The following is a 60,948-nucleotide window of genomic DNA, read 5'->3' as shown; positions in this document are numbered from 1 at the left end:
AGTTTGATTGTCTGAAATCCGCCCACTGGTTCTGAAGAAGATGAAAAGGTGTTTTTCCCCTCCCCCCCCCCCCCCCCCAGTCTCCAAGGGGGATACCCTAGATATTCCCATTAACAAATTATATTCTTCACATGTAAAGATATCCACGTACAACATATCTTGCGTGTAATGCTTTTTGGCCTGGAGCACAAAATTCTATCTATTTCATCTAAGAAGATGAGAATACGTTCCGCCCCCCCCCCCCTCCCCCTGGTCCCCACATCTTATACTTCCACCCTCATCTAGGGGCCCAAGGGGGCCCCAGAAAACGAAAAGCGATAGCAATGTGAACTAAACTCCTTGACCGTATCAACTCTCAAGCCCATCCATGGTTTTTTAGTTCCGTTACCAAAATTTACAGATTGTCCGAAATGTGCAGGCAAATCCACTTTTAACTGCACATTGTAGTAACAGTTGTTCCCGTCAGTTATAGGTGCACTATCGGCACATTTCTTTTTACAAATTGTGCCGTAACATGGTTTACTCCATCAGGGGTTTGCATCGTACAGGCATTGAGAAGATTTTTTTCTTGTTTTTAAGATTAAGAATCAGTTGTATGATTTATGGTACAGGTGATCGAAAATGACAAAGCGTATCGTATACAATAATATATAATAGACCAGTTCGTAATTCCACTTTGCGAATGAGCAGAAGAAGATTTCTTATACCAACAAGCATTTTGGTTTGTAAATTCACTGAGATAAGCATCTGTGATGCGATGATTATTCATATGATCCTTATGTAAATGGTGCTTGCCAGCACATCCACCAGACAGAAAGAATGGTATTTATATGTAAAAAGAAATAGGCTGTTATTGCATTCAGTACAAAACAATAAAATGGATGCCTGCTGAATTATTGGGTATTCCAATCACCTGATGTAAACGCATGTTCATTCTTTCTTTGAACATGAATTCCATGAATTGTTACGTCGGGCAAGCTTGTGCATTATGCCGTTTTGAAAACGAGTGAAGTGCCTATCAATAGATAATACAAAAAGTAATTTGGTCGATGATATCCATAATTTTGGCAAAAATCAGAATCATATTCGTGAAAAATATTCAAACAAAAAAAGTGAAACATCGGCATTCACCTCTTTGCCTCTTAAGCTCTGCATCATAATATGGAGTTTAAAAAACTTTTTCGGAGAGTACAGGATCTATTTGAAGCAATATTTTTCCATTCTCGTGAAACTAACGTGTACAAAAAAAAAATACAAACTCACACGGAACGAACACAGAAAACATGGCCCAGAGCATATAATGTTGAATGAAAAAATCATTGATGTATACGAAAGTATCATGATGTATTGTTTCATTTTGATTTCATCTTATCTAAAATAATAATTCGAGTTTGTGACCAGTCTGATCCTGATATCTATGGCTAGAACACACAATTAACCAAACCAAAAAAAAACAAAAAAAAAACGGGAAAAAATCTTCTCAAATATAAGGTACGATATTTGTTCTTCGTATTTTGCAGGCTTTTTTATGGATCGAGAAGTATCATGATAAATTTTTAAACGTTTGAAAATGGCGCCTAGCCCCTTTTGCTATATCAACGTCTTCAAATCATACCGCCAATGTCCACTCACCTTGGGTTTCATTAAGTACCCTCCGGGAATGCGCTCCCTGCTTGTGTGTAGAGGAGTGAGTTTGGCCGTGGCCAATGCGGCCAAAAGGAGTATAAGGAATCCCTTCATGTCTATTTGAAGGAAAACATTAAGAAAGGAGTTATGAGGCTGAAGAAAGTAAATTCATTAAAATACAAGTACGTATCAATTTTATATTATTAGATGTAATTAGATGATCACACAGTCTCTCTCTCTCTTTCTCTCTCTCTCTCTCTCTCACAATATGAAAGATACCAGTTGTCTTAAATTCGAATAAAGGGGGATTTTAGATATCTCAGTGAAATATTAGGAAAAACGTGCTCAGAGTCATACCTTGTATATCGTTTACAACAATTTGCCAAATAAAATACGATAGAAACAATAAAATGTAATGAAATGAAATGAAAAGTGTTGGCTTAACTAATGTGTCTTGCCCGCCAAGTAAGAAGAGATTACTCAAAGCATAGCAAATACGTGCATAAAAATCAAAACGTAAATGACATACATTGATCATGTTAATAAAATCAGTTGTTCAACAGAATCAGTATAGTAAAGCAGTTCATAATTCAGAAAGGCTTACGAAAGAAACCGATTGTTTGACACACTTCGCCAAGACATAACATATAAATCACTGCTGGCAGAAGGAAAGTTGAGAGTTCAGCAAGTTTGAAAAGTGGAGCATATTTTCAATATCTAACGGCAATATGAATGTTCACGTAATATTTGAGGCACAAAAAATAAGTAATTTTATGGCCATTGTCCATTGTCGCAATTTTCCGTAATTTCCACGTCGTCATCTTGTTTTTGTTATTATAGCAACCAGAGGCTTGCTGCTTTCGCATTTCATCCAAACTTGGCCGTGAGCATATTAACTGTCTCTCCGTCACACGATTCCCCTCTTCAACCTTTGAAATCATCTGTTTTCTTGGAATTCTTTTTCCCTTTCATATTGGCACGGTCTCTCTCTCTCTCTCCTTCAGCATTTTCAGAACAAAACGTACCCATGGGAATAAATCAATAAAGGGGTTGTATAGGAAGGCCTCTTGGCTGAGGAAAGGATTCAGCTTTAAACTTTGTGCGAGACAACTAGAACCCACTTTATAAAACTAATGTTAAGGAGCACAGAATTCCCACAGGAATGATAAGTTCATATGATGAGTATCGATTTTAAAACACTTGATAAAAACAACAACAATAACAATAGTAATAGTGATAATTATGATACTGCTAATAATTGTACAGACATTTATGACGCGCAACATACCCACTCAAAGGTGCTCAAGGCTGATATCTCCAAAGGCAAAGTAAAACAAAGCGATCCAAATAAAAAGTGGGCCCAACCTCAAATTATGATAACTTCGTTTTGGATATCTCAGCCATTTATGCATTATGTCGTTTTCATCCAATAAAGCTTGAATTCCTCATAGAATTGAGATTCCATCAAGTGGTTTCTAAAGTCTAAGTTCTATCTATTTCAATTTTCTTATCATAATAATATCTTTCTCATTCATCTCACAAAACAGTTGAAACCTGAAGTCCCATCGTAACCAGAATTTCACCATCCCTTTAAATGGGATGGCTAGTAACTGATCAGTGGGAAACAGTGGGAATACTGGGGGATGATTGTTCCAATTCTTGTGAGATTCATATAAGAGTAGATTAGATATTCAAGTAATGTGCAGTTTAATGTTTCCAGGTTAGCATGCCTGTACAGTAACAGGGCATTATACTGCACATTACTTGAATATGAGACCATTCTGAAGCAAATAATTTTCACACAACAATAGATATATGATGTACTCTTAAATGAGTGCCACAAGAATTAGAACAATCAACCCCCATCATTCCCACTGATTCCCACTGGTCAGTTACTAGCCATCTCCTTGAACAAAAGGCTTCCTGTTGACGAAAAAAAAAAATCTCACTGCGATGATTGTTGTCCGGTAAACAGATCACGTATAATATTTAAAGCAACTTTCGTTTAGCATTCAGAAACGGCTCAAATGTTGCAGATTAAACTCTCATCAAACTGCTTTTATAGTTGGACTTATGCACGGGTTTGAATACCAGCCATGGAGTGCGAGGGGGTCAAGGTGACAGATTTTAAGGTGAGAAGGCTGATAATAATGTATTTATTTCATTTACAGAGACATATTTGAGAAAACAAAACTTACTGCTTTCTTTTTTTGTGTGTTTTTACTGTTTGTTTGTTGGACTTCTCTTTCGTTGCACTCGTGTAGTCTTGTGTTCTAATAATCCTTCTTGTCAATATTCTCAAACAAAACCAATACCGGCACCAAAAAACCCACCAGAGGAAAGTTACTATACAGGATTTGATTCATCCCTCTTTATAATCTAGAGGAAGTGTGCAGGTTACTCGGAGCCGTAATTACGCTCTGACTTTGCAGATAAGGATTTAAGTGTGGATGAAGTCAATGTATAAAATAAGTCTACTTTCGTGTTTAATTTCATAATCACCTACAAGCAAAACCAACTGATGATGTGCGCGGAAAACTTGAACACAGAATCGGATAATATTGATGATTTGTCAGAACTTTGTGAAATAAAACAGTCATCCCTCACAATACTGAGTAATGAATTTGTCGCCGGCTTACCTTTACCGCTTCCTTTTACTTGCCTGCCTGCCGTGGTAGCTGTTCACGAATATGCAATACTCTGTTGAAAATGAACATTATAACATTTCATAACCGTTAGCCAGTTCACTTTAATATCTAAAAGAAACAAATACCAAGTGGCTTGATTCACACAGTGATATAAATTGCCCCTTGGCCCTTTACCATCTCGCCCAAATGTTGCCATTGCATATTAATGCAAACAAGGAGACGTATTGTTTACACGAAAAGGATAAGCTTATCACCTTGCAAAAGCAAAAGCCACGTGTGTTGCGGCACAAATTGTTTCCCGTGTACCAATAACTTATTGTTGCCCCCGGCACAGGGCGACAATTATTATGTGCAGCTGGGAGTGACAGCACAGATTGTTGCCTCTGCACAATTTGTCGCCCGGCAACAAATTGTGCCGCTGCTTGCGCAGTTCCCACTTTTTGACGTCAATCGCGACAATTTGTGGAGGTAAAAATCAAACATAACTGCACAAATTGTCATCACACACGGTTGTCTTCAAGCTGCAGAAGATAATGCTAAGATGCACTATACGAATAGTACGATGCATGGGGATGGGTGTTCCTGTGGTTTTCTTAGGTGGGGTTGGTATGACTGGTCAATGTGAAAGGTGTGTGTGTGTGTGTGAGGGGGGGGGGGGGACTGTGCAGAGCTGGGTATGGTGTATATGTATGTAAAGTGTACGCATAGCTGTGTGTGTGTGTGTGTGTGTGTGTGTGTGTGTGTTTTGAGTATGATAATGTGTTGAATCTGTACATTTGGGTGACATGGGAAAATTGCGTGGATGTACATATAGCAATGTAATTTATGTGTTGGTATTTCAATGCATATACACATGTATCAAGAATAATAATCACCCATAGTGCTTTCGGGGCAGGCGACAATTTGTGCTGACTTTGTAGATAAGGTCTTCAGCGTGGATGAAGTCAAAGTAAAATAAACCTAATTTCGTGTTTAATTTAATAATAATCTATAGGCCTAAGCAAAGACAACTGATGACGTGCGAAGAAAACTTGAACACAGAATAAGACAATATTGATGATTTCCAGATTGAGCTCTGTGAAACAAAACAGTCATCCTTCGCAATACTGAATAATGAATTTGTCGCCGGCTTACCTTTACTGTTTCCTATTACTTGCCTGCCTGCCATGGTAGCTGTTAACGAAAATGCAATACTCTGTTGAAAATAGACATCATAAATAACATTTCATAACCGTTGGCCAGTTCATTTTAAAGGGAATGGATATAATAACTGACCAGTGGGAATCAGTGAATATATGGGGGAATTTTTGTTCCAATCCTTGTGGGATTCATTTACGAGTACATTATACATCTATTGTTGTGTGACAATTATTTGCTTCAAATTGGTCTCATATTCAAGTAATGTGCAGTTCAATGTTTCCAGATTAGCGTGACTGTGCAGTGTCGGGTCGTTAAAGATCGCAAATACCGAGTGACTTGATTCTCACAGTGATATAAATTGCCTCTTCGCCCTTATCATCTCGCCCAAATGTTGCAATGGCATATAAATGCAAACACGGGGTCGTATTGTTTACATAAGAAAGGATAAGATTATCACCTTGTTAAAGACGCGTGTGCTGCGGCGCAAATGCAGGGAGTGACGGCACAAATTGTCATTGCTGGTGCATTTCCCAATTTTTGACCTCAATCGCGACAATATGTGCAGGTAAAATCAAACATAGCTGCAAAAATTGTCGTCGGCCGTTACAAGCTGCAGAAGATAATGCTAAGATGCACTACGAAATGTGTGGTGCATGGTGTGGGTGTTTCTGTGGTATATGCTTCGGTGGGGTTGGTATGATTGGTCAATGTGAAGTGTGTGTGTGTGGGGGGGGGGGGAGACTGCATGGTATGTGCTGTGTATGGTGTGTTATGATAATGATACTGATAATGATAATGAATAACATTTATATAGCGCTTAATACTGATGTTTCTAAGCGCATCAATCCGGAAAGAGAAAAGAAGAAAGTATAACATAAAAATAAAATACAGCGTTATAATTGTTATGATACAACGACAGCAACAACAACAACAACATAATTATGGTTGTGCAAACAGATAAGTTTTCAACAATGACTTGAATGACTTATCAACATTTTCAGCGTTACGAATATAAAAAGGGAGTTTATTCCAAAGAAGTGGGGAAATAACAGAAAAGGCCCTATCACCATAACGGGTACAGGTGCGGGGACCACGTGATGTGTGTGTAGGTGTAGGTGTGTATATTGTGCTCATAGGTGTGTGGGTATACGTGTGTCCATGTGTGTTTGTGTTTGGATGTTTGCTCGCGTGTATTATTTATATGTGTTTGGTGTGCATGTGTGTAGGATGTAAGGTGTGTGTGTGTTATTCTATGAGTATCGTGGGTTTTCTGTAACGGGTGTATGTGTGGTGTGTATGTGTAGGGATTCACATGGCTGTTATACATGGTATGTATACATGTGTGCGTCTTTGGTGGTATTATGTCATTGTGTTGATGGCGGTGGTTCTCTCTCTCTCTCTCTCTCTCTTTCTTGTATGGGGATACGCGCGTGTATGTATGTTATGTTTGTGTATGTATGTATGTATGTATGTATGTATGTGTTGGGTCTTTTTGTTTGTGAGTTGATGTTGTTGTGTTTTTTTTTTTTCGCGCGTACCGGAGGTGAGGGGAGAATAAGCTTATAAGGGATCACCTGGGACGTCTAACTGTCCGTCCGTCGTCTCTTCGTAACGCCACAATTACTCATCTGTACCCAGAGCTTCTATTTCAAAGCACATTAAGGGGGTAGTACACGCTTATTGGAATACCAACACATAACTTACATGGCTACATCCATGCAAACAAGTCATGTAAAATGGCACTCGAGGAATTGTGTATGTGCTTCGAACATGATAATTCAGTGTCCGTTTGTGTGAGTGGGTGTTTGTGTGTATGTGTGTGTGTGTGTGTGTGTGCGTTCGTTTGTTTGTGTAAGTGTATGCAATAGCATGGTACTATAAGTAGGAAAAAAAAAATCTTTATCAAACGCCTGCTAACCAAATGCTACCAGTTGGCCTATATCACTTCGAGATGTATGCACAAATGTATGGGAGTCATTGGCGCCATCTAATTAATGTCGTCAACGTAGGAAAAGCCCTCGCCATCCACGATTCAAACACTATTTCCAGCAACGCGACTTCATATTGACAACGTCAATATGTGCTCGGTTTTGATAATGGATGACACAGCAAAAATCCACCGCGTTTGCGGTTTGTAGTCTTCAGTGACTTTTAAACGGATGCCACGCCTTTGCGACTGCCAACGTTGTCGCCATAGCAACGTAAGAGGAGCGTTCCCTCAATAGAATGTTCTGGGATTCAAGCGGTCGTAACCGACTCGAGGGAGGAATTTCCATTTTGATTATTTTTTGTGTGAGTGATTTACACATTGAAAGACAGCGAACAGGTATGAGAAAGGTTTTTTTTTTTTTTTTTTTTTTTTTTTTTGAGGTAGGCCCCCATGCATGTTTGTGGTCTGTGGTCTATTATGAGTGTATTATTGCAGATCGCTCCAACATTGTGAGTATTCTATCGTTATTGTGTATAAATGCTATACGGTATATTACAGTTTCAAAATGTGTAGATAATCGTATGCTATCATGTGGCCGCATCTCTATGTTGTGAAGTTGTCTTATTCGCTTGAAATGTAGGTGTTTGAAACTACATTATTATTGCACATCGAAGAGTTCACGTACTGGTATTGATCGGGGGGTAATGTATGCGAGTTGTGCCGTTGGGCTGTGCACTTGCTCGTGAGTCAGCACAGGTTTGTGTGTGATCGCTGGTCATGTTTTATCATCCCTTTTTATGTAAGCCTATATCTCTACAGTCATGGTCATGCGGTACTACCCTTTCTCTTCTAAATCTGTTAAAACAGAGAATTTGTTAATGCCATGATAAGTTTAACTAATTATGTGGTTGTCTTTTTAAGGCTTCACCCCAAACATTTTTTTTTTTTTTACTTACTGGCCATATTTCCATACTCGCTATACATGATCTAGAGTAGATATAAGCACACTATTATGAAATAGTATCAAATTTCACGACTACAATATGTACTATTATGCTGGGCTAAAGTGTGGGAAGGATTTATTGTATTTCACCACTTCGGGATTCGTTCAAATTACAGTTAATCGCTGCCTGACACTCTCTATAGGGCTTTTTACACTTGTAAAATTTTGCTTAGCCCCGGACCAACGGTGGGGCTAAGGGGGGCCTTAGCCCCACCGTTGGTACGGGACTATCCTTAGCCCACTTTCTGTTTACACTCGTTTTTGCCAAAGTGGGCTAGCCCCACCGATAGTGCGGTACTATCTGGCCCTGCAAAATAGCAAGGGTTAGCACCGCAATTGCGGTGCCAAGCAAAGGGCTTTTTACACTTGTGTTTCTTAACCCCGGACTTTCTCTGACCCAGGACTATCGTTAGTCCCGTACCAATTTTTTCAGCTTTTTACACTCGCCAATTAGTCCCGTACTATCTCTTGTCCGAGGCTAAGGAGAAAACTGACCTTTTTACACTCGTATTTCTTAGCCCCGGACTTTCCAAACCACATGAATATTCATAATTACGCTGTGTACTGTACACGTACACGCACGCACCGGCAGCACTTGATTACCTCGTTTCTGATTGGTCAGTGAGGGTCGGACTTCGTCTCCGTCGCTTAGCCCAGGATTATTTTTTCGTTCTGTTTACACTCACTTGCTTGGCACCGCAATTGCGGTGCTAACCCCTGCTATTTTGCAGGGCCAGATAGTACCGTACTATCGGTGGGGCTAGCCCACTTTGGCAAAAACGAGTGTAAACAGAAAGTGGGCTAAGGATAGTCCCGTACCAACGGTGGGGCTAAGGCCCCCCCCCCCCCCCCCCCTTAGCCCCACCGTTGGTCCGGGGCTAAGCAAAATTTTACAAGTGTAAAAAGCCCTCAAGTGAGTGTAAACAGAACGAAAAAATAATCCTGGGCTAAGCGACGGAGACGAAGTCCGACCCTCACTGACCAATCAGAAAAGAGGTCATCAAGTGCTGCCGGTGCGTGCGTGTACGTGTACAGTACACAGCGTAATTATGAATATTCATGTGGTTTGGAAATTCCTGGGCTAAGAAATACGAGTGTAAAAAGGTCAGTTTTCTCCTTAGCCCCGGACAAGAGATAGTACGGGACTAATTGGCGAGTGTAAAAAGCTGAAAAAATTGGTACGGGACTAACGATAGTCCTGGGTCAGAGAAAGTCCGGGGTTAAGAAACACAAGTGTAAAAAGCCATTATGACACGGAGAAGAACTTACAGCAAAACACCTTACAAACGTTTGTATCAATTATTGTTACCTCCGCCAAGGGAGGAGGTCATGTTTTCATTACCGTTGGTTTGCGTGTTCGTTTGATTGTCCGTGTGCGAAATAAGTGTTTAACAGATTTGGATTAAACTTACAGGAAAGGAGGAGAATTACACAAATAACAAAAGATTAACTTTTGGTAGTGATCCGAGAATTTTGGGGAAATTTTTTAATGAAGGATTTTTGATATTTTGGCAGGTAGGGTCAATGAACTTGAGAATTCAAGCTGCGCATTTTTGAAGTTTGCATGCGCGCACTATTTCAAAGGGCGTGCTCTAATTTCTGCCAAAGATAGTAGAGATAAGATAAAAAGCGTCTTTGGTTTCTGCTAGGACGAGGCGCGCCGTGCAGCTGAGGGTTTATGACGCAACAAAGGCTTCTATATTGGGAAATCGGGCGACTTTCAAGCACACGATGCGTGTACGTATGGGTGGACATCACTAATATCTCTACAGAAGAACGAGATCAGTGGCGGAAATGAGCTGCATGCTTGGCAGAGATCTGCGCTCTCAGAGTGCTTCTCTAGTTTCAAGGTGTGCTATAAACGCGCTCTTTATATCTTTCTTTATTTCTCTCTCTCTCTCTCTCTGTCAGCAGCGCTTACTTCTGAATTATCCCGATATTTTCTCTAACCATGTGAATGCTGGACCAATACTCTCGAGATTTTAGATTCCATCATTCAAGTCGCATTTCACAACAGCGTGCGTACTACACCGTAGGATAGTGACGCGCAATAACAAAGGGCACAGAAAAACGCACGCAGCGGCGCAGTGGAGCCCACAGTGCACTAACGGGATATTTTTGTTAGTGTGAACGCTTGCAAAAAAAAAAAAAAAGATAAAAATGAAATTTTGATCACTATTGTAATTCTGCTACTAGTTTAATGTGTAAATGCGGCTATTATTTTATTCATACCGAAAGAATGATTATGGTTCTTGTTTTTTTATTCAAGTTCCATATTCCACATTCCATATTCAGGTATCATATTCCATTTGATTTCGGAGTAAAATATGTATAACACAACATTCAATTCAAGGACATGTTATAAAATGATGTGTAAATATGAGGAACCTACTAAAAAGCAATGCTTGTAGGATGTAGGTTACATAAAGACACAAAAACACATAGAGACGCTCATAGAATACATAATGATAGTAGGACACATGTATAGAGAAAGTAAAGATATTAATATGTCTGACTGTGTGTGCCGGATGAATACGAAACAGATATAAGAACAAAACAAGAGAACAAACATACAAACAAACAGACAGAAAAAATGAAGTGTGGCATTATCGTCCTTTTTGTTTCTTGCTGTTGTGAAATTGTCTTTCAAGTGATAAAGTCAGCCGTCCCTATCAGCCATGTCGGACGTAGTCTCCCCTCTCCAGACTTCAGTGGACGCATTCCGCGAGACAAACCAGACGGCATTCATCGTGGGACACACGGGGGAGTGTGGAAAGGCGCTCGTCTTAGAATTGGCGAAGACCAAGATCTTCTGTAAAGTGTTTCTGATTGGTCGACGGGAGGTCACACTAGAGGGCGCTGTTTACAAAGACTTTGCCATGGTGAGTTCGCAAAGTACTCAATTTAGAAAGTTTATCAATTTGGGGGAACATAATGATATTAAGTTATTCATCCTTTTGTATTGATTTTGCTAAACAGTATGCCTATATTATACTTGGCTGCATTAATCTCAATACTACTTCTCTTTTTGATTAAGATTCTTTGGAAGTGATATGTATTTCAATTATTTTCGTCATTACCACCAGGACATTATCAATTTATCCAAGCCCTATTATAAGTATTCTATCACCCGAGTCTATAACCCCTTGTCGTTACTTCATCAGTTATGCATTCTTGATACTCGTAACATCATTCGCAACGTCGCGACAGAGACTTCCTCTGACGTCACTTAATATGATTATATATAATACATGATGACATCAAGTGGCTCGCACAATATGATGTCATTATTTTCTCGTAGGAGCAGAAGATTGTAGACTTCGACAATCTAGACGCGTTTGCAGACGTCTTCAAGGTACCGACAGTTGGATACTGTTGCCTAGGAACAACCCGGGGCAAGGCGGGAAAGGTATGATCATGATTGTGTCACATGATAGGAATGCACCAATAGATATAAAGGTCCATGGCACCATTGCTCCTATGGAAATGCTTCCATGAAAATCCAAACGCTAAGCTAAACCTTGAAACTACTCAAAAACATTACCCTAATCATAGCCCTAAACCTGTAATCCTCACTTCATACTGAACTTAAAACTCTATCGCAACCCGAGTTGGGGGGTCAGGGGTCATCGGGCGCCCCACTTTAGGTGTGTTCCACCCCTTACAAGCTTGGCGTTTGGAGTAGTGGAACGCCCTTTTCCGTCGTTATGATTACGTACTTTGTATTTTTTGTTACCATGACAATATGTGCATTTTTTAATACCATTCGTTCATATACTTAATATTGTATCTAACGCCTGTATCATCAGATAAATGAATGTCAGATTGACACCCTTTTACGGAATCCCTGGTTCCGCCCCTGCAACTCTAACCTCTTGTAATTTAAAGTCCTAACAGATAATAACACCAGAGCAAATTAATCTTATATCACCCGCTTATTGGCGTCATGATGAAATGACGCTTATAACCCTTCTCAAGTTGCATTGGTGGAGAGTATAGGCCTACATAGCAAATATGCAATTAAGCAATGAGCTAAACATTGTACAAGATTATCAAAGAGTAACAACTATATTGCGCCCTCTGTAGGATGGATTTGTCAAGGTGGATCACGATTACGTAATGAAAGTTGGCGAGCTGGCGAAACAAAATGGCTGCCGTCAGTACCACCTGGTATCCTCGACAGGCGCAAACAAGGATAGCTGTATGTTATACCCAAAGGTCAAGGTAAGGTCAAAACCACCTGTCTCTCACCCCTTATTCTGTACCCCATGATTTCCCATTACTCTAACACCTTGATCTCGTGTTAAAAAGATAGTTACATTCAGACGACAAGCCCTAACCTCGAGGTTTGGAAACCTCGAGGTTAAGCTCTTGCCCCCTAACTTCGACGTGCGTCCACACAACGAAGCTTTACCTCGATATTAAATTCCTGCTCCTTTGAGTGCGTTGATTTTTGTGTCCACATGGTGCTTAACTACGATCGAGTGAGGACCTCCGCGGTTCGTGGTTAGAGCGCTAACCATAAGATATCTCGTGGCTCTTAACATCGAGCTAACCTCCAGGTTAGCTAACTAAGAGTCCATCTACACGGTCCCTAACTACAAGCTTAACCTCGAGGTTAAGGCTTGTCGTCTGATCGCAACTATTGATTACTATACCAAGTAATTAAAATCAAAACTCTGTGCGTTTCGGTATGTTCCGAAAGCAGTGGACATTGAGGAAATCTTTTTTCTTCATATAAACAGTTATGTACAGCAACGTGGCACTGGGGCAGGAATAGTGTACATATTTTGACTTCATTTTAAACTACGGCGATGTACTTGTGTGGTAATTACACATGGTTATCTTTGATTGATCATGTTTGTTTCTGTCGAGATGTGTGGCGTAGTTTCATAACCATGCTTTCCCGTTTTCTGTGTTTTGTTGTTTATTTTCATGTATAAATTTTGTTTTCCATTTCTGTATATTTATGTTGTATTTCATCCACACGGACCTGCGGAAGAACAGTCATCGGACTGAAGTATGTTGCCGTGCTTAAATAAATGAATGAAATGAAAATGATTATAATATTTTTCATATTGATGTAAAGCGTCAACATTGCACTTGCATGTCATGCAAATTCACTATATTTTTATGTTGCTCAATTTGTTAAACTGCTTGCATTTGAATGAGAAAAAAAAAATATGCAATGAATTTTCAGAATATTTATGAGTTATCTGAGTATTATCTTCTTCGTTCTTACAGGGACAGGTAGAAGCCGAGACTGCTTGCCTTGGTTTCGAAAAGCTGACAATTTACAGACCAGGGTGAATATGTTACATTTCCATTTAGAATTCCTTTCCCAAAGAAGAAACTGTAAATCAGAAAAAAAAAAAATGAAAAATGAAAGTGAAAGTGAAATGAAAAATACAGCACAAATGATTTAAATGAAGAGTTTGTTCGCAAAAACCGATAATTCCATATTTGCCAAATAGAGATATTTGCCATTAAAGGTCAAGAAGGATAAAGAAAATAATAACAAACATTTTGATTCTCTTGACCATAACTTCAAAAATGTACCTTTATATGTGGTGACCAATTTATAATTTTTCAAGGTATTATTTTGTTCTTTGTGACAGAGACCGTACTTCAAAATCTTCAAAAATGGACTTATCGGCTTTTGCAAACTCTTCAAATGCACATTAGTAGAAGTAGATAGTCTTGTAGTAGGCCCATGTTTTCCCCTAGCCCATACCTTTTTCATTAATGTAAAATATTACCCTCTTTCCCAAATATTTTCAGAACAGAGAGAGAGGGGGGGGGGTTCAATTTCATTTATGCTTCGTGTGAAACCGAGTGTCATTCAAAAAGCGTCAACTAAAAGAAGCACAGATGTATTGACAGTAAAAATTTCCATAATAAAAAAAGAAGACATTTGTCGTAACGCACACATATTAACAAACACAAGTATGCACTAGGGTGCACTAACGAGTCGTAGCACTAGTAATAATAGGACACTTCATGAGTGTGAGTGCATATTTGTGTGTCTTAAGTGTCACTTCAAGAATGATATATGAGAGCGGAATCTTTGGAAATTGAAAGAAATGGGTATTGTAAATTCCTCTTTCATTTTTTTTACGTGGCAAAATTGTGTGTGTGTGTGTGTGTATGTGTGTGTGTGGGGGGGGGGGGGGGGTAGCTGCAACCCCATCCCCGTTTTCACGGCCCCTTTGCGAGCCCGTCACACATCCCTCCATTAATTAATTCGTCGTTGCTGTTTTGGTTCAAACGCAGTGTTCTCATGTGCGACCGGGAAGAGTTCCGGCTGGGCGAGCTTTTAGTGCGTGGTGTGATGAAGCCCGTTGATCGGATCTCCCCCGGCACCTTCTCCAATACGGTGCTGTCCGTAGCTCAGTCCATGATCGCCCGCACGGTGAAGCCAGCTGAGGAGTCAAAGGTCATACTCGGCGTCAAGGACATATATCGTGCTTCGCGGGAAATCACCGGATAGACGGTTGGGTCCTCTGCGCATGACAGCTGCCACCCCCCCCCCCCCCCCTCCGCAGTAGAGACCACTTGAGTTATAAAGTCGAATAAAGGAATGGTACAGTATTGGTGGAGATGAGAAATTGGCTTGTAGCTTTTTGTGAGATACCAAGAAAGCACTTATAATATAGTACAGAGCATACCATTTTAAGAGGAATTCAACGGTTTTTTTTTGGGATGAAAATCGGGTTTGGAATGACTGAAACACCCAAAAACAAAGTAAAACAAAGCGATCGCTATAAAGTGTGGGTCCCGTACTATATTAGAATCTCTCCTTTTTTTTTAGATATCTCAGCCATTTCAAAATCAATTTTCATCTAATAAACGTTGAATTCCTCATAAAATTACATGCTCTTTGATATTACATGAGGTACCTCATTGTCTCACCAAAAAATGTTAGAAACCTGAAATTAGGTCTGAACAAAGACTATACGATCCCTTTAATTGAAAGTTTGTATCAAACTGTTAGCTATATTTCATGTCGAGAGGTGTATTAGTTTTCAAAATGAAGAAAGTTATTCAGCAACACACCCTACAAGCTTTGCTTTTTAGTGGGACCCTCCATTTCCATTCTAATCTTTGTATTATGTATGATATATGTATATACCTTAGAAAAGAAATTTCTGTTGTTACTCGTGATCACATGTACGTTTTCTTTGAAATTGTAACAAATATTTTCTGTTAATGTATTGTGTATTATGTTCCCTGTCTATTCAATGGAAATGGAAATAAAGTTGAAGTTAAAAGTTACTATTCGGTCTTGACATACCTTTGAAATAATTTATTCCCAGCTTGAAACCAATTTCGAAACATACAAACAAAACAAAAACAGGGATTCTATATTTGAGCTGTATAGGACTACGTTCATTTGGTTGAAATTAAGGAGAAAATCCATTTGTATATGAGCTTCAAGAACAAAATGCCGACCTTAATCTACCTGTTCTTATGAACTGACTTACTGATTTCATTTTCATTTTGTATAAGAATTATTTCCCCCGAGATGATTAGGAAGAGATGTATTAAAACGTCAAAGATAGACAACAGAAAGATAGAACAGAAGAAGAGAAACTAAATATATACATTATATTATATTATATCATATTACATTACATTATATTAATAATTTTGTTTGTATTATGTGTGCTTAAAAGCATTAATCTAAGATAAAATTAATACTGTTACGCAAAGATTAAAACTATGACTTATTGAAATGTTAATGTCTTGTCACTCGCATAAAAACAAGCAAGAAATTTGAAAAATGTCGGTTTATTTGCAGTTTTTGTTCGATCTGACTTATTCATTTTCTACCATTGGATTTCTTGGGGCTGAAAATAGTTGTTTTGCTGTCAAAATCAAGTTTTAAGTGGTTCAGAAGCTAATATATTGAAGAAAAACTGTTTGCAGCCATTTTGGAAAAAAAAAACCCTCCAAGATGGTGGCCAAATAGGTATCAGGGCAAACGGAACCGTTGTTTTCCTGATTTCCTATAATAGTTATAAGCTTTCCAAAAATGTATAATTTTGATACCCTTTTTTTAAACAATCCGGCGAAATTACATAAGGAATCTGAATAACCTATCCAGTTCGGGAATAAACCATGAATAGAGATCAGTGGCGCCGTCAGTGGACGTGATATCTATAATGCATGTTAAAAAACATAATGTAAAATCCGTGACGCAACGTGCACTACTAGCTTCAGCATCTCGCACTCTCGGGTTCATGCTAGGGATAAGAAAGATGACACTCGGTCACCTTTCCTGGTATGAAGCTATGAATCATTTGAAAATTTCATTTAACTTTATATTTGAAGAATTTGTTCGCAAAAACCGATAAGTCCATATTTGCCAAATGGAGATATTTGCGATTAAAGGTCAAGAAATCTAAAGAGATTAATAAGACCATTTTTGCTTCTTTTGACCATAACTTCAAAAATATACCTTTATATGTAGTGACCAAAATATCATTTACAAGGTATTATTTTGTATTTTATGACAGAGACCATAATTCAAAATCTTCAAAAATTGACTTATCGGTTTTTGCGAACAAACTCTTCATTTCCTTTTAAGGAGAATGAAACCCAACACTACAGTTAGTGACATCACGCATTGAGACCAATATATAAAGTATTTAGACAAATGTCAATATGATTTATTTATTTTCTTTATTTTTTTATAAGAAGCACAATGAACATTCATGCGACATACCTTTTCCACAAAGCAGGGGAAGTATTTATCGAGGGAAATATGATATTTTGTGGAATTCTCCTTCATTTTCTTCATAGTGCAACAAACTGTGTTGGGAAGCGAATATACCTTCTTCATAATTCTGTTCTGATCTGTCCTCTTGTTTTTAACTACCAGTCTTTTGAGGACTAAATCACATGGCACTACATTGTGCCGCTCATGTCAAACTCTCACCACTGAAAGTTTCACAAATTATATGTGACCGTGCACCACAAAACGAACATAAAGTCGCACACTGATTTTGCGTGAGGACTGAAAATAAGTGAAATGGGTCAACCTAGCCGATCTTGACTTTTTTCATATTTTCTGAAAGAGCAGGTCTTCATTTACTTTTCGCTTAAATTTGGTTTCATGAAACGGGCGGGAAAGTGTGTTTTTTATCAGTTTATCTCGAACATTTTTGGTAGAATAGTGTGATTAGGTGTGTCTTTAGAGTCCCTTTTTCATTTCTGAAAAACCTTGTACACACTCCAATCACTTTTGAAAGGATGGTGCTACTGCTTCGAAAGTTGGCATTAATTATGGACAGAATGTGTTCATGAGGCATGTTTAATTTCAGTCTAATCTGATAATCCATTCATTGTTTTTACTTGGGTAGTTTACTTCCTGTTTTTTGTCCAATTCATAGAGCAGCCAGCACGGTTTGGTAAAGATTAATCGCTTGAATAGACACTGTACGTCAGAGCCTCTTTCCTAAGTTCACACTTTTCCTGAGTGTCTCCTTTCTTTCAACTATTTAGATAGGTTAGAAGAGCTCATTTGATTTGAGTTATACATCATTTTAAAGCTTAAAGTCTGCTTTTTCAGAATATGGTCTTAACCAAAAATTCATGTCTGGCGACTTTTTGTTTATTTTGTGGTGCAGTGTCACATATAGAAATATGATGATTCGGAGGCATGGAATCGTTTCGGTTTAAAATGAATGACAATGGTGCTCTTCAAGAGCGAAAATATGAAACAACAACAACAACACAATAAACTCGCATACATACACACACAAGGCATCACACATCCATGCAAATACGTTCACTTTCAGAGCAAACTAGCACACCGTACGAAATTACATGCAACCCATATGAAAACAAACGTCATTAATGTGACTCTCCCCCAGAGGAAATACATTTATTTTCATTACCAACCACCAGCCCTTAACATAAGGAAGTTCTCCAAGGAATATAAAGAAACTTGTAAAAGATTCATATGAAATTAAGCATATATTAGGAAACACAACGGTTAGATCCTGATAATTATGCGCCTTTAAAATGAATGCTAACTGTAAACATGTTCATCATGGCGTTTGGAAATTCCTACAAAATAATCATGTTCGTTTTTTCTACACTCTAAAAACACCCGGGTCAGAACTGACCCAGAAAGGGTTCGTTAGGGTCGCACCCCGTTCCGGGTCAAAAATGACTTGGAATTAATTGATCCTGAAGACCAGGAAAGGGGTCACCCTGACCCAATTTTGAATGGGGTCATATCTGACCGCATTCCTTGTCATTTCTGACCAGGAACGAATTGTGACCCCAACGCACCCTTTCCGGGACTGTTCTGACTCGGATTTTTTTTTAGAGTGTATCTTTCTTTTTTATGTTTATATTCTTAAGCCACTTCGATGCCCCCGAGGTACCACTATGATAATGATTATATTCATTGTGATAAAGTTTCTCTGTTACTCATGAGAACAATATGGTTCGTAAGGTTCGTCGGTTTAGTCATCAGATGATCTTGGTCGCCGTGGTTTTTAACCTATCTGCATGACTTTGGGTAACATCTGATAGTAACTGATGATATATCTTAAGTAAAGCTTGTCATCGTCGTTCGCGGTAATAAAAGAAAAAGAAGTATAATTATATGTGCTGAGCTCATAAAATCAATCATGAAGAGATGAAATGGCATTGGTACAAGTATTCTGATCTAAGCTACATAATTATCAATCTATTATTCAGAAAGCCATGTCCATCGTCTCGTCATACCCGTATTCAGCCTCTGTCTTAAATGCGGCAGGCCCAAAGAAGAGGAACACAAACAGTGTCACAAGTATTCTAACCAAATTATATAATGGTTGTGTGTCTGTGTCTGTTTGTGTTTATGAAAACCTTTTACATTTGGATATTAATGAATATGCAACGAAATATTAACAGGGACATCTGTTGCGTAGTATTTCCTTATCATTAAAGGGGATGGCTAGTAACTGATCAGTGGGAGTAAGTGGGAATACTGGGGGATGAGTGTTCCAATCTTTGCGGGATTAATTTCAGAGTACATTATATATCTATTGTTGTTTGAAAATCATTTGTTTCAAAATGGTCTCATATTCGACTAATGTGCAATTTCATGTTTCCAGGTTAGCATACCTGTACAATGATGGGGCGATCGTTAACGACATATGTAAAGTAAAAACACACCTGAAAAATTACTTCGTGGTGCATCGGACGCCAGCGTCTTCGATATGGCGACAGTTGTGGACTCCTATTCCCTTGTTGCCACAATCAAAGATATCCCTTTCTACTCCAATGCATGCCACGGTATCAAGCCAAATGTCACCAGTGCCTTCTCCAAAGGCGGCTAACTTAAGTGCTTCTTCAGCGCCTTCGAAACCAAGACTTCTGCAGACAACGCCCGCATCGGTGATATCCCAAAAGTCATCACACACAGTTCCCCAGGCTCCCTTCGCGTAAACTTCGACTCGTCCCTCATTTGCACCATTTCCACCAACGAGGCGAACTAGATAAACGGAGATTTCATTTGAAGTCTTTAAAACCATTACAAGATCAAAAAAATTATCATGAGAAAAAAAAATTTAACTTGTTCAATTTCAAAGTTATTCACATTTTTCTTTTTACTTTTAATAAAATTTCCTTTAAGTTAAACGATATCAATAATTGAAATCAGGATGTGGAAATAAATGAAATGAATGAAAAAATGAAATGAAATGAAAACATTAATACGTGTTAGTATCTGATGTTGAACCGATTAAAGATTATAAAGTCAGACTGCAACCGGCTAACTCTGTTCTTACCTGCAGGACTACACCTAACTCCTGCATCTTGGGGAAAGTAGCAGTAGGGTCTGAGTTCGATTCCACCTGTGTGGCCACAATCGAAGATGCTCGTTTCTGTTCCCTTGCATGACATGTCATAAAACAAAGTGAACCCATGGCTCGCCCGAAGTGGCCTTTTATACCGAATGCTTCTTCAGCGCCTGGAAAACCAAGACTTCTGCAGACAACGCTTGCCTCGGTTATATTCCACTTTTCATTGCATACAGTTCCCCAGCCTCCATCGTGGTAAACTTCTACTCGACCTTCGTTTGGGACACTTCCACCGACTAGGCGAACTAGACAAAGAAAATGAAAGTTAGCAATCATTAGAAAAAAAATCAGATTAAGAGGTACAATACAAAACAAGAACTTACATCACTTTGTTAAATTGTCTAAATTACTTTCGTGCAATGTTCAAGTAATACTTCCAAAAGAACGGCGCATGGACGTAATTACATTTTTAATCGTATTGATGACGAGAAATAACGTCTTTTTGTGACATGTCCTATATGCGGCAACTAACACGATAATAATTTACCCCTTATACGTCATTCTTTCGATGTACAGGTATAAATCAGGCAACAACGTTCTGATGCCGAGAAATTAACCCATTACAACGTTTTCAAGATGGCATGAAATCTACTTATTTTAGCGTCTTATTTAAGTGCTGTGTAGCAAAAGCTTGACCACGTGGATAACGCGTCTATCTTGCTACAAGAAAAGTGATATTTGATACCATTTTCTCACCCATATCTGCCTTGCATCTATCTACATGAAAACGGACATATAGAGGTGTGGTACTTCAAGGTTAATTCAAGGTAAATTCAAGGAATGTTATCATTAGGACTATCTATGTCCACAATTTATAGCCACAGACAGAATTGGCCTCTCCGTATCTGACGATTAGAAATGGCACCCCTCCAAATTTGGATTACCCTTTTTATATACACAATATATTGATTACGCAATGATGAATAAAATATCAATGCAACTTATGGAGTGGCATGGGTCAAACAAAAACACAACTGTTGGGCTCACAATTGATTCTGTTGGGTTTATTGCTTAGGTAGGAGTTATTTGGCATTACCTATAGAATTACACCTGACTCCAGCATCTTCCGTATGTGCGCAGTTGCTGACTCCGATTCCACTGTTGGCGCAATCAAAGATGCTGGTTTCTGTTCCACTGCATGACACGTCATCAAGCAACACATCACCGGTTAGAGATCCTTCTCCAAAGTGGGCTTCACTCAGTGCTTTTTCAGCACGTGTAAAACCAAGACTTCTGCAGACAACGCCCGCATCGGTGATATCCCATGAGTCATCGCAGACAGTTCCCCAGGTTCCGTTGGCGTACACTTCTACTCGACCTTCATTTGTTGAATTGCCATCGACGAGGCGAACTAGTTGAATGAGAGAGGTAGTTCAAGTCAGTTAAGGCCTTTGACCGTGACGAGCTATTTTGAAAATGTGTTGGTTTACTTTAGATTTGTACCATAAAGTGTGCAAATTGAAATTATACCTGCACTCTAAATCATGGGAAATGGTGATATCATTTTTCACTTACTCAAAGTAAAAAATGCGTAACTATAGGCATATAACAATAACACCCTCAACACAAAATTGATATTTACGTGCATGAGAAAACTAAGAGATACAAAAGAACCGATACAAAAAATTTAAATGAAATTTTCAGGTTTGGTAGAGTCGGTATAATTTTATATATAATATTATGCAGATGAGAGATATGTTTATTCGATTTCGGGTACTCTCAACAGCTTCAGTTTAAAGTGGAAGTCACTCCAAAAATTATTTGTGTAAATGTTTAGGAGAAATGTTAAGAAAGCAAAAGGAGATTGCGGTTGAATATTTTGAGTTTGTATTATGTTGATATGGAGATAATAAGATAAAAAGTTTGATATCCAATGCCTTCATATTTAATCTAAGAATACATTTAGAAGAAATGCTGAAAATCTATATTTGTTTTGAATTTGGCGTGTCTTTATAATTCTTTTACACTTTAATGATCAAAGTTCAGCATATCCATCGATCAGTTAATCCGAACTCAGTCAAAGTTTACACGTGAATATGACATACAGCATATTCTAAATTTCATCTTCATTTAAATTCTACAACAGCTAGATTGTGAGAAAGAACGATCTGCCACAGTGTTATACAAAGAAGAACAATTCGAAATAAAACACGTGCCGCGTTTAAATCTTTACATTTTGGTTGGAAGTGATAAAATCTTTACATGTGTTAACAACTGATATTGTGAGGTTAGGAAGTCGAGTATCTGGCCTTACTTGAAGGAGTACATATAACCCCAGCGTCTTCCTCATGTTCGCAATTGCTGACTCCGATACCAAAGTTGACACAATCAAAGATACTCACTTCTTTTCCAGTGCATGACACATGATCAAGCAAAATGTCACCGGTGCCTTCTCCGAGAGGGGCTGAATCTAAAGCCAACTCGGCGCCTGTAAAACCAAGACTTCTGCAGACAACGGTCGCATCGCGAATATCCCATAAGTCATCGCACACAGTTCCCCAGGCTCCGTTAAAGTAAATCTCTACTCGACCTTCACGTGGGTGACTGCCACCGACGAGGCGAACTAGTTATTGAAAAACGAAAAGCACTGAAATGTGACTCATCTTTATTGTACACATAATGATCTGTAAACTTATTACATGAAAAAAGCAACAAACAAACTATTAATACGATTGACCAGTGTATGCTGATTATCATCATATTTGAATAAGTTGTCATTTCTCTAATAATCATTTAATTAAAAGACGAACAATTCCAAGAGTTATGCATTGTCTGCAACTTCCGGTAAAAAAAAAAGTCTGAGAAACTGAAAGGAAAATAATAATTGGTAATTGAGTATCTGAATATAAAAACAACCCAAGTCCATGGAAGGCCAATTCGAGTAAACTTAAAAAAAAAAATCATATCTTTTGTATTTGTCCAATAAGCCAGTTCACAGTTAGCACTAGTCTGCAATGACCTCTCCAACCACAGACTTTGCAAAACATGGAATAGTCTTCAAGAAGAGCTGTTGAAAACAGCCAGGCAGGAAGTGGTAATTTACATGACAATGCTGCATGAACGGCTTTCGTCCATGTTGCTGAAAAGAATGCACATTCACCTGTGAATACCAGTCTGCACCTGATTCATTTACAACACAGTTGTCATGAAGCACTATCTAGGTTTTGAATACCTCAGTTGCAAATCCATTTCAAGAGAAGGTCTGCATTGACCTTCAACTGCACATGCTCAGATTGGAACTGTGAACTGGCTTATAATATTCTATTTAACTGTGATGGGAAGGCAACATTGTTTATTCAAATTAAAACATATTATTATTATGACAATTAACATTTACATTAATTGTGGGGAGGCCATTTTGTGTGATGGACTTGGGTTGTTCTTGGAATCATATGGACTTGGGTCGTTCTTTGAATCATACGTACAAAAGGATAGGCTGCTATATGAGATGACAGCAGCGATGAGAGAGGGCCTATAATATGCATGTAAAAATTACCCGAGTCCTGGACTTGGGTCATTCTTACATTCCTATAAAATTGTACTCATTCATTTCAGGCACTTCCGGGGGTAATTAGGATTTATCATTTATACACAAGATGAGTCCATGCATAAGCTACAATTTACCATGTCAAACTGAATTTGGCCAAAAATTGGACTTGGGTCATTCTTATATTCAGGTCTTCAATTGTTTTACAAGGTGTGGTCCATACACATATCTCAAGCCCTCCCCTTATTTTGATTCAATCGTGGTTTTAAGCGGCAGGTCCAAGATTTTGGTAATGAAGGGGTGCCTTTGCAAAATGAAAGGAGGGCGCACGTGCCCCATTTTTTTCTTTTCATTCGAGTTGTTTAAAAACATTACATAAATGGTGGGGGGGGGGGAACGATGCGCTCCCCCTAGATGTGCCACTGGCTTCTTTTATTTCTAAGCTGATTTGAGTAAAAGATCTAGTGCTTTTGTGATAATGGGATCACCGGCATAAAGTGCATTTTTCCGACAACATACGTTTCCATGCTTGAGGCCTGTTGCGGCCGAGCATCAGCATCACGTCGCTGTATTGAAAAGGGATACACGTCACGAGACTGACATTCACGAGTCACACAGCTCACAAGTCATACAGCCCTTTATTTCGACACTAAGCTATCAAGGCCCATGAGACTGACACATTAATGAATGAAATTGTAGAGACTTTGTTTGTGGAAATTTGTATTCCGCAAAGTAAGAATATTATAATTGGTATTGTTTATAGACCCCCAAGTTCTAGTTCCAAGGATTTTTTAAATTGTATGACAAATTTATTAAAAAGTCCTTTGTTTATCAATAAAAGCATTTTCATAATGGGTGATTTTAATATTGATTTGATTAGGAATGATGATATCACATCTCAAGAATTTCTTGAAATGTTTTTGTCAGCCTCCTTCTTGCCACTAATTTCGAAGCCAACTCGTGTTACAAATCACTCCGCAACCCTCCTTGATAATATTTTTTCTAATTCTGTGCAGATTTTAAATTCTGCTATAATTTTATCTGATATAACTGATCATTTCCCTATTATAACATGTTTTGATCTTAAACATTTGGTTAATAAGTTTCAATTTTCTTCATTTAGACGTAGAGCTTCACCGGAAAATTTGGCTAGCCTTGGTGCTTGCTTAGATAGGGCTGACTGGTCTAGTGTTTATGATAATGATGACGTAAATGCATCATTTGAAAATTTTTCAGGGATTATGAATAAATATTTAGATGAATATATTCCTAAAATAAAAGATAAGTTAGTTAATTATAAAACGTCTCCTAAACTTCCATGGATTTCAAAATCTGTTCTGCGTTCAATAAATAGGAAAAATAGGTTATATTATAAATTCAAAATGAAAAAAACTGAGAAGTCAAAAAATAAATACACTTCGTATAGAAATATCTTAACGAAGATTATACGGTTGGAAAAGAGGAAATATTATATGATTCAGTTAGAGAAATATAAACATGATATAAAGAATACATGGAAGATATTGAAGCAGGCTATGAATATATCAAAAAAGAAATTAAATATTACAAAGTTAAAATATGATAATAAAATTGTTGAAGATCCTAATGATATAGTTAATATTTTTAACTTTTATTTTTCAATGATTGGGGAAAATCTGGCAGAAAAAGTACCACAGTCAAATATGCATTTTTCTACATTCTTAGGTCAGCCTAATTCTAGTTCAATTTTTTTTGTTCCAACTACCAAATATGAAATAATAGATATTGTTACTGCAATGAATAATAAACGAAGTGCCGGTTATGATGATATAAGTAATTTTATTTTAAAGGGAATTATATCATCAATTGCTGACCCACTTTCATATATTTTCAATAAATCTATACTAAGTGGTGTTTTTCCTGAAATTATGAAAATAGCTAAGGTTTTTCCTTTATTTAAAAAAGGAGATGAATTTGATGTAAGTAATTATAGACCCATTTCTTTGCTTTCATCCTTATCTAAAATTTTGGAAAAATTGGTGTTTGTAAGAACAATTAATTTTCTTAATTTTTATAATGTTTTTACAAATTCTCAATTTGGGTTTCGTCAGAAACACAGTACCATTCATGCCCTTTTGAAATTTATTGACCACGCCGCGCATACTATTGATAATCATTCTCATCTTATTGGTATCTTCCTGGACTTCTCCAAGGCCTTCGATACGATAAATCATGACATTTTATTATATAAATTGTCTCATTATGGAATACGGGGGAAGGCCTTGGAGTGGTTCAGGAGTTACCTACAAAATCGAAAACAATATGTATCTCTGAACGAGAATGACTCAAATTTAGAATTTATCAAATGTGGCGTCCCACAGGGTAGCTTATTAGGACCATTACTTTTTATTATTTATATTAATGACTTTTGTAGATCATCTGATATACTCTCATTTATACTTTTTGCTGATGATTCCAATGTTTTCTTTTCTCACCGAAATCCAGATACTCTCGTAAGCATTGTTAATTCTGAACTGAAAAAAGTTACTCAGTGGATAAGAGCTAATAAATTATCACTTAATCTCAAGAAAACTAAGTATATGCTTTTTAGCAATTCTGTAGAAGCTTTGCGCACAAATATCATTTTTGATGACACTCTGTTAGAACGTGTATCTCATATAAAATTCCTTGGTATCACAGTGGATGATAAACTTTCATGGAGACCGCACATTATTAACATTAGTACAATCATTTCACGTAATATTGGTATCATAAATAGACTCAAGTCTCATATTCCAATGTCCTCTTTGTTGACCTTGTATTTTTCTCTGATTTTACCGTATCTTAATTACGGACTCCTAGCACGGGGTAGTGCCCATCAAACTTTATTAGATAAATTACTATTACTGCAGAAAAAGGTACTTCGTATCATATGCGGCGTCCCGCCACGTTCCCATTCAGAGCCATTGTTTACTAAATATAAGATTTTGAAAATCAAAGATTTGTATTTTTTTCAACTTGGTCAGTTTATGTTTAATTACAATGCAAATGCACTTCCCAGTATTTTCAATTCAATGTTTCCACGGAATCAGTTTTTTCATAATTATCCAACTAGACAATCTAATGAGTTTCATTTGCCCCTCCTGAGAACTTTATTAGCTCAGAGTACATTTATATACACCGGTCCTAGATTTTGGAATTCATTAAGCTGTGAAATAAAAAATTCCCCTTCTTTGCATTCTTTTAAGCGCAAGTTAAAATCATCTCTGTTAAATCCTCTTTGATATATTTCCGTAGTTAGATCTCATCAACCTCAGGGTTCATCATCCATCCACCAATCTTTCGTTTACTGACTTCATTATTACGTAATGGATTGCATGGATTATTATGCAATAGCCATTAAATCCCTGCACAGCTGCGTGCAGTACCAGCCCTCTGAAGCACATTCTCAATCACCCCCTGTTCCATTTCCCTAGTTCAGCGTGTAGGCATTCTCTCATTCTCTTATTCTCTTTCTCTCTTTTTTTCTTTTCCTTTCTCTCTCCCCATTCTTTCCGTCTTTTTTGTCAAGTGTTGTCATGTCTTTTGTATTTCTCCTCTCTTGTTCCGTTCTGTCGTAAATTATAACTGTGATAAGTATTTGTAAATAAGTAATTCATAAGTTTGTTCATTTTTTGAGTGGTTCACAACATACAAGCTTGCTTTTTAGTGGACCTCTCAGTTCTTTCTTTTTCCTCAATTGAAGCATAACTTTGTACTTTTTTGCCAGTATGCATTCTTTTGTTTATTTGTATCATTTATCTTTTACAAAGTCGAATGTTTATGTTTATGATGTAATTCCAAATATATTATGCGTTATGTTTTGTTGAAAAAAGAAGAATGAAAAATAAATGAATTGAATTGAATTGAATTGAATTAAACCCCGTGTTGTATCTGTCGAACTCGAGGGCTTTTATTACCTATTGTCGAAATCATGGGCTGTATGACTCGTGACCTGTATGGACCTGTTTTCAATGTCGCAATTGGCATTGCTGACGTAACAAAAGGTTTCTATATTATTGGGATATCGGAGATTTTCAGCATGCATACACCGTATGAGAAGAAATCACTGATCTCCATGGAAGAACAAGATCTGTGGTAGAAATATGTTGCTTGGCGGAGGTTTGCGCTCTCAGACTGCTTCTCTAGTTTTCTCCAGTTTGAGTACGTGGCACATTTTCTAGAGAATAACTTGGAAGACGTTGGCAACTCTCCTAAGTTGAAAATAATCGCAACTAAGAGACATTTTCATGAAGATAATTACGCAGTTTTCAAACTATGTTTGAACGTCTTTAATCTAACAACTGTTACTCTTCAGGAGATACCCCCTGGTTCGTTTCATCAATCATTTCACGCTTTCTCCACTTTTTTTTTCACAAATAGAATTTAATTCTCTTAATAAGAGATGATAATTCGTCCTCTGATTCACATAGTGCAAATGATAAACAGAAACTGAACAAAATAAATATTCAAATTATATCCCTTTACATGTGTTGAGGTATCGATAGATGTATGGGGGAGGGGGGGGGGCTATTCACATTATGTAATGGTACGGGATGTAGGTTTGAAGTATTCATGGAGGTCTTTCTTATCTATTTATGTAATGAGATTTTCAATACTATTATACTATTGTGCTTTATCACAGATGATAACAACTCTAATCGATCTGACAATCTGTAGTAAATGCGTTTGCAAGTAGTTTAAGGTGAGTCATAAAGCATATAACGACATATATTTAGGTCCTACACTGCAAAAAGTCCGGTGTTAAATAGTGAACACCGAGCTGGTGTTAAATTTTCGGTGCTCATTTATGGTGTTAAATTAACACCTACGGGTGTCATTTCCAAATTTTAAACTGTTTTTTGAAGAGTTTCTTAGTAACTGCACTTCTTGTTGATTTTTAATTTAAAAAAGACGATCAAGAATTTTACATTAAAATACTAGATTTTTGAAAAAATGTGAAAATAAATTTACACCAAAGTAACACCAGCTGGTGTGGTCCCTTATTGAAGCTGGACGGGTGTTAAACCATTGATATTAACACCAGCAAATATCAAATCAACACCATGTGGTGTCATTTTTGAATTAACACCAGTACAGTGTCAAAAATAACACCAGGTACAGTGTCAAATTAACACCATGAAGTGTCAGGTGAACACTTTTCAACACCATCACAGTGCATTTTTAACACCTGTGGGTGTGGTCCTTTATTGAAGTTTGATCGGTGTTAGATTTAACACCCGTGGTGTTAAATCTAACACCGATGTTTTTACAGTGTACAAATTGATGCACAGGATATTTCGAATAAAAAAAACAACGCAATGAACTTAAAATTCATGAAAGCAAATCATCGAAAAATGAAAGCAGTTCATCGTTGAATTACTAGTAGAATCCATGTTGTCAAGACACAAACATGTTTGCGCATGGACATAAATATAAAATAAGATGACCTACATCATAGATGTCAATGTGCGACTGGCCGAATTGTTGCCACGTGATCATCTTCACAAGGATGACTTAATCAAATATACCATCCACTGAGAGGTTCCAGTTAAAAGTATGAATTGTGAGGTGATTGGCACTGGTAAGGCCTACTATTTTCTGAAGGACGCAGCCCCGAAGAAAGAAGTAAGCATATTCAGTAACCATACAAAGACATTAGATTACACATGATAATACAGGCCATGATATCGCGCAGTAAAGTGATAGACTCACCATTAGTTTCGGCACTTGCAGATGCCAGAAGGCAAAATATGACGACTGCTCTGATGGTCATCTCCGGAAGAAGATAAAAAGAAGAGGCTGATGGTGGCGGAAAAACAATTTTTTTTCTTGACGAGATCCTCACCCTCGTCACTTGCAGTGAAGGTGTTTGCCTTGTCATGACGGAGGTCCGATTTTTATCTTATTCTCTCCATCCTCGGTGAGAGATGGGCTACAACTGGCTGGACGCGATTTGACATCACTCTCTACTCTTAGTTCTCTACTCTTGGACCCTTCTTTGCGACCTTTTACAAATCATATAGACTTGACAGACATCATCGTATCAATTAAAATGAAGAATTGAAAGGCAATTTCGTTTCTTGCGGGCATGACAGCTGACACCACTGCACACGCCACTTTATCTCAAATGACATTATCGGCAAGACCTCTGATTCAAGCAATAATGACATATCAAAAAGTCTGATACTTTACATCACTTTGATACAGTAACTGACCCTTGTCTTTCTAAGGACTACAGTTTGAAATCATATTGGGTTTTTTTCTTGTATGTTGTCTGAATTTCTGCAGCCTCAAAAAAAGGAATCAGATTTTGTTGTTGTTTTTCTTTTGTTTTTGTCTCTCATTATGACTGAGAACTGGGATGAATATAGACAGGGTATATACGAAGGAGTCGCAATCAATGATGATGACAGAAATTTGCAGCAAATTAGTTCTAGAAAATAATACGATTTCCTGTATGTCTAAGACAACAACAACAAAAAAACAACAACAAAGGAAGCACACTAAAAAGCTAGGTTGTAGCAAACCTTTTACTTGTTGACCAAAGGAACTTACCGAGCCAAAGATTGGGGTCCCTCCACTGTGGTTTGGGAAAGAAAAACCAACATTACAAGAAAAGTCATAGAACTTGGCCAACGGATTGCAAATCATTTTTGAACAGTCACGCCAGAAGTTACCAATACATTTAAGCAGGGAAAGGAAACAGATGCCATATTGTTCGTTTTGTAAACATTGTTGTCAATGCTAACCTCAAACTAAACAGCAGTTTACATTCAAGCCAGTGTTCATGACCACAAGTGTGGCCTTCGAGTTATATTTTGCATATGCAGTAATGCAAAACTATGCATTTAATCATAATGTATGTGGCTTATCATTCTCAGGTGAGTATGACCATGTGAAAAGATAGAGAAATATAGGCAACTTCATGTATTACCTTACAATTTTGTCTCTAAAGAGAACAAAATACTGGTATTTAGTCTTCAGGGATTACCAGCACTGGAGAGAATAACATGCAATAGGTGACTTCGAAATGGAAGTCAATAAATTCTTCATCACGAAGGCAGATTGGATAACCATACTAGCATTGACTAGTATAACGGAAGAGCATACGCCACACAGTTCCTAGGGACTGGTGATTTTCACTGTTTACTCCCGAATTAACAAACTAACTGACCATTCAAACCTAAAAAAAAAAAAATAAAAGACAATTGCAAAATAAAGTTTCAAATTGTCAACGGTTGACATCTGTGTACAAAACGCTAATTCTTGCTGCAGACGTGGCGGTGTTAATGCCTGGTTTGTACATCATGATCATCATGATTAAATCACATGTTGACAGCACGGGTAAGAGCTAAGGTCACGATATCATCATCTTGACCAAACTTGTGCTGGTATGAAGATTCATCGTTTGGTCCCCTTCGTAGTTCTTTACACAAGCACTCACCATCCTCTTGCCTCTTGCACCCGCTGCTAGAGAGGCTCTTGACCTGTCTGAAAATTGTTTTTTTTTTGTGATAAATATGACCCCGCTCGACCGAAAAAAAAGCACTGATTTAAAGGACACAAGAAACGACATCAATAACATCATATTACCAAGAACACAGACAAATAAAAAAGAGAGAAATTCATGGCCACATGATGGCAGAGAAAACTTAATAAAAAACAAAAACACCAGTAAGATCACAGACCCACAGCATCAGCCACGAGTACATGTAACCAGAGCTAATGCCTTATATATCCTTGAGCTGCTCATAGGCAAAGTTGATTACTTCAAGTTCTAGAATGATAGCCGGCATGATCGTGTCTTTTCTTTAAAAAAAAAACAAAAAAACAAAACAAAAAACAAAACGTTCAAATTGTTAATTATTCCGATGTTGTCAGGGATGTTACAGAATATCTGTGGAGAGCAGAGTATTACTGGTATTATATGATACTTTTTCTTTATCAATATCAATAGAATCTATACTAAGGTTTGCATAAAATGTCAGTGATGCCTTCTTTCCTTTTTATTATGGAAAAGTGAATTCAGGTTAGATAATGTTAGTAAAATATACCTGTATGAATTTGAACAAATCTGCACTGGTTCCAAAAATCGCCAGCAGAACTATTAATGAAGACTAGGGAATAGACAGGTTTTTGTTTTGTCTGTTTGTTTGTTTCTGTGTACGTGTGTGTGTGTGTTTTTTTTTATTGGACCAAAACAGGAAATACTCTGTTGGACCAGAAAGAACTTGTCTACTGGTATTCTATTAGACCCTTAAGACTTCCTGTTGGTGTTTGTTGGTTTTCCATTTGACCAAGAAGAAAATATTCTATTGGTATTCTGAATTCCAAAGTGTTGGCTTACGCTCACGCTGAACCCACACTTTGGCATTCACTTCCGCGTGAGCTGAAAGACTCAAGCTCCTTGTCATCTTTTAGGAGTAACGTTAAATCCTATTTGTTTGACAGTGCGTTTTGAAGACAGGCTTTCATGTCTTCTTATCCATGTACTGCCTTTTTAATGGCGTATGCATTTCAGTCTTTTTTGTTCGGGGATAAAGCCCTTTGAGGAAATCAATCAGAAAGGAAATTGCGTTACAGAAATTGTTTGTTCGTATTGTATGTGTTATTATCACATGTTTTATTATCATTATTATTATCATTAGTAGTAGAAGTAGCAGTAGTAGCAGCAGTAGTAGAAGACATTGTTCTATTGGACCAATATTTCACTCTACCTTGATTGTCCGTTTAGTTTTCATAGTCAAATAACCTATTGAAATTTCAACCTTGGTTAACGTAATTTGGAACCACCATACACTACCCTGTGTAGGGCCTCTTCACTCTATCAGCTATTGTATGTTCTGCAAGATTTAAAAAGATGAAAATAGCTAAACTGAATGTTGTAGTTTATACTCTTCACCCAAATGTATACCCTTACAGGACGGGTTGACTTCATGACTTGATAATGTCTTATTGGTGAACATGACCAAACGCAAACTCAAGAGGGCAGCATTACATATGGTGAAAGCTATTTCTACAGCAACGTAGCCAGAGTTGGGATAATGGATACTATCTGGCATAATTATTGACGCTTCAAGATGGAGCGGTATTCAAGGCATATTTTTTTTTCTTTGTTTAGCATATTCTAGCAATTTTTTCCCCTGTTTGTTTGTTTGTTTGTTTGTTTGTCAGCCGATTTGATTTGATTGATTTGATATGATTCGATTTGATTTGATTTGATTTATTCATTCTCCGTATGGCATCATTTACATTTTTTTCAACATAATCAAACATAATGATATATAAATATGAAACTCATTATAGCTAGTTTCAACAATTTCAACAATTTTGATTACAAATACATTTAAGACAAAATTACAATACATGTGTTACGAATTACCATACAGAACGGTCGCCAATAATAGGCTATAGGCTTGACCCTTTGGCAACCGATGATGCAATACGTTCATGCAATAAAAAAGGGGGATCCAATTTGGGGAGACTATGAGAAGTAACGGCATAATAATAGTAATAATAATAATAATAATAACAATAATAATAATAATAACAATGATAATAATGATAATAATAATAACAATGATTTCCATTTGGGTCACTGCCCCCTCCCCCTTCCGTAGCAAAAAGCTATATCTGTCCCTGGTAGTCATCTATTCTATGTATATTATGTAGACATGACGAGCGACAAACCTCGTCTATAATCATTTATTCTACATGATGTAGATTTTGCATGATCCAACATATTGTTATTTTCTTATAATCTACACAGGTAGACATTACGAGATCTTCGATCTAGTCTTTTGATGCTCTCTTCGTCAGGATGTCGAGATTAAAATATCCGAGATCTTGTCTTCTGATGTTTTTTTTTTCTTCTGCTTTGGATATTAGCATGACTAGTTCATTGTTTTCACATCTGGAGCATTTCAAAGCCTGCAGATGTAAGATAACGATAGAAAAGGAGCAGAATACAAGAAATTTAGACTGCAAAATATCAAGCACAATCCATACGGAAGTTAAATTGGCTGATATTATCAAAGTGGCTTTAGGTTGTATGATCAATATCAATTGTGTTGACCGAGGAACTATATGAATGCGGAGCGATTTATCTCAATTTCCCGGATGTTTGTTGAAATCATCTTTTTCCCTCGGCAAAGTGGCAGCTTTTCCTTGACAAGACGTGATACAGTTATACCAAATAATGGGGCGAACGGGACTTATCATAATTTCATTAATGACAAGATCATGTACATTCGTTCAATTAGCTTTTGCCATACTTTGAATGGTTTCATATCCATTCATTGATACATGCGTCGTGTGAAATTTATGTTATTCTTTTCACGTTTTGTTTACTGTCGTTCCTGTTTTTTAATAGAAATGACACAATCAGTTCTGCGATCGGTCTAAAGGAGTACTGATACGACATATGAGTTAGAGACGAGCAAATTGGGTTCTATTTTTTTATATTGATTGAGACTAAAAGAACAGGAGAGATACAAAAATAGCAATTGAGAAATAGGAGTAAAAGGTGACTTATCTTCTCCTCTCTCTCTGGAATGACATATTATACCATTGCCCTTTGCATTAATGTTGAAAAGCTACTGCCTATGGTTTTTCGTTTGTTGATGTTTTTTATATCATTTGAACCTGTACCCTTTGTGCCCTTTTCATTTAAGTTCAGGTCTCGCTGAAATGAAGAACTGACGCTCTTTGTTCGAAATTCTCACCCGATTGATCATTGTGAATCCTACCGTAACGTCTATGTCTTGATTCTTTTGTCATTGCCATTGGACTGTGGACCCGTGTGGATATCAAAAACGTCGATTTCAGAAATAAGGTACAGATAAGTACAAAAAGGTTATTGTGTTTTGCCGGAGACAAATATTTCTGATATTGTACAGTACCAGACAGAATTGAGACCGGTACGGGATGCATTGACGATAATCAGGCGATATTATAATATCACGATCGTGTATTTATGTTGAATAACTACACAATGTAATATATAACTCTGTTTTAGTACTTGTACCCCCATATCAGCTTATCAGTCGTTATAAAGTGCATTAACGGCTCCTCCTATTTACATATTGAAAATATCCTTTGGCCAGATTCTAGTTTTTTTAAATGCCCATTATTGTTTCTTAAACATTATCACTGTTTGGTTTCTTCTGCTTTTCTTCTAATCGTTACTATTATCCGTAACATTTGTCATGCCTTCTTCTTCAAAATACTACTCAATTTTCCATCTGGGTCCAAACGAGGAGGAAGGGGGAGTGTGCAATGCTGCTCTGTTAGTAGTTATAGCTGAAGTCTTGGTTAAATACGGAAATTATTGGTTGCTTGAAATTTGACATTGTCGTTCTGAACATCGTTGTTCGTTTTTGTTTCGGTTTTTGTTCGTTGTTGTCTTTATACTTTAGGAAGTCGGTACTAGTGGAAACATTCTGATGGTACATTGTGTATATCTGTGCTCTTCTACCTCTCTGGCTTCACAAAGTACCTTAATTTACGGAGGCCAGGATCGGGGGTGCTGTAGACTGCGGATTATGTATGTATGTATATATATATATATATATATATATATATATATATACATATATATTGAAACAAGAGAGAGAAAACTGGCCAGAAACAAATAATAATAAATAGTGAGAACTTTGAGCAAAGAAAATGGGTTTTCATCGGGATTCGAACCCGAGACCTCCGGATTACTAGACCGGTGTTCTATCGACTGAGCAATTAAAAGCCCTAGATCGGTGTTCGTCCCAAACCCCTAACTCTCTTTGCTCGTGTGGTAAGAAGCTATAGTGTGTGTATGTGTGCCACACACACACATCAACCTGACATAAACCCAAAGGATGTACCTCAAACCCATTTTCTTTACTCAAAGTTCTCACTATTTATTATTGTTTGTTTCTGGTCAGTTTTCTCTCTCTCTTGTTTCAAAATATTTTACAAAAAACTGCACCCCTTCGGCGATCCCTCGCATTTATTCCAAAATTGATGTACATCCTTTGGGTTTATGTCAGGTTAATGTGTGTGTGTGTGGCACACATACACACACTATATCTTCTGACCACACGAGCGAAGAGAGTCAAGGTTTGGGACGAACACCGATCTAGGGCTTTCAATAGCTCAGTCGGCAGAGCACCGGTCTAGTAATCCGGAGGTCTCGGGTTCGAATCCCGATGAAAGCCCATTTTCTTTGCTCAAAGTTCTCACTATTTATTATTATTTGTGTCTGGTCAGTTTTCTCTCTCTTGTTTCAAAATATATTACAAAAAGCTGCATCGCCTCGGCGATCCCTCGCATTTATTCCAAAGTTGATGTACATCCTTTGGGTTTATGTCAGGTTAATGTGTGTGTGTGTGTGTGTGTGTGTGTGTGTGTGTGAGTGTGTGTGTGTGTGTGTAGCACACCTACACACACTATAGCTTCTGATCACACGAGCAAAGAGAGTTAAGGATATATATATATGTGAAGAGTTTGTTCGCAAAAAAAAAAAACAAACAACCGATAAGTCCATTTCTGAAGATTTTGAAGTACGGTCTCTGTCATAAAGTACAAAATAATACCTTTTAAATGATATATTGGTCACTGCATATAAAGGTACATTTTTAAAGTTATGTCCAAAAGAAGCAAAAAAATTATCTTATTATCTTCTTTATTTCTCTTGACCTTTAATCGCAAGTATCTCCATTTGGAAAATATGGACTTATCGGTTTTTGCAAACAAACTCTTCATGTATTTGAATAATTTATCCTAGTTTACACCCTCACTTGCTACTTATTGTCATTTCTTCTCCACTTTCAATACCCTTAATAACTGTGTTGTTCCTTACTTTATTTTATGTTGCCTCATAGCGTCACTTCACCTTTTCCTTTACGGGTTGACCATAAACAAATTTGGGGATATCCCTTAAGTTTATGAATTATTGTCGTTCTTATCATGTTTACCACCTCCACTGCTTTAATCCCCGTCCATTTAGCTCTCTAATTTTGATAGCATGCCTACCTCTTTTGTTTTCCCTGTAGTCTCTGAACGTTGTTTTTTTTTTTGTTATTTATCTGGTCCATACAAGTGTCCGTGTGCTTTCCATGTTTGTTATCATAATCCTTACACAGAGAGTCTGCTAGAATCAAAAGTTCATGCCCCTTTTAATTCAATTTCATTCTATGTCTTGAGCCGTGGATGCCAGCAGCTTTTATATATATATATATATATATATATATATATATATATATATATATATATATATTTCCCCCACAAATTCTTTTTCTTTTCAAATGTAGCAAAGCAACTGGATTTTTGCTTGCTGCAGCTAATCAAGACAATACTGACATCGGCTTTAAAGGAGTACTGTAAATTTATTCTGGTGGAAAATATAATTTTAAATGCAGAAGTGGTCCATTTATTGTCGGGATTTGAATTATTTGTGACTTTAGAACGGTGCAAAGAAAAACTCAGTGTTTGCACGAAATTGTTGAATGTCACGCAACCACGATCATTTTGAATTGTGCAAATATGTACGAGGTTGTATACGCGTTGGATCTTTTGTCGTTATCATGTTGGGCAATTGTCTGAATTGTGTATTGCATGATTCATAATTTTAGTGCAGAAAGGTACAAAAAGCTTAATATTATGTTGTACGTGATAGACATCTTTCTGATATTGTACAGAATGAGAGAGAGAGGAAAGAGAGCTACCAGGCAGTGGTGATCTTATAAACATTTTTCCTAAACCCTTGGGATACTATACTTAACTTATTGAGCAGACTCAAATCATTCTCTACAGGCTCTTGGTTAGTTTCATGCAGTGATACAATATGTCGATTTTAACTTTTAGCGATGACAATGCTGTTACTGCGTTTAATACATGCAGGGAGGATACATGCCAGCTTTTTTTGCATGGTAAAGGAACAATGCTGTTGTGGTACCCGAATATTCCTCGGTATTTGTTGATTCACAGAAGTTGAGATAGCCCCATAATCACATGCTCTACTGAGGTATTAAGGGGCAAGATAATACCTATGCTGCCAAGGAAAACACAGTTAGAGTTGAAGCATGCAACCCACCGCCCTTTAATATATAAGATGTAACCACGCCATTTACTTTTTCTTTATGTCTTTTAAGAGTCCTGTAATTTAAAGAAGCTTCATGTTTTTTTTTCTTTTCCGTGATTTAAAAAACAATTGAGATTGACTCGAAAGCCAAACAAGTTCATAGATTTTCGTTCTCCATTTGTTTCATTGTTTTATTCTTGTATTTTTTCATATTTTGTGTGAGTGTTTGGTATGAAAATAAATTTCCAATTTGTATTGTTATATGCTGGTATTGATAGTATTATATTCTTTTCCATTCTGTAATAGAACTACAGTGTATACCTCCTAGCCCCTTGTACTCCCATATAAACTTTCGATGAGATTCAGTTCAATTCATCTTTTCATCAAACAGTATACCAAGTAAAAAAGACTAAAAAGCGTGCAAGAAACAGTCATATCGTTTGATCAGTTTAGAAAAGAAATACATAAGTCGATGTTAAAGATAATATAAAGTTTTGGTACCTCAAAAGTTTCCCTGAATTTCCTTGTCTTAGTTGGTGTTTCAGTGTGAGACTTACTCGCCCCAAAGTGCTCTCATGTCTTAGTAATCATGCAATAATGGTTTCGTACCAGAGCCGCCGCCGTACGGCGGCGAGGTACTACACGTATTGTACGAAACCATTGTTATACAAATGATGCACAGGATAGAGTGCGTTAGTGTAGACGTACATAGTGCACTCGAGGGTATTTACAATTGTGAAACATGCACGATGCGAAGCCGAGTGCATGTTGCACTACATTGTAAATACCCGAGAGTGAGCTACGCCTCCACTAACGCCACGAAATAATCCTGTGCATCATTTGTTTTATAAAATGGGTCGAAAATTCGAAAACTAACAGCATTTTTCAGCGTTTTTCACGTACCTTTGTGGGTCAAGACGTCCGAAGATGTTCGTCCCAAACATTTACGCACGTCGCACTCGGAAATCCGCACATACAGTATAAGTATGATGGGGGGTTGGGTTTCCGGACACTTAAGTTCCCGCATGAAAACTTACTTATTTTACATAGAATATGAACCCTTTACCTGAAAGACTTGATATAGACTCCTCATATAGGCCTACTAGACAACATACTCTGAAAACGGTGTTAGAATTAACCTGCTGAATCGCTGGATTTGCCCTTCAAAGTGACTCCATGTACGCGTCCGGTCCCACAACGCTTGGTCTACTGTACACTGTACGTATGATACGTACGCCACACATGTTTCATGCACATTATTAAACCGGAGGGCCAAACCCCAAAAAGTCGCTTACTTAACGAGTGAGTTGCACTCTCTCTACAAACTAAGTAGACCATGCTTATTTTCAAGTTTTTATTGTAACAAACAACATTCCACTGGTCTACCTCAAAAAATTTGTTGCGAAAGCCTCCAAATCCAAGATGGCGTCCAAGATGGCCGCCATATTTACTGAATTTGTTATTTGAAAGATAGAATTTGATTGAAACATCAGATTTCAACAAATTTGTTATTATATGAAAGAGAATAAATTTTTTACAAGTTGATACCATTTTTGTGGGTTATTGTAATACCTGGATTGAGATTTTAAGGAAAAAACACTCATTTTTTGATATTTTTCTGAAAAAAGGAAAATCATGAAAATGCTTGATTCAGCATAAATCAGAGAAAGACTGAAGGATTATCTTGAAACTTTTCAAGAATTTTGTTTGACATATAATTAATATTTGAAGAAAATTAAGGGTCAGTACCGTTTTCGGTTCAGGAGTTATAATGTCTCAAACTTGAAAACTCACTATGTAAAAATGGCCACTTTAGTTGTGACAAGACCTTGTTGGTCGTAAAAAAGTCTGCGCACACTAAGACTACTACACGCACCACTGGCACTGGCGCTTGTAGCAGTGCCAGTGGTGCGTGTAGTAGTCTTGGCAAACGCAGACTTTTTTTTGACAAACAAGTTTTTGTGCCTGCAAACTAACTTTTCATACCAAGTGGTAGCTAAGGTGACGCTGATTGCTATTATTTCAAAGTAGATTGTTCTGAAGCAGTTGAGATGAAGCAAAAAATGTCTTTCAAAAAGAGGTAGAAGCTTGAAACAACCTTGCTATAGAAAGTTTAAAACAAAATTTGGATCGATCACTCAAAAAATTCAATTGCGCCAAAGTAAATGTATCATTTCGATTTTGATACAATTTTGTCTGTTTTGCTGTCTATTTATATGGTTTTTATATATTCTGAACATTTTAATGCCATTTTTCAGAATGCACTATGAATATTTCTCTAAAAAGTAAAAAAAAAATAAAAGAAATGTTTATGAAAACCATGCAGAAATTAACATCTTTCCCATATAATCAATATTTGGAGAAAATTAGAGGTCAGTATTGTATTTGGCTCAGGAGTAATGTCTCAAACTTGAAATTCCATTTTACATAATATGTTATTTACACGCATCTGTTCCCAACGACGTCACAGAGGGTCAAATCCAAGATCGTGCTTACTTTTCGAGTTCCACTCTCTCTATAAACAAGACCATACATAATATTAAGCATACTAAGATATGTTCCGTAAGTACACCTCAGTAGATTTGTTGCAAAGTACAGATGCGGTCCAACAGGGCCGCCATTTTATTGATATTAACATTTCAAACATAAAATTTGATAGAGACATTGGATTGCAACAATTTTGATGTCATATGAAGGAGAGTAAAACTTTTTAAAAGTTGATACCACTTTAGCTGTGTATTGTGATAAATTGGGGGGGGGGTGGTTGTTTGCTTCTCTTTTTGGGGGGATTCATATTTTTATATTTATAGTTTTGAAAAAAGGAAGAAATGTAAAAATGCATGATTTAGTATTTATCAAAGAAGAACTGAAGAATTATTTTGAAACCTGCGATTGAGATTGAGATTTACTGAGATTGAGACATAATTCATATTTCTGGAATTACAGGCAATATCATACACTGTTGACAAGTTAACATCTAAGACTTGAAAAAATTATATTCATGCATTATAAGTTTTGCTTACAATGTGTTTGCATGGTCACATGTAATACTGTAATGGTCTAGTGACTTGCAAGTACCTGCGAACTATAACTTTTCATGCCAAGTGGTAGGTGACGCTGGTCGCTATTACTGTAGCATTTCATCATAGTAGATTGTTCTGAGGCAGATAAGATTGAACAGAAAGTATTTTCCAAAAAGAGATAGGAGCTTAAAGTTTGGCACAAATTTTGCCAATGTGTAATATTTAGCGATAAAAATAGTATCCACACAAAATTCAAGATGGCGGTAATTAATCGAGGTTGTCGTTCAAGGCATTATTTACCATTAGTGCACGTAAAACAAAAACCCAGCTTTACTTAATTCCTCAAACTAGTTCTAAACTGTGAGTTAGGGATTAATGTACAAACTTAAATCAGTATAATAAATGCTAAATATTGTTAGATATACTAAATAGATCTGATAAGAATGTTTTTTTTTATGTCAACAGGTATCATGGTTATGGTTTCTTGAAAAGAAATGGTGATATCTCCCTATGTTTTAGGCTTTATTAAATTTTTTTTTTACATGGTAGAATGTTTTGTAATACAACTAACCTGCACATATAAATCGAATGTGATATCTCTCCCAATGGTAAACAATACCTTTAGTGTGCTGCGTCAAAGTTAAATCTCAACTTATAACTTATAATTTGATATATATATTTTTAATCTTCTTATATTGCTGTCTATTACATGTTTTTATACATCCGAACGATATTGTACTAGTGTAAACCATATTGAGGGTCTTTTTTTTTTTTTGGGGGGGGGGGGGGTGGAGTTCATTCCAGTGTTTGGGTAAGGCCCAATCTTTGATAAAAAAAAAATAAATGCTTCTGTATCAAAGATATGCTTTTTTACTTGTATGTTACTCTGCTGTTGTAGAAACGTGAATGATGATGGTATATGTGTAATAATGTCTGATCCGTAGATGTCCTTGAAAACCCTTCTGATCCGAACCCCCCCCCCCCCAAAAAAAAAAAAAAAAAAATCAACATGGCGGCAATTTCTCAACTTTGCTCTTAAATGTGTTGTGCGAAATTACTTTTCGGTATATTGTTCGAATAAAATTTTCCAAATTGATTATTCGTGCTGTATATTCACATTTACAAATAAGCATGCTGAAACTGTATTTTCCGTTATCCGATTTTTCTTACATTGTTTTTAGGCTGATTTCATGTGGGTTATAGTGTCACAATTGATCTAGACTTATGCCATTGGTAGATGCTTTCCTATACTAGATATCAGGATCACTCGAGAGTGAAAATGTTCATTTTCATTCATTTAAACGGTGGTTCGGTGGCCCGGGGCCACAAAAAACGCACGTCGTGCCACCAAAATGTCAGAAATGAAGAATTTGGTGGCCTGATCGGGCCACCGAAAAAGGTCGGATATTTGCCTTTGGGCCACCAAAAATAAAAGTTAGTGTGGAGCTCTGCCTAAGGTCACTCTAAAATGAGTGAAAATGAACATTTTCACTCAAAAGTCACTCCAATTTCACTCTAAATTCACTGTTTTCTGTTATTCACTCCTCACGTCAAAAGTACAAAATTCCACTCGATTTGTTTTTTCTTTTTCGGAGAGTAGAATATCACTGATTTAAAAAATGTGTCCATAAAAACTTAAGACGGTTTAAGATAGCACAACAGACAAATTTGTATCAAAAACGAAATAATACATTTGAGTATATGAATATAAGAACGACCCAAGTCCATGGAAGATCATTTCGAGTAAACTAAAAAAAACTTCATATCTTTTTTATTTGTCCAATAATATTCTATTTAACTGTGATGGGAAGGCAACATTGAATATACAAATTAGATCATATATTATTGTGACAATTAACATTTACATTAATTGTGGAGAGGCTATTTTGTGTGGTGGACTTGGGTCGTCCTTTGCTTCATATACATGATATTCTGCTATAGAGATGGGAGAAGGATGAGAGAGGGCGCTATTATATGAATGTAAGAATGACCCAAGTCCTTCATTCTTACATTAATATAAGATTTAACTCATTCATTTCAGGCACTTCCGGGGGTAATTAGGATTTATCATTTACACACAAGATGAGTCCATGCATAAGCTACAATTTCCCATGTCAAACTGAATTTGGCCAAAAATTGGACTTGGGTCGTTCTTATATTCCTATACTCATTTAATTTGGCGCAACACACTATGCCAACTTTGATGGCTGTCATCTTGATATTTTTTTTTTTTTGATCTAAATTCTGTCTTAAACTATCTATAACAAGATTGGTGCCAAGTTTCAAGCTACTACCTCTATTTTAATTTTATTTTTATTTTTTTTTTGGTTTCATCTCATCTGCTTCAGAACGATCTGCTTTGAAATAATAGCGATCAGTATCACCTGAGCTACCACTTGGTATGAAAAGTTAGTTTGCAGGCACAAACCCTTGTTTGTCAAAGAAAAAGTCTGCATTTGCCAAGACTACTACAGGCACCACTGGCACTGCTACAAGCGCCAGTGCCAGTGGTGCGTGTAGTAGTCTTGGCGCGCGCAGACTTTTTTTACCACCAACAAGGTCTTGGTCACAACTAAAGTGGCCATTTTTACGTAGTGAGTTTTCAAGTTTGAGACATCATAACTCCTGAACCGAAAACGGTACTGACCCCTAATTTTCTCCAAATATTAATTACATGTCAAACAAAATTCTTGAAACGTTTCAAGATAATCCTTCAGTCTTTCTCTGATTTATGCTGAATCAAGCATTTTCATGATTTTCCTTTTTTCAGAAAAATATCAAAAAATGAGTGTTTTTTCCTTAAAATCACAATAACCCACAAAAATGGTATCAACTTGTAGAAAATTTTATTCTCTTTCATATGACATCACATTTGTTGAAATCTGATGTTTCTATCGAATTCTATCATGTAAATAACAAATTCAGTAAATATGGCGGCCATCTTGGACGCCATCTTGGATTTGGAGGCTTTCGCAACAAATTTTTTGAGGTAGACCAGTGGAATGTTGTTTATTACAATAAAAACTTGAAAATAAGCATGGCCTACTTAGTTTGTAGAGAGAGTGCAACTCAACCTCTATTTTTAGCTTTTGGCCTCCCCGGTTACATCGCGTGCTATCAAGGGAAGAAAGGCCGGCCGGCCGGCAGTCCGAACTAGAAGTTATTTACAGGATTGACAGCGCGTATGCATGCAATTCAAAGGAGCCGCCGCGCGCACGGACGATCGGCAATAGGATTTGCTCATACCAACTGTTTTTTCCTCAAAACAGAATTCTGAAAATTCCAGACCTATTTTATTATAATCTTGGAATTTTCATGTATAAACTAACAACTAATGAATTACCATCCGTTTTTATTCACATATTCAAAAGAAATCGCTCTATTCATTGCTACCCCACTCGTCAGAGTGACGCTTATCACCTTCCCCGTACTCGCACTATTTTTGCAAAGAAAACAATTATGTTTACTGGACCCAGATACTGGAATGACCTCCCTCAAGATATTACTTCTTCCTTATCCTTATTCACCTTCAAACGCAAACTAAAACGGCTATTACTTAGTGGATACACACTACCCGGCTCTTTTTAATACCCCCAGTCTTTTGTCTTTGTCTGCAGCTCCAAGTTATTTGACGATACCGTTAAAGCACTTTGTGTGTGTGTGTGTGTGTGTGTGTGTGTGTGTGTGTGTTTGTGTGTGTATGTGTGTGTGTAAACACAGCGAAATATGTACAGTCTCGTTTAAGCGATACTAAAGTATTCATGTGGTTCACTAGTTCGTTTTTAATACTGATTTTGCACTGGTACAATTTAAGTTGGTCGAGATAAACATGTCCGTTCTCCGTATAATTTCACGCCTATAAATTCGGGAACCTACATTTTTTACAAGCATCGTAGGCCCCATCATATTTCTGACATTTATTTGTGATATCCTCAGATGAAAACGACCATTTTTATTTGTGTGTAATGTTTGGTTGTCTTTTTTTCTTCAAACTTAAGATATGGTTGTATATGTTTTGTACTTTTGTTTTATTGTCAATCATTTTGTAATCCCATCACTGAGAAAGTGGAAATATGAAATAAACTTGAAACTTGAACTTGAACTTGAACAAGTTAACAGGTTCAAAACCACTAAATATGTACAATTTAGTGAAATATTATGATGTGTTATGATTCTTTCGGAAGTTATACATTCATAAAGATGGTAAACCCGCCAAAAACAGTATGTCGCAAATTAATAGTTTTGCCGATATGTTACTATTATGCAAATGAAAGTATGATCGTTTTTCATTAAAACTTGTTCTAAGGCAAATTAAGCCATTTGCCTTCACGTTAGAATAAAAAGAAATTTAATTGAAAACTATTCAGTTGAATTATTTTACAAGTCGAATTTGTCGCAAAGGCCTGTGAAACATATGTTACCATGATTTCAAGTTTTCCTTTAAAACATTCCCTGGGGTTGAAATTGTGAATTATCCGTCCTAAAAACTTAGAAAATGTCTCGTCCAATGCTGTAAACAATAGTTGTGCCACCTGGTTATCTGCTGCAGAGAAAAAGCTTCAAGCACTAACATGTTTCAGACCGTATGGTTAAGAAATGAAACATACGTTACCACCGCTATGGAAAATTAAAAATGAAAATGTTACAAGGAAGATACCAAACATAGGCATACGGTAACCCAATCTCTCCACTGAGTTTTCAATTATGAGCCATTACTAATCGCTTGAAAAAGTCACATCGAAGGTCTGATGTAGCCTAACTTACGTTACCGAAACATACGTTACCCCCGAAAAAATAATCTTCATTAGATTCACTAACATTGCAACCATTCATCGATAACAAGTGCTATCTAGAGCCATCTTACTCCATAGTTGCTTAGAAACAGTCCTTGCGACAAAATGGCGCATCACATTGACGACTCACAGACTCCAGACTCTTTTAAAATCGCCAAAGTTATCCCCATCTATAAAAGAGAAAATCCATTAATGGTGAAAAATTATAGACCCATCTCATTGTTGCCTGTTCTATCGAAAATCTTAGAAAAAGCAGTTTACAAGCGTCTTTACTTGTTTATGATTGGAAAAGATATATTGAATACGAATCAGTTTGGTTTTAGGAAAGGATTTTCTACCGATTATGCTATAATCAAATCTGTCGATAATATTATTGATGCGCTTACTAAAAAAGAACATATAATTGGAGTTTTTATGGAACTTAGTAAGGCATTTGACACTATTGATCATGACATTTTACTTGGAAAATTACAGAATTATGGCGTGAGAGGGATTACTTTGTCATGGTTCCGAAGTTATCTAAGTCATCGCAAACAATATGTTGCATTTAAATCTAGTCACTCATTATATTCTAACGTGTCATGTGGTGTCCCTCAGGGATCTATCCTCGGACCCCTACTTTTTTTGATTTACATTAATGACATCACCAATTGCTCCCCTCGTTTGAACTTCATCTTATTTGCAGACGACACTAACGTTTTTTATTCTCATAAGGATATTGCAACACTGATTGATACACTTAATATGGAATTAGGTAATATTTCGAAATGGTTTAGAAGTAACAAGCTTTCATTGAATATTGATAAAACATGTTTTATACATTTATTTTCTTACTCTTCAAACCCAACCCACCCTTTCCAAAAGTATTTATATTGATGGTATAAACATTGCTGAGAAACACTCAACTAAGTTTCTAGGAGTGACCCTAGATAGCAATTTAACTTGGAATACTCATGTGCAGAATATTACTACAGCAATATCTAAAACAACTGGTGTTTTAAGGAGAATAAAGTATTTAATTAATGATCAAACTTTAATAATGTTATATAACACTTTATTTTTTAAATACCATATGTAATGTATTGCAATATTGTATGGGGCAACTGTAGCAAAAGTCAATTAAATACAATTTTTATTCTTCAGAAAAAGGCTCTTCGTATATGCACACACTCAAATTTTTTGGCTAACACCGATCCTATATTTCATCGCCTAAAAACTTTAAAAGCCCATGACATACATATATATCTAACTGCTATATTTATGTATAAACACACTCGAAATTTATTACAATTTTTTCATAATGCCTTAGTAACCAATGACCATATGCATTCATACCCAACCCGTCGTTCCCATGATTTTCATTTAAGTAATCCAAAGCTTTTACTTGCTCAAAAATCGATTAGACATCACGGTCCGGATACATGGAACACTCTTCCTGAGGAGTTGAAACAGTGTGCCTCCTTGTTTTCATTTAAAGCAAACTTAAAGCACATTTTATTACAGTTTACTTCAAATACAAATTAAAAACAAATAATTCATATGATTAATGTTGGTCTCCCAAATAGCAACATCGCATACCGTTCCCTCTTTCAGCAAACCAATTCGATTATTCTACATTCCAGCATATCTGCCCTTCTGCACTTTCTAGCACTTGCACGCACATCCACCACCATCACGTTTTCCCCCTGCTATCTTCGCAGCAGAATTTGTATTGTATCGTAGGTATATTACGAAACTAGTATACGTCCCTACCTTTTCCTCTGGCCGGCCATCTTTTCAAGCTATGCTTACAATGCCGGCCTTCTGCATTATCGCTCCATAATTATAATTGTTGTAATCCCCGCTGCATAGACATGCATACTGTATATTGTATCATTAATTACCTTTTATATCTTTGTTTACGCAAGTCAAAAGACTCTGTTTTGAATGTATTTTGTATATTTCCCACATGTTCATGATCATGTGCCTTATGTATATTGATTTGCTGACTGATTTGTTGATTTGCAGAAAATAAAGTATCTATTAAACAAACAGGGAATAGACTGCACGAGATCTTTCTCAGTATCTGAGCGAACAGTATCTATATTTTCAAAGTCATGTTTAGCGTAATTACATTCAAATATTGGTACTTTTTACTATAAGCAAGTACTTTGGTGTTTGTTTTGTCGAGGAGAATAACAAGTTTACATCTCACTCAGATATTTATACAACATTAAGGTACCTAAACATAGGGTCAATATTGTAACGTAGGTTTCACTTAAGGTAACGTAGGTTTCAATTTTACATCTGCATGTACACTGTCGTACTTTTCACCAAAGTTTTATCCTAAAAAAAAACTAATATCCATAAATAAACAGATGAAAAACATATTTCAATTTCACGCTCGCACTAACTATTCTTTTTGGCGATGATCATTGTCAATGAGGCCCTGAATACCCTGGTAACGTAGGTTTCAATAACTCTAAATCAATCCAATATGTATGTTAATGATATATGAATGATGAAAATAATGGTTTTCATTTTAATCATCATATCATTTACTTCAAAGTTATAGTGATTGTAGTCTACCAAATTCATTATGTGAGACTTCATTCCTTGTAATTAGAGGCAACGTAGGTTACGTAATTATATAAGAATATCTTATTACTGATTTGCAGTATGGATTTTCTTATTTCTCTGGTAAGGGAATCTTATCATTACTCCTTGGGTTCCAAGAGGTCAAAATGTGAAAATAAAAAGCCAAGATTCAGGCCGATTACTGAAGAAGGAAAAAGGAAAAGATTGGAGAAGAAGCCTTCCTTACTCTCTTTAGAAAAAAAAATGAGTGAAAATATTCACTCTTCATGGAGTGAATACAAAAAAGAGTGAATTTAGAGTAAAATTGGAATGAATTTTGAGTGAAAAAAGTTCATTTTCACTCATTTTAGGGTGAGCTCAGGGATCACTCGAAGATTTAGGAGTGGTCCCTGAGGTCACTCTAAAAAGAGTGAAAATGAACATTTTCACTCTAAATTCACTCTTTTTTTTATTCACCCCATTAAGAGTGAATACTTTCACTCGATTTTTTTTTAGAGAGTAAATCCGAGAAACAACGTGTAAAAAAGTATTACGTTCCTGTGGAAAATCTTAAGAGTTGGGAAAAACAAGAGCGCAGAAAAAAAGCGCAGAGTTAAAAAACACAGAGCGTTCGGCAAGAAAATAAAAGAAGACTTAAATTTCTACCCAATCTAACTATTCCGAGATATTAATGAAAATATGAAGTTTAACCAAGAAAATAGAAGAAAGCGTCACACTAATGCTCTTATACCAACTTTTATATAATTTCACTCTAAAACAACTCGAAACTTTTGCATTATTTTCTCCTACACTGGCTATTACCCAGTATACCTTTTATTGAAAGTTGCCTTTTGCAGAAAAATACCAGATTGTGAGTTTACAGTTGTCTTTTACAATGATGTAATTCACATTATTGAAGACATCTTTTTTGTCACCGAACTTTTGTTCTATGTAATGGAAATAGAAGAATTGCAATTTGTTCTTCTGACATTTCTATGCCTTTTCCATTGCCTCTCCCCCCCCCCAAAAAAAGGGGGGGGGGATCCAAATTATGAAAGGTGCGCCTTTTTGTGTTTATCATTGTTGTCTTTATAGACTAGTGTGTCATAGGTCAGTTATACTCTCAATCTAAGACCATGAGAAAGCTGTCTATTTACGTGACCACTCTTAAATTGTTCATAATTCTGTATTTTTGTGACTATTACCCAAACCATGCATTATTGTTGCTTCAAACTTACAGATTTCTTAGCACATTATGCCAAGAAATCTGTACGTTTTAAGCAACAATAATGCATGATTTGTTCATTAATGAAACTCGTGATAATCATGCATTATTCATCATAAAGCAGTGCTGGTGTTTCCATTTAAAACTTCATAGGCTCGCTGTGATTTATTTCACATTTTTCACTCTTATGCCTGATATACCTTATTGATGTAAACTTTAATATGCTAAACAGTTAAGTGCTGACCAGTTTGTGCACTCACACTGTGCAATGTTGTTTAGCGATGCGTCATTCCTTTTTAATGCACTTTCCAATGCATCTCCACTTTCGAGTGATTAATATTTCAATCTGGAAACATTTGAAACATACGTTACAATTGTTTATAGTACACACTGATACATTTTAGGGGTCCTTGACAATGTCTTTTGTGACTCTTATATAAATGCATTCCTTTGGTTTTAAACAGGGCACTTCAACAGGTAATTTTGCAGTGAAACTCATAATATTCAGACAAAATAAACTCTTGAAATCTAAATATTTTATTCCAATTTTTCATTTTAGGCCAAATGTATATACTATAAGGACGATAACATCAGACGACAATTAAATAAATCTGCTTCCAGAAGGTCTTGCAACGCTGGTACTTTTGATATTTATTAGAACTCTTAAAATTTATCTTCTTTTTTAGTGTTTAATATATTTATGTAACATACGTGACTCATATGCGTAACAAACGTTACCAAGGTTTAAACAGTCACATTTTCATTTGTCATATGGTGACTGAGATTGTTTGAGAATATGTGTAGGACAAATCCATCTAAAATCATTTGGCAGTTTTCTGCAAGTTCTATGTGTACGAATAAAAAAAAATATAGGAAACAATCTAACTTTACATAGTTAACAACCTCCATCATATCTATCAATATCTTAATTCACGGTTACAGTAACTCATCAAATGAATGAAAAATATAGCAGGTACATTGAAATAAGAATGGTCATATCTTCGAAACTATCCACCAATAGAAGGATAGTTGCATTGTCCATCCCTAAACAGAATGAATATGGTCAAAGAAAAATGAGCGCAGTAACGTAAGTTACAGTGGTGAAATTTTCATGTGCAACTTCAAATTTCAGAACATAAAAAGTTTGCAACATTTGTTGCTCATTTTTGTTTAAATTGAAATTCAGTGTATCCTCTAGCAATTTTTCGTTGTCGGAATGTTTTTGAGAAAACTTTATTTTTTTCAAAATTTCAAAACCTGAATTGTACATTTTTGATGGTTTGGGGCCAATAGAATAACCCAAATAGATAATTTATTTAACTGAGGAATACAGCCTTAAATGAAATCAAATGTGAAATGAAAAAAAAAAAAGAAGAGAACTTGTAAGAAAGCTATAGAAACCTTGGAGGATGTAAGTTCTCTTAAAGCTTCTAACGAGGTGTTTTACTGACATAATACGTTACAACAAGTCAGATTTACGAGGAAACTCATAAAGGACACACACACACACACACACACACACAATACAAAGATATTTAGATACGAAATAAGGGAAATCAACTTTTACTTATGAATGATTTTGGTATGACTTAATGTTATTTGGCAATGAGTTCCAGCGTAGACGACAGGAATGCTAAATCTGACAGATCTTTCCGTAAAAATTGAGGTTGCCAATGAGTATAGAAGCGCACGCAAATCTATACTCTTTGCATAATTCTGTGTCGTGGTTAGCTGAAAGCACATGTAGACCGTGGGCCCAGAGGATTTATTCAGCTGAAAAGGGCCACACTTTTTGATGGTCTCATCATATAAGGATGTGGCCAAGGGTCAATAAAATGAATTGCTGGCAAGTCACATCCTGTACCGTAAGCCTATATAGGGGCCACAAAAAGAGGCCCCGAAATGGATTTATTCAGCCGAAGGGGGTCACGGACAAAAGTTTGTGGATATAGTTCCTATGGGTGTACTTATCATAAAAACAGCAATGCCAGCTATTTTATCCTGTACGGGGCCCCAGACAGTAGCCCCAAAGTGCCCCCTACACACACACACACACACACACACACACGCACGCACACACATATACAAACATATTGGTTTCATTCAGCTGAAAAGGGTCACAGCTTATTTCTTTTACAATGGAAGTAGTACCCATCGGAAATCCAAAATACTAAAGTCAGATATTTTATCCTGCACGGAGCCCCAGACAGTAGCTCCAAAGTGCTTTGCTTTCTTCTCTTCTTTGTCTTCATCTCTTCTTCTTCTGAAATATGCGATCCTTCGTCTTCGTTTTCGCGACAACGACAACGCCGTCATCATCATCAGTTTTGCTGTTCTGGCAAACATTTTCCAGCGTATCGGCTACGTTCGATTTTAGAGCGGCGAGAGCGGAAGACACGCGTAATTGAGTCTGGGAAAGCGTAGGAACAGCGTAGCTAAAGCGGCCAACAGCGTTATCGAAGCAGGAATGAAGCTTCGTAAGAACAGGCCTTGATTTTATATGAGAGTGGGGAACTTTAGTGAGAGCATCGTTAAAGCGGGAAGATCGTGCTTTGATCAAGAAAGCGGCGCAGCAGCGGGACCACGTCGGTGTCTATGGTTTAGATTACTTCCCTTTCTTGTGCCGCTGTTACTACGGTCAGAAAAACCTGGAATTGTTACGCTCATCCCGCAGTATTGACACTATCACTGCTCTCTCCCCGTTTGAGCTACGATTCAAAATAGGTCAATTTAGAACCAGTTCAAAATTTCTTCCCTATCTGTAAAATTGCCAGATCCAACCCCATCATCCAAACGCTGCTGCTACGATGCTCCCGGTCCCCGTACACTTTTGCCGCTCTCTCCCGATCTCACAGATTTAACAGATCGGGATGCATATCTTGATAGTGGAATTACACGTGGGGACACTTTAGGAACACTCCGTGGGGCCCAGTACAGCTATATAACTGGTTTCGGTGTTTTTGATACCCCGTTGAGTACTACTTCCATTGCAAAAGAAATTACAGCAGTGATTTTTTTCACTTAGAATACAATAATAAGGGAGCACTTTCCAGCTACTAGCTGGGGGCCCCTTAAAGAATAAGAATAACTGGATGGGTTTGTGTTTTAGGTATCTCAGCTGTGAATTCCACTGCCAAGGAAAATAGGCATACATGACTCTTTTCACCTAAAAACGCTTAATTCATATGGGGTGGGAATACCTTGGGGCTATACCTGTCAAGGGCCCTGCATCCGGGCCAATTTCGCACCTCTTTTAACCCAATTCTTTAATGCTGAATTAAATTTAGCAAAAATTTCGCCTAGATGACATGGTAGTTCAATGTCATGATCTCTTCATTCAAATTCATTTTGAAACATTCACATTACCTCTAACCTTATTCTAAATAACACTTTTTTCAACTGAAATCCATAAGGCAAGCACCATTCCACTATCCGTTCATTCATAAATTAATAATGATATTGTCACGTGATCACATGCTGCGCTCGTTCATTCAAATTGATTTCTGGGCATCTAATTTAACATGTTCTGCAGTCAATTAAACATATATGTTCATGCTTGACCTCTTTCCTTATTTTCTTTCATCGTAGTTAGGTGATCCGAGTATCCTCTCGGATCACCTTCTGTTTCTGTACGGATTCTTTGTTGGTTCTTCTTTCTTTATTTCTGGACAAAATTTGTGTATCGATTAGCTCAGAAAGTGTTCTCCCTATCAATTTCAAACTTATACCATATATGTATCATGTCCAAGAGACGACGGGTCAAATAAAATCATAGTGATCAGTCGACCGTGACGTCACTATGACGTCATTATATGAAAACACATTCTCATTCATATCTCATCAATGGAATGAAATGTTTCAATGAAATTTACGTCACACATATTTGAAATGATTCGCATTCTACTCATATTCTCAAAATTCATATTTTCTCTTAAAACGCGCGCGTACGCGCGCGTTGAAATATTTGTATGCTCAAATCCAACTCAATTTTTTTTTGCACACGTTTCAGACCATTTCGAGCATTTTTTGAAAAATTGAAAAAATTGGACGGACGCGTACGCGCGCGCACATATACGCACGCACAGCTCATATGCAGTAGAAATTTCCCGTTTTGTACACTTATCAGATGCCTAAAATGTCAAGGAATATTTCTACCAAGTTTCAAGTCAATCCGACTCAATATGACGTCATATGGGCCCGTCAAAGTTGAAATTCCGCGCGCGCGTCAATGGCGATATACAGTGCAACAATGCCAAAAAACCGCCAATTTTAAATCCGATTTTACTCGTCAGGATGGACGATGACCTCCCATTTTCTTTACATATTCTGAAAGCTGATGAGTTGTACATGTCATTTCATGGGTTGACGATGCTGAAAAAATGATTAAAATATATCAAATTTCTTAATAAAATAAAAAAGTAAATTTTCAAAATGACGTCATCAAATTTCAAGTTCACTCGAGCGTATCTCACTAATCCTTTGCCAATTTTTACCCAGATTTCAGTATGATGTAGCTTATTTAATGGTCTTTCACTAATATACAACAACATTTTGATTAGATGACGGCATCACCTCGTAATAATGGATTGAAAGTAATCTTGTCAAATTTGACCAGTTTACGTGTTATCTTAATGGGAGTGCAGTTTTTCTGGAAATGAAAATTGACATGACTATCTTTCTCGAGCACTATCTCACTTATGCTTCGGTGAATTTCTCCCAGATTTTAATATGTTGTAGCTGAGACTTTGGGCTATCGAAAATGTGCCCTTCATTTTTTCATACGGTATCGGGATCACGTCCAAAAACTTGATTGAAATCAAAGCCTATCTTCGATGTATTTTCATATTTCTTTCTTTTTCTAACTTTCTTTGCAATAACTCAAGAAAAACATACACTATCACCACCATATTTTGCACATGTTTAGTTCATGTCACGTACATTATTTCATAAAATAACAACTACTTGATCAGACATTATCTTGGGTATGTAAATTAGGGTCAAAGCTCATAAATGTTTTATCCTGTATCTTAGTGAATACATGTCCTATCTTTACCATATTTTGCACACGTAAAGACCATGTTACAAGAATTATTTCACAAAATAACAACTTTCTGCTCAGATGCCATCTTGTCTGTGCAAAGTGGGGTCAAATGTCATATGTACTTCTTCCTGTATCTTCGTTATGACGTGTTATCTCTATGGGAGGGAATTTTTCTAGATGTGAAAATTGACATGATTGTCTTTATCGACGACTAGCTCACTTACCCTTCTGTGAATTTCTTCCAGATTTTAGTATGTTGTAGCTAATTTAACACTCTTTAAGTTTTGTTTATCAAAGATTTAATCGGATGATGTCTTCACCTCGTGAAAATGGATATAATGTAACCTTGTCAAATTTAACCAGTTTACGTGTTATCTCTAGGGGAGGGGATTTTTCTGGAAATAAAAATTGACATGACGGTCTTTATCGAGCACTAGCGCACTTACTCTTCGGTGAATTTCTCCCAGATTTTAATATGTTGTAGCTGAGACTTTGGGCTATCGTCAATATTGCTCCATTTTTTCATACCACGCCGAGATCACGTCAAAAAACTTGGTTGAAATCAAACTTATCTTCGATGTATTGAGATATTTCTTTCTTTCTGCAACTTTCTCTGCAATAACTCAAGTAAAACAGCCCCTATCATCCCCATATTTTGCACATGTTTAGTTCATGTCACGTACATTATTTCATAAAATAACAACTACTTAATCAGACACCATCTTGGGTATGCAAATTAGGGTCAAAGCTCATAAATGTTTCAACCTGTATCTTGGTGAATACATGTCCTATCTTTCCCATATTTCGCACACGCAAAGACCATGTTACAAGAATCATTTCACAAAATAATCACTTTTTGCTCAGATGCCATCTTGGCTGTGCAAAGTTGGGTCAATGGTCAAATATACTTCATTCTGTATCTTCGTTATAGTGTATACCGAATTTGGTACCAAAGATGGCAGACCTGACTCTCTTTTCTAAAGGAGAATCCAAATATCACACGGCCAATGTCTCTAAACAAGGATGAAACCTATGGTCACGCCTATTGCGATCAGGACTCGAATCATTGATTAAAAAAAAATCGGATCACCTAATTTGTCAGTCTTGACAAATTCCGAGTCTAGTTATTGTTTTGTAAGCATCATACCATTTCATGTTTTCGTATTCGTTTAAGGACATCATGTTTTCGTATTCGTTTAAGAGACTTTGACAACAGGCGGGCTGTAGACAGCACAGTGACTTTACAGAACAACAGCGTAAGAGAAGACGAAAAAAAGGAAAAGGAGGAATTGAGCTTGTGGAGTTTTCGTTGTCCTTGAGAGCTCGTTAGCCTTATTTGCCAAGTATATAACCTCTGGGCCTATTTTCACTTAATGTCAAACTCTTAGGCTGTGAAATGTGCGCTTTATAAGTCTCACTATTATTATTATTATTATTATTATTATTATCATTATCATTATTATTATCATTATTATCATTACTATTACTATTATTAAATTAGGATGTTTGTCTCGTATGAACCATTTTGCCTATGCTGAGCCAGAAGCGATCATTCATCGTCCGACTTCCGTCGTACGTCATGCCTAAACTTTCTATTTTTTTGTTGTTGATATCTTTAACAATTTTATTGTTAAAATCCCCATAACGAACATTTATCTTAATTGTCAGGTAGAATGCCTAGTTCTCCATAACGGGATCTTAATTTGTTCAAATGGGCACGCCCTCCCCTCCTTCGGGGACGGGTAAAGCCTTCAAACTAGGGAATATTTAAAGATTTTCTATAGAACTAGGATTGCTGGAGCGAAGAGGGATCGAAGAGGTTTGGTTAAAACCTAACTTCATGTTTCTTACATTTTTTTTTTTATTGAGATAATAGGAAACCTCTAATGAAAATTGAAAGAGCATATAATTCCATGGGAAATTTAACGTTTATTTGATGAAAATGGCTGAGATACCCATAACAGAGTGATTCAATGAAGTGTGGGACCTACATCAAAATACGATCGCTTTGTTTCACTTTGTTTTTGGATGTTTCAGTCATTCCAAACCCGATTTTCATCAAATAAACGTTGAATTCCTCTTAAAGTGATATGCTCTGTACTATTTCATAATTGTTTTCTTGGTATCTCGCAAAAAGTTAATAGTCCAATTATCATTTCCACCAATACTGTACCATACGAATACCCTGACTAAAGGTAACATTCCTTGTAATGAAGGTACTTCAAGACCTAGTTTGCTTGTGGCAGATGCTGCAGTTGTCACTTGCGGCTTGAACAAATTGGGCGCCGGTTTTCACATTTGAGTCAAATTTCCTGTAAACCTGACAGGAATGTACAGAACATGTGGACACCACGCTCTCCATAAGGCCCTAAATCTCCAAGTTTGCTATCTTTTTCTTTGGTAATAATCAATGTCTAGCAACTGCTCGAGGGCCAGGTGACTTGTGGGTGTCTAGCTCTTTTTTGACCCCCTTTCCCCCGCCACGGGTTCCCGCTATAAACCAATAATTTCGGAAGCATGTGCTTTAATGTAGGCCTAAGTTGAAAGTTACTGATAAAGGGCCTAACACTTTTTGATTAACATACATGTACCTCCATGATATGAAGTAAAGCCTAGTCCTACAGAGACGCTTACTTTTCATATGTCCTGATGTACGGTGTGGGACGTATAGATGATGACAGGCTGTCACAGTAGCAACACGTAAGGATGCACAATATAAAATATGAACTTAATAACTAGTCCTGCTGGGTCCTCTCTCTTTTCCCTATACTAACGATAGTATACAAGTTTGCTATATCATACTGGTAAATCGACGTGCACAATGTCTTTGGGACCGTCGTTAATTATACAGAGCTTAAGTCTATACAAAGGGAGTGAAGTCATACCTATCGCTGTCAGAGTGAAATACGTTGCGTTAGGCTCTTGTATGCGCATGTGAACGAAATACATATCTAGTATGATATCTGGAATCAATTGACATTTCGTGAAGTATTACAAATCCATCCTGGATCGCGTTGTCATGATCTGTAACAGCATGACTTGAAAGTGGCATTTCTACATTGAGCTAGGTTGGCCATTATGGGTTTGAACGGGCAAATATACTAATTCGGCTATTCAGCTCCATTGTCAGTAAATAGTTGTCATTTTTAAAGCTCACTTTGACTTGTGAATTTTGTAGAAAACATTAAAAGCAGAATGAGGTATCCCTCAAATACTTTATAGTACGGGTAATAATTAAAACATTTTAAGAGTTGACAATCTTTGCTCGTTCTTACTTTTTCCTTGACAAATTGACAATGCATATTATACGGGCCTACGTTCAAAGTTGAGGAGCTCTTATATAGGGTTCTACTCTTAACTATTGTAGCGATGTCCGTATACATTTCGTTGTAATGGCGCGTGCTGTAATCACACTGGCCTTGGTTACAATCGTTTCGACACTTCTGTCTACGTGAAATGCTGTAGATGTGGTCACTGTTATATCCAGGTTGTACACATTTATATTGGTATGTATCTCTTTGATCCCTTAAGGCACAATATTAAAACATACAGCACGTAGGACCGCGTAGATTGTTTTAAAAGGGAACCGATAGTTCTTAACCGGCATGTGATAAACCACTGCCCGATTATCGTAAAACAAACTAACAAACAACAAGCAAAAAAAAAAAAATAACGACACACACACACACATCTTATGGCACTGTGAATGCCAAACTACATGGTAAAATAACGAGCTTGCAGTGTTTGCTTGTGTACGCACAACTTCGCGACAATATTTGTATGCTCATGCATCGGTACCTTTACTGAATCTCATGTCATGAGCAGTCGACCAATCGGTTGGCAAGAATTATTTTTAGGTTCTCATTCAGGGTAGTGATATCGTTTTTCTGGTCTGCGTAGGATATTTTAGCAGTGCACTTAAGTATAGACCGCAGGTGATATATAGGATCCTCGAGCAGCTTCCATGTTCAACAGCCTTGAGGCTTTGTATGTCAAAACACGATTGTATTTGACACGTAACATCATACTGCGAAGTTACGTACAACAACGCTTGAATTGGTACTAACCTAGGTTACTAACTACATGGAGGCTGTATGTCACCACCTTGGAATTGTCACATTTCAACTTCCACTGTGATTCCGATGTCCATGCACTCGAATTAATAGGCTCTACAGTCTGGATCAGTTCATCCGTAAATAGGCTGACCAACACAGGCTAAAATACAAACATGGGAAACATCTGTCCCTCAGCTTGGTGCCGAACGCGTTCTCGTGAGGATATCCACAATCTTGTTCATCAAGAAGGGGAAGTTCCAGCTGCTAATGAATTAAGTCTCAGTGCCCTTCAGCTTACAAGTTTGAAAGGATCGTCAGATGTTTCTGATCTCGAAGATCTTGTAGCAGAAGTAAAGTGTAAGGACAAACTAAACATCAAACTAGCACAGAACGCATGTCAAAAGGGAGATCTGGGAATGACAAAGTATCTGGTTGACCATGGAGCTGATGTCAATTCCGCCACCAAATATGGTAAGACTCCGTTACATTATGCATGTATAAATGGACACCTTAAAGTGGCAAAGTATCTTGTCGAACAAGGAGCTGATGTGAACTCTGCTGACATATTTTGGAAGATTCCTTTACAGTATGCATGTGAAAATGGACACCTCAAAATGTCTAAGTATCTAATTGTACAAGGAGGTGAAGTGAATTCTGCCGACAAACTTAGGAAGACCTCTTTACACTATGCATGTCAAAAAAGACACTTTGAAATGGCAAATTGCCTTGTTAAACGAGGAGCTGAAGTTAACTGTGCCAGAAAACTTCGTAACACTCCTCTACAGTATGCATGTCAAAATGGACATTTTAAACTGGCGAAGTATCTTGTTGAACAAGGAGCTGATGTGAATTTTGCCGATAACTTTGAGAAGACTCCCTTACAATATGCATCTGAAAATGGACAGCCTGAGGTTGCGAAATATCTGGTTGAACAAGGGGCTGATGTCAATTCTGCCGACAAATTTGAGAAGACTGCTTTACATTATGCCAGTCAATACAGAAACCTTGACGTGACAAAATATCTTGTTAAGCATGGAGCTAAAGTAAATTCTAGTTGCTGTGATGGTAACACTCCTTTACAATATGCATGTGAAAATGGACATCTTGAAATGCTAAAATATCTTGTTGAACAAGGAGCTGAAGTAAGCTCTGCAGACAAATACGAGAAGACTCCTTTACATTTTGCCTCTGAAAATGGACACCTTGAAGTGACAAAGTTTCTTCGTGAAAGAGGAGCTCATATGAATTTTCCAGACAACTTCGGGAAGACTCCTTTACATTATTCATGTCAGAATGGACACCTTAAAATGTCACAATATCTTGTTGAACAAGGAGCTGAAGTGGATTCTGTCACGAAAGATGGAAACACTCCTTTACAATTTGCATCCCGAATCGGACAACTTGAACTGGCAAAATATCTGGTTAAACAAGGAGCAGATGTAAATTCAGTCGACTACTTTGGAAAGGCTCCTTTACGACATGCATGTGAAAGTGGAAAACTTAAAATGGCAAAATATCTTGTTGAACATGGAGCTGAGGTAAATTCTGCCAACTGTGACGGTAACACTCCATTACAATTTGCATGTCGATATGGACATCTTGAAATTTCAACGTACCTTGTTGAACATAGAGCTGATGTGAATTCTCCTGACAATTTTGACAGGACTCCTTTACATTATGCATGTGAAAGAGGACACATCGATTTGGCAAAGTATCTTGTTGAACAAGGCGCTAAAGTGAATTTTGCCACCAAAGATGGAAACACTCCATTGCACTATGCATGTCAAAATGGATATCGTAAAATGGCAGAGTATCTTGTTGATCAGGGAGTTGATGTTAATACTGTTGATAAATACAATCGGACTGCCCTCTTTCTGGCATCTTGGAAAGGACACCCAGATGTTGTTTCCTTCCTCGTTGATCATGGATCTGTTATCAATCATGATGAAAGCAATGTCTCAGAGGCACTGCACATTGCGTGTCAGTTTGGGCACCTCAGTGTTGTCAGAGTACTTAATGACCACGGAGCAGACATGAATTCTGTCGACGAAGAAGGACACACTCCCCTACACATTGCATGTCAGAAGGGACACCCTGAAGTGGCAATGTATCTTGTTAAGCAAGGAGCTGATGTGAATTCTGCCACAAAAGAAGGAAACACTCCTCTGCAATTTGCATCTCAATATGGATGCCTTGAAGTGGCAAAGTATCTTGTTGAACAAGGAGCTGACGTCAATTCTACTGATGAACACACCCACAGTCCCCTCAGTATTGCATCTTTCTTAGGACACCAAGATGTTGTGTCCTTCCTTTTGCAAAATGGAGCTGATAGTTGTCCAGTAAATATCAACGTCATTAAACCCCTACAAGCCGCCTGTGAAAGAGGGCATCTTGTTGTAGCCAGAATACTTGTTGACCAAGGAGCAGAGGTAAATTCTGTCGACAGATTTAGTTACACTCCAATACACTGGGCGTGTCGC

General features: G+C 37.0%; 2 protein-coding genes across 2 annotated transcripts; one reads left to right on the top strand and one right to left on the bottom strand.

The window, feature by feature from the left end:
- Window positions 1–11,025: 11,025 nt before the first annotated feature.
- On the top strand, window positions 11,026–14,837 carry LOC139715941 (oxidoreductase HTATIP2-like). The gene is made up of 5 exons (XM_071627490.1): window positions 11,026–11,229; window positions 11,649–11,756; window positions 12,434–12,571; window positions 13,592–13,653; window positions 14,621–14,837. The coding sequence occupies exons 1-5, from the start codon at window positions 11,026–11,028 to the stop codon at window positions 14,835–14,837; spliced, it is 729 nt and encodes a 242-aa protein (XP_071483591.1).
- A 4,693-nt stretch (window positions 14,838–19,530) lies between these two features.
- LOC139715940 (neurotrypsin-like) lies at window positions 19,531–23,726 on the bottom strand. The gene is made up of 5 exons (XM_071627489.1): window positions 23,705–23,726; window positions 22,463–22,771; window positions 21,245–21,559; window positions 20,301–20,453; window positions 19,531–19,841 (listed from the first exon to the last, which is right to left on the bottom strand). Exons 1-5 carry the CDS (start codon window positions 23,724–23,726, stop codon window positions 19,531–19,533), a joined length of 1,110 nt encoding a protein of 369 aa, XP_071483590.1.
- Between the last annotated feature and the right edge of the window lie 37,222 nt (window positions 23,727–60,948).

Source organism: Diadema antillarum, unplaced genomic scaffold (genome assembly GCF_040938485.1).
Source record: "Diadema antillarum isolate AM-2024a unplaced genomic scaffold, OU_Dant_1.0 scf00000057, whole genome shotgun sequence".
Lineage (NCBI taxonomy): Eukaryota > Metazoa > Echinodermata > Echinoidea > Diadematoida > Diadematidae > Diadema > Diadema antillarum.
Note: the sequence above shows the minus strand (reverse complement) of the source record. Positions and strands in the feature narration are given on the sequence as shown.

What these genes read in the sequence shown, in the direction of transcription:
- LOC139715941 (XM_071627490.1), top strand. Translation starts at nt 11,026, where the DNA reads ATGTCGGACGTAGTCTCCCCTCTCCAGACTTCAGTGGACGCATTCCGC. An exon ending in CCCGGGGCAAGGCGGGAAAG is followed by an intron (nt 11,757 to 12,433) that starts GTATGATCATGA and finishes CGCCCTCTGTAG; the next exon opens with GATGGATTTGTCAAGGTGGA. An exon ending in TGTTATACCCAAAGGTCAAG is followed by an intron (nt 12,572 to 13,591) that starts GTAAGGTCAAAA and finishes TCGTTCTTACAG; the next exon opens with GGACAGGTAGAAGCCGAGAC.
- LOC139715940 (XM_071627489.1), bottom strand. Translation starts at nt 23,726, where the DNA reads ATGACCCAAGTCCAGGACTCGG. An exon ending in GACCCAAGTCCAGGACTCGG is followed by an intron (nt 22,772 to 23,704) that starts GTAATTTTTACA and finishes TTCAATAACTAG; the next exon opens with TTCGCCTCGTCGGTGGCAGT. An exon ending in AGTCAGGTGTAATTCTATAG is followed by an intron (nt 20,454 to 21,244) that starts GTAATGCCAAAT and finishes TTCTTTGTCTAG; the next exon opens with TTCGCCTAGTCGGTGGAAGT.